This window comes from Myripristis murdjan, chromosome 7, assembly GCF_902150065.1.
Source record: "Myripristis murdjan chromosome 7, fMyrMur1.1, whole genome shotgun sequence".
Lineage (NCBI taxonomy): Eukaryota > Metazoa > Chordata > Actinopteri > Holocentriformes > Holocentridae > Myripristis > Myripristis murdjan.
This window is the reverse complement of record NC_043986.1, coordinates 7,528,796-7,600,884: the sequence shown is the minus strand read 5'-3', so window position 1 is coordinate 7,600,884 and position 72,089 is coordinate 7,528,796. Positions and strand designations below refer to the sequence as shown.

Genomic DNA, 72,089 nt, shown 5'->3' with positions numbered 1-72,089 from the left:
CACCAGGTAACTCACAATGTGAACACACAAACCTCACTGTGTTTCGACCGTCATGAGAAATAGATAATGATCTTCCCTTTTTGGTGAACACGTCCTGTAACTTTTGTGTATGTTTATGTGGGTGTGTGTCCTCTACTCACCCTCTCGAAGTAGAAGAGGTATTTCTTGAGGGCCTCTCTGGCCTGAGCCTGCTGGCTCTGGTTGACTATGTCAGGGTTTTCTTTGTAACGGCTGCACTCATAGTATTCACTGCCGTGGGTCTTCCAGTCGCCAAGACACATCCAGCAGAAGTCTGCGGGAAATTCACAGACAGGCCCATGAACAACGGTTTTCAGTTTTTTTAAGAAACTGCTTTCCCTTACAGCAGAAAGCAAGAGCAAAATATCACGAAGAAAAATTACTGCTTGCACTTACTGGTTGTCAAATAAATGTCTGAATACGAGTTTTGCCTGTGGCTGGTATTTTGGCTGGTAAAATAATGGAATTATGACTTTTGCAATGTGTAAATGTCTGTCCACAAGGTCATTTTCATGCCCTGGATATGTGCATCAATCATGTTTTCTTTTCAAGTTTAAAAGGTATGCTTGGTTTCTGGATCATTAAACATAAAATATTAAAATATTCAACAGATGACAGCGTCACCGGTCACAAAAAGCCCAAACATAAAACAAACTGAGACGCAAGGCTTCTGTTGCAACTAGGATGTTATAAAGGCTGTATTGTGTATGTAGTGTGATTCCACTGATCAGATATGACTGATCACCAATAATTTTTGGGCTAACATGACACACCACTAGGTGGACAGCGAAGCACCTTATAGCACCACCAGTGGGATGGAGCAGACAATCAGTATCAGCCAATATTTTTAAAGAGCAACACTGCACAGGTCCAATATTACTATCTGTACTGCTGATATTTGGCTAATTGTGGCTCTTGTGTGACTTTCTCAAAGGTTTTGCAACTACAACAGTGAAATTAACAACAGTCAATCTAACATGGCCTTTTTAGTAAAAACAATTTTCTTAAGGAAGGCCTGTCTGAAATGCTACCTGCATTTGTATTATGATTCTAACAAAATATTATATGTTATTATAACAGATACTGGATATTCATATCAGGCTAAAAAAAAAAAAAAAAAACATATCAGAGCTTCCCTTGTTGCCACCGTGGGAAACAAACCTCTAACCCTCACAGTGTTCGTTCCTTGTAAAACCGAGGAACTGTTAAACAGGAAATCATACTTTCAGGGTAGAGGTCCGGAGATGCACAACTTACCGTGTTTGCACTTGGAGCATTGCTAGAAAACAAACAGACAGAGGAAATGAAAGTTAACGTAGTCAACTGGAAACTTTACTTGACATGACCAACACGTTATGTCATTCACACTTCAGCATGAGTGAGAGAAGATCTGAGCGACATGCAGCGCATCATTTATCTCATCAGGCTCAACTTAGAGGCCGTTTAGGTGTCTGCTAAAAATCGAGGAAACTGCAAGTAACATACACTACTCACAAAAAGTTAGGGATATTTGGCTTTTGGGTGAAATTTATGGAAAATGTAAAATGTTCACGCTACAGTGATATTATATCATGAAAGTAGGGCATTTAAGTAGAAGCATGCACTGGTGATTTCCTCATCTCAAACAATTTATTGAAACAAAAGCCAACAACAGTGGTGGATATACCACAACAAAAAATGTCAGTATCAATAACTTGTCATGTGCACTTGAGCATCAATTACAGCTTGACAACGACGTCTCATGCTGTTCACAAGTCGACTTATTGTCTGCTGAGGCATGGCATCCCACTCTTCTTGAAGGGCGGCCCTCAGGACATTGAGGTTCTGGGGTACAGAGCTCCGAGCCTCTACACGGCGACTCAGCTGATCCCATAGGTTTTCTATGGGATTCAGGTCTGAGAAAGTGCAGGCCACTCCATTTGAGGTACCCCAGTCTCCAGCAGCCGTTCCCTAATGATACGACCTCGATGAGCTGGAGCATCAAACACCTGATGTGAATTTTGCCGTTAAACTCCTTGTTAGAGAACAGCAACTTGTGCAAAAAGTACTGAAACACTGAACAGCTGGACATGTGCATTCAAAAGTTTACAGAAGGTCACATTAAGTTCACCTGTAAAGGTTATAATGCATTTTAGGTTCATCCTGAAATTTCACCCGAAAGCTGAATATCCCTAACTTTTTGTGAGTAGTGTAGGTGCTGTGTTGCTGCCCGGGTGTGATGGGCTCAAATGCCTAAATTATTAAAGTTAATGAAAGTTGAAAGTGAGGCTGCCAGCTCACAGTATCTGGACACATTTTAAGTATTTCCTATGATGCTCTGACTCACCATGTGATTGCACCCTCCATTCTTCTCAATGCAGATATTGCACTTAGGACACTGGAGAGGAAAAAAATAGAAGAAATTCAGGTGTCATTCTAAGATACAGAAAAATGAGATGCAAACAATTTCCAAGCTGGACGACTGATTTGTTTGAAGTGTTTTGATGCTGCTTAAAGTTTGACGCCCGTCCCAGTATCATCATCGTGTGTGTTTATGTGTGTGTGCACGCCCGTCTTACATCTTTAGTGTGTGCGCTGATGTAGTTGGCCGTCTCGGAGTCGTCGGCACATTTGGTCAGCCATTTCCGGATCGTTCCACAGTCTGTGGGCGCGTGGTACATCTGACGGCATTTAAAACTGTCAGAGAGAGAAAAGAAAAAGAAAGAGAGGGAGATTTACAAAGATTTCCATGAAATAAATGTGGCTGTTTTCTGAATTGAGGCAAGGTAACAAAGGTTTAAAAAAAATTGTTTCTTTTTAAAAGTAAGAAATGTTCAAGAATAAGTGAATAACCCTGAGAAGAAGGAATGTACCCGCATGTTTACATCTGTAAAAATATTATTTTTTTAATACTTGCATGGCCGTGAAAGTATAAAGAGGGAAATATATGTATGTGCACTGACATCATGTAATAGTAATCTGTTAATTCAGAGGGCCTCATTCATAAAAAACCTTTATTTATACTTATCTTGATCACAGTATTATCCACAAAAAATAGGTACAAGAATTTGATTCTGTTATTACTCCTGTTGATTAATGTCAATTGTTTTTGAACTGGATGAAAATTTCCATAAATGGCATTCTGACTGGAGCTTCCCCTGCAGATACAGAAAACTTTTCTGCTGCAAAAATGCCACCAAACAAGGGCCTTAAAAAGAAGCTCTGTCTGTACACTGTCTGCCCGAAGCCCAACTTGTCAAATGATCCAAAAGCAGCGAATAAATCCTCAGCTGCCTCACTGCCTGTGGATCTTTACATACTAAAATGAATCCACAGTGATCTTCACTCCATGAGCAAAGTGCATTTAACTAACCCATACATGTTAATACTGCTGATCATGTGGTCTAAAAAGTGTCCAAAAAATAATGACAAATGCTCGATGGAAGTAAGCAGAGTCCAAAGTGACGTCTTCAAACTGCTTCCTTAGTCTGACCAACGGCCAAAAAACACATTGGAGTTCACTTATGACTGTTTGTACGATAGAGAAGAAGTCACACAACAGATCAAGATTTCAAGCACAATTTCAGATTAAACCCGTTTGCATGTATTATTTGTACGTGAAGCTCCATATGTGAGTGTCTGTCTTACCAGAAGACTTCACTGCAGCAGCTACACTGCACCCTGCGTGCCCGCGGCTCCTGGACCTGGATGACTATGGGACAGTCTGCACCCGGACACAACTGCAACTGGAAGTGACTCTGGAGGACGCAGAGAGCCAGAGCAGAGGATTAGATCCAATATAAAACAGCGGCAGGACACACAGATCAGCGGTCAGGTTCAGCTCAGTTTAGATGAATATTACCTGGCACTATCAGTGAATTTAAATGGGAAAGATTCAGCTGGATGCAGATAAAAGCAATCTTTCCATCCAACCGTGAAAATTGTAAAAGTCATAAAAAATAAAGAACAAAGTGAAATTCCATCAGTGGGGTAGACATGAATAAACAACGCATCATAAAAAACAAAAAATTAGTATTGCCTTTTTCTACCTTTTCATTAATATCAGCCCTCTGCTAGATGTTGTCAAAGGATGAAAGCAAACAAATGCACTTGGCGGTAATCTGATGCACCAACTTGACATCATGCAGCCACAAATGGGAAATAACAAAGAGGAATAACAGCAGGTGGGACATTTCGATGTGATCCGAGTGGACAAATGTTTTCCAGGATACTCAAACCGGCGGTGCGATGAGAAGGAACCATATCAGATCATTCCAAGCCTGCGTCATTATTAATTCAACAAGGGGTTTTCTTCTTTGTTGATCGCACAGTTTCTTTGCTGATATACCAAACTTGTAGTTTCAGCTTTTCTAATTTGAGACATCATCACATCACACTGCATAAATGTACCTGAACGAACCCGGAGGAAAGACGGAACAGAGCAGTAGAGAGATGAGAGCATTCAGATTTAATGCTGTGTCAGATTAATCCCTCTCACTGCTCAGCTGCTATACATGTACTCATCAATGCAGCATCTGGACGGATAGCTTGGGTACACACACACGCACACACACACACACACACACACACACACACCTCGACGTAGTCTCTGAAGAGGTAGCGTCTGTATTTGTCCTTCAGCTCCTCTCCTGGCAGCAGCGGCAGGACAAAGTCTTCTGGCATCTGCAGGGAACAGTCCTGAGCCATACATGAGATACCTGGAAACACACACACACACACACACACACACACACACACACACACACACACACACACTAAGCTTATTATGGCAAGTGCTGAATAATAAACAGGGACAGGCAAGTTGCATTTAATACTTTTGTTTTAAAAGTCGAAGGTCATAACTAGTACTCGGACTGAATGAATAAAAAAGGAACAAAAAAAAATACATTATATATAAATGCTATGAAATGTACAAAGTCCACTTTTGATCCAACAAGAATTTTATTGCAATTGCTTTCTAACCTTGACATACACACACACACACACACACAGTAAGAACAAGTGCCAAGCAGCACAAGAGCTACTCTAACTTTACTACCATCGACGCGCCACACCCTTTCATATAGCAGATCATGTTCTAATGTGAAAGACACAAGGGCTGCAATATATCGTGCAACAATAAAATGCAGCCATTCTGACAGTGCAGTTTCAATGTGTAACATATATATTATGTCTTACAAACAAAAAAAAAAAAAAATGACAGATTGCTTTATATGATCAAAGATAAAACACGTGCCAGGTGCTCTTGGAAATGGGAGGTGTTTGGGTACGTAAGAGGGCAATCCAGGCACTCCAAATATCAAGAAATGTGACAAACAAGAATGAGATATTAAAATACTTTGTTGCAGTGGCGAAATCGTTAAAAAAGTCAACATGCTCTGACCACTGTAGGCCTTCATCAGGGCTGTAAGTCTAGTGTCAAGTTTCACTTCCATACAGTTTGTAACACAGTGGTAAAACTGTGAGGACAAGGCGACCTGAAGTGACTCATCTCGCTGTTTCACACTCTGACTGAATTATCACAATGAATTTTTTTTTTTTTTTTTAAAAAAGCCGGCACTGCAGCTTTTGCAGCATACAGGGTTTCTAGTCTATGTCAAACGTAAAATTCCATGACTTTTCTTTCTTTTTTTTTTTTATTCTTTTTTTTTTTTTTACCTTGACCAAAAACAGGAAACACACTTCAGGTGTTGTGAAATCTGATTATTCCTATTTATTTTATGTGGGCAGTGAACATAACACGAACATAAAGGAAGACAGATGTTATGTTTGGTCAGTAATTAGTCACCGTTTTAAAATTGAGGCTGACAAAACTCCCACGATATTCCATGACTCGTCCCAGGAATTCATTAAATTCCTGACTTTCCCTTGCGTGGAAAAGACTTTTTGAAAATCTCATAACTTTCAAGGAATTCCATGACGTGCAAAAACAACCCTCTTCTACCATTATTTTCTTCTCAGTATTAATTTCTTGAGTCTTTTAGGTCTGTTGGTAGGAGAATATGCTCCAACTGTGTGTGTGTGTGTGTGTGTGTGTGTTTGGTTTAACATGTTGGGTGTGTAGTGGTACATTGACAGCAGTGTGATGTGCCTTCAGCCAGGCTTCTGTCGAGGTCAAACCCACTTTGTCATGTGGGCAGGCTATCAGAGAGAGTGTTAGAAAGTAGCACAGGGACACACACTGAGTCATAAATATGCACCGACACACACACACACACACATACACACACGCACTCTAACAGACAGGGAGTCTCACTCACTGGTAAACTGTTCACTCTTTAGCACAGACACGTATACAAAGAAGTTACTGTAACTAATCCACGTATACACCTACATATCCATCTGCTTGCCTGCTCACAGACACACACACACACACACAAACACACACACACACACTCTCTCTATCATAGTCATAAGGTGCATGGATGTCTGGTAAATGTTACAGCAGATGGGAGTCATCAAAACCTGATATTACACCACACTTATCTTCAAAGTCACAGCTCACACACACACACACACACACACACACACACACACACACACACAGACAGACACACACACAGACACAGACACAGACACACACAGTAAGTAAACAAATATGGATGTAGGCACAAACACAGACCCAAAATCTTCAGTATTTTCAGTCATTACACACGGTATCATTATGTGACTGATGTATCAAGTAGCGGTCTGCAGACCCAGCTGGTCTGGCGGAGCAAAATAAACTTTCAAAAGGACCCGAGGACTTAAACTACAATGTAGCCCTGAGCTGACAAACACACACTCACGCTCCAACAAACCACAAACCACACACACAAACACAGAGACGGAGAGGCGGGCAAACAGATAAATGGACAGATACTTCTGAGCGTCACATCAAAGGGAGTGTGTGACTCACAAGCTCCCATGCCAACTTTGATGAATACACACACATGCAAACACACACACACACACACACACACAGACATTTGCCACTCACCCACTCCCATGCCATCTTTGACCAGTACAGTGCAGTGCTGCTCCCAGCATGCTTTGCAGAAGGAGTGCTGGCAGGGCAGAGCCAGCAGGGCGTCCCTCCGTACGACCTGTAGACACACACCGCACTGCAGGGACTGGGGGGCCTGAAACACACACACACACACACACAGAAAATAAGGCATTGCAAACAGTTTTTTGAGTCAGTCTTTATTAGGCCTTAAGGACATACACGTGTTTTGAATATAAACAAATCCAAGCACGTTTATGAGGAAATCTACACTGGATACGTTTAATATTCAGGATAATAAAAATAAATTAGCTTTCACAGAAAATTGGGGAAAAAGCTGTTAGGAACAGGTCACACCACTGGCTTTACTTTGGGTTGCAAGCATAAAATCAGAATATTTTCACCAGCTGTCAGCCAATGTTGTCACAACACCAGAATTTGGACATCAATACTAAAACAAAGTTTAATGAAAGTTTAAGAAAAACCATCAAACAATGCGTCGCCGCACTCGACCTCCACAGCTTAGCAGCAGCATCTGGATTGGTCAGTGAGTTTTTGATAATTTGACTTGGCGTCCATCGTTGCCGCCTCTAAAATGAAACGGTTCTGAGTTTTGCTCCTGGCTACAGTTTTGTGGGATTCAGATCAAGACAGCGATGAACTCGTTGACCCTGGTGGATGTTTTCAAAGCGCTTGGCTCTTTACACTGGACTACACCAGTCAAAGTGCTGCTCTGTTTTTTCCACTCCTTTTTTTTTTTTTTTTTTAATGTTCTCAGCCTGCAGAACACATTGTACCGAAGGAAGCACTGAATGTTAATGAAATTCAGTATTAAATTCAATAATCCACGATCATATCAAAGTAATGTTGAATCAACTTAGGCTGTATCAACTTGACCAGCAGATATTTTTTTCTGAGCCAAACCTCACACTGAAACTGAGATAGAGAACAAAATGTGATTTGCGTGTACAAAGAATCATACACACGAGAACGTATTGTTGAAAACCAGTTCTGATTTTTAAAGAAAAGGTATTAGTGTTAAAAAAAAAAAAAAAAAAAAAAAAGACCCAAGGCCAACTGGCTCCACACATATCAAGCTTTACACCACACATGCACAGGCGGTCGGCTGGCACTCACAGTGACTGATCTGCAGGTGCTGCTGGGCTGGACCAGGGCGTCCGACAACAACAGGGACGAGTTGGACTTATATCTGAGGGGAAACACGATACGTACAAATAATGAAAAAAGAAGATTTTGCACGGGGAAATAATAAAAATAAAGAGATGGCAAACGAGAGAAAGAAGGATAATGAATGAAAAATGAGAAAGAAAATGAGAAAGATCTAGAAATGGCAGGAACAGAGGGAGAAACAAAGTAGTAACATGGAAGAGGAGAGAAAAAAAGGAGTGACAAAGAAGAAGAAAGATTGGAAAAATAAGAGACACAGAGAAAGGAGAAAAATAAGGAAAGAAGGCGAATGAGAAACAGATTGTAGAAATGAGTCAAAGACGAAGACAGATGACACTTACCTGTCCAATATTTGTGCAACCTGCCAGTGAAAATGCACAAGGACCAGTTTAGCTACCGCCGGTGAAACCTGAGACAGGGAGAGGGCGAGAGAGACAGAGAAAGATGCTTCAGTCAAAACGTTAGTCATCCTGATCGCCTTCAAATTCAACTTCACTTTGACGACACAGAGCGGCGTCGTATCCCCAGTTTTCCCTGTTTTCCCTGCAGCTGACTTTAAGCTCACACTGCTGCATGTACACGAAAAACTTTATAATCCTAACCCACTCATAATGCAGTGTTTCCCACATACCTACCATATATGGGAAGCAGAGATACTATGGGAAACACTATAAAACAATAATAAATATCAATAGTAATAAATCAAGACATTAGTGTTTAAAATACGGCAGTTTACTTCCCCGGATTCCTAAAAACAGATGGAAAAACAATTGAATTCCCCAGGGGCATCCGCCGAGATCAAGTTTGGGAGCGAGTGTTTTAAAGCAACAACGGAGAGGCTGCATCGACTCCATTAACCGCTCCTTAATGCCTTATCGGTTTAGGAACCAGACATCTAGTCATTTATCATCCAGCAGGCTGATGTGAGGGATTCTCCCAGTTGCAATAACAGAGTGATCGCGTTAGAAGAGCCAGGAAGATAAGGCCGAGTGTGTGGGATTATGTTTCCAGATCACCTGGCGCTACAGACGCAGAGGTCAAGGGCTCACCGTACTGGTCAGAGACGCTTGCCGATTCAAACCCAAAACCTACTGGGATAATCCGGGTGAGCAAAGAGACGAAGAAACACACTTTTTTCTCCTCCGACCATCAAGGTACCGCTGAGCAAGGCATTTTGATCATTTTTGAGATGCAGAGGTACAATGATACAGGGCAGGGTCTATATTTCAGATATGCAATCCTAACTTCAACCTGTGTAATATGACAACTGTAGGGCTGTAGTCTGTTAGTCCACTGGTCGATTTATTGGTCGATACGTTCTTGGTCGACCAAAATCTGATTGGTCGATTATTTGCCGTGTTAATTTTATCAGGGGTAAAGCACTAAGTGCTAATGGGGGTGTTTTCAGAACACCCTGTTTCACAGGTAACAGTCTGTCTTCAGAACACCCCCCTTGTTTTCACAATTTTGGATTAGCCCAACCCACTGGCGGAGACAGATAGGTAGGCCCGTATGTCCTGAATAGAAGAAAAAATTAGGCCTGGTTTTCTGAATATTTGCTGAATTAAGAATGTTTAATCAACATTTAGTCCTCTACCATGTCAAAGACGTCGTCAGTGTGGCAGCATTTTACCAAAATAGATGGAAAAAAAAGTCGAATGCGGACTTTGCAAACAACAGTTGGCGTATCACAGCTCAACGACCAACATGGCATATCACCTAAAACGGTAAGCTAACATGTCTGCGTTAGGTTGCTCCGTCAGTTTTGAGTATAAACATATCAGAATTGGCATATTTCAAAGTTTTAGTCTAATAATCATTATATAACTGCAGGCGCACACACCCGCGGCGACGGCAGCTAGACATAGTGCTATTCTCGGAAATCATAGGCTATGATATTGCGCAGCGCTGTCAGAGCCGACCGACGCCACTGTGTCATTCAGTGCAAAATAATTAGGTCAAAAACGATTTAATATACTGCAAATACGAGTTGTTTATGTTTATTTATAATTCATTTAGGCGGACAAGGCTACCAGGTAGGCTACTACCCAGTTAATTAATCTAAAAATAGTAACTTTTTTTTTTTTGTATTCCCGCCGCCCCCCGATTAGTCGACTTTTGGTCGAAATTTCAGGACTTTAGTTGACCGAGATTTTCTTTGGTTGACCACAGCCCTAGACAACTGACCAGTACATCACCATCCTCTGGACTGGACTCTGACTTGTGTTCATACTGCAGGTGCACTATGAACATGTACACTACCAACAACAACACTATGAACAGAGAAAACAATGTATTTGTGTTGAACTGGAAGATGTAACCTGGAGGTGAAACATGCGAACAAGGATTCTGCTAAAGTAAACGGTGACACCTTCGTTTTTCTGCAACTAGTCCTGGTAAACAAACAAAATAAAATCCTGTGTAATACGCACTTGTTTGATGTAAAAGTGGTACAAGTAGGGGTGTAAAACCAAACTGTGAAAAAACAAACCGTTCAATACACAATGCACCCTACAAAGTGCAGTGCTGCAAAGACACCCACTGTATCTAACCACACACTGAGCTGATGAGTATACTGAAAGGATTTTTATGTTTGTGTTAAACACGCTAAGTAGACCTTTGCCTTTGAAAGAATATTTGTTGGTTTCATATTGTTATCCCAAATCTCTGAATGAAAAAATATATATACTTAAAACACATAAAACACTGGTAGCTTTTTGCTCCCTAATCTACAAAACAAATCGAAACTGAAATTGTGACGCAACTGTGGGGTTGCTGAATCGTCACACATCTTTGTACCTTTTAAGATGCTCAGTTCTGCCCACATTAGCTGCACAAAGCAGCTCCCAGGTGTAAATGGCTGTAAAGGTGTGTGACTGTGGAAATGTGAAGCAGGGAAACGGCGTGCACGCTCAGCATTTTCCCCAAGATATGTGCCGAATGAACACAGCCCGGCGTGAAGCGAAAAGACCACATTCAGAATGACATAACCTCATGTCTGCTGTTCGCCGGCCTCTTTCAGCCTCAGAGCGAGGGTGTGTGAATCTGAGGGACTGCACTCAGAACAATGGGAACTGTCAGATGGGCACAAAGGCTGCAGATCACACTCCCAGCGAGCCTCTTTTAAGGCTCCATTCACACTCGATAGAACGGCCGCCTCGGGTGATCCGATCAAAAGTAGACAGCCGAGACAGATCATCACCGTCCACATCTGGCATTATCGCGTGTCTCTAGCAGCCACTTGTGATTGGATTTGTGAGCAATGTCAGACCCAACAGAACTACCTCTCTTTCCTTTCATCCCTCACTTTGATTCTTCTGCATTTTATTCAACCTCTTCCCAATCCTTCCCCATCCTCACTTCCATATTCCACGCTGTCACTACCCTCCAAATATTTCACACTATTCCTTATCACTGACTCATTCACAACGCACATGTGCCCAACCACTCTTCTCTTTTAGACTAAACCAAGATACCGTTATTTCAACCCTCCACCTGCCCAACACACCAAAAAATACACCTATCAATCATACGCTCTGTCCTTCCAAGTACATCACAGAAATGATTATTTTCACTGTTGACTGATCAATACATTTTTTTCCTATTAATCATTAAGGATATAAAGTGTCAAAAATAATGACAAATGCTCATGGGATGTTATCAGGACCTGAAGTGATGTTGTCAAATTGTTTGTTTCGTCCGACAAGCAGCCCAAAAAAAAAAAAAAAAAAGTATGAATTTTATAACAGTATGAACACAGATAAGGGAGAAAACCTGGAATAAGTAAATGTTTGGGACTTTTACTTGATACATGACTAAAACAATTGCTCGATTATCAAATGTAAAATTATGAATCTTCTGTCTGTTTCTGTGCTACAAACAATATAACATCAGTATATTTGACAGATAATGCTTAATTTTAGTGCTAACTCAGACACACACATACACACCTTGAGCGCGGCAGCCACGTTGTTGACCTCCTCCGTCAGCACCCGCTGACTCTCCCTGTAGGTCAGACAGGTGAACTGGTACTCCTCAGGGTCGAAGGAGTCGGCGCCCTGCTGCTCCACGTCGCTGGCCACGCCGTCGTAGTAGCCGGCGATGTCGCCTTGATCGTCCTCCTCTCCTCCGTCGTCCTCATCCTCCTCCTCCTCAGAGTTCACCCCGAAGTCTTCCTCGTTGCTGTCCGAAGCCTGGCTGTTCATGTCCACAGACATCCAATCGGCTGAATCAATCGCCCGGACAGGTAGACGGCCCGCCTACCTGTTGGGATCGCACCGGTCCGATTGGCTGAAATGGCTCGTTTGAAGCTCTGCCTCCCGCCCGCTGCCGGCTCCCCTCCCTGCACTTCAGCCGCCTCGTGCCTGGGAGGACTACACTACCCAGACACACCCTGTCCTCTCTCCCCGTCTGACTGAGGCGCGTACGGAGCGCGCTCAGCAGCAGCGGAAGAAGCAGAAGAAGTCACACTCCCCGTCACTCATCTGGAAAGCTGGATAGAGCAGGATCTGAAGATTAAAAAAAAAAAAGAAAACTATAGGGGAAAGAGAAGAAAGGGAGGAGGGAGGAGGGAAGGGGAGAGGGAGAGAGAGAGCAGCAGAGCAAAAAGGCAGAAAAGTGGAGAGGGAAAGAGAAAAAAAATACGTTAATCAAAAGTTTGTACTGTTATTGTCATGCTATGAGGTAATCACTAAATGCATTGTTATGAGTTATGAGATTATTACATAAAAATTGAATAAAAAAATGTCAGAATTTTGAACATTAATTCTTAAAAAGGAACAGATTATGATATAAACAATTAGCTGATAAAGTGAAAAGTCACTTTTCCGTGCAACTTTATTAACATGTTTAATGTCACCTGTTCACACACGAGGGTGGTGCGATTAAGAATATAAAGGAGACTTAAGAAAAAAAGAGTGAATGGGCTCCAGAAAACCACACTTCTCCTCTTTCCGAGTTACGGCCCATTCACCTGTTTGTTTGCTGCAGGGTGCAGGGACTCAAAGCACTCTTATGTTTACACTTAATACTTTAGCAGCACCAGTTGTCACTCGATCAGGCCTTAATGTAAGATCTGTTTAGGTGATTGATGAGAAGACTGGCAGCAAACTCAACTTATTATGTTCGCAATGTATTTTCTAGCATCTTCTGCATTTTGTTTTCAATTCCATACGTTTTCGACAACTTAATTGTTTTCCCTACCAGATCTGAAGATTTTGGTCACTGTTCATGATGATTTATCTTAATAGCTGCGCGATTTGCAAGCCAATTTGATTTTTCTTTATAATAAGAGAACATTACAATATGTCTAATAACAGTGGAACATTAAACCTATCAGGGATGACAAACAATATTATGCCTGTTTTTTTTTTTTTTTTTTTTTTTTTTTTTAAGAAAATCTGCTCAATTCCCAAACTTTTCATTTTCCATAATTTTCCATACGTTCCAGATTCTATAGGAATGCTGTATTAATTTAGGCTAATTTCAATTTGCTCCTGTGATTGCTGATACTTCAGCGTACTATATACTGTGTGTTGTGGAAAAATGCAAGCCTGGCAAGCCTGGCACCGTCTCCAAAGTGCACACATAAGCGCCACAAGCCACTTAAAGAGTAACTAAAGCCCAACCTGATCCGTGTGAGGCCTGACCTCTAATGGTAAAAAGTAGGGTGTCTGTTCTTTGGTGGCAGGTGATGTCACCACCTGTTGTACTCTGAGTGCTGACATCACCTGCCACCAGACAGACACCAGACCGGACACCCTACTTTTCACCATTAGAAGTCAGGCTTCACACAGATCGGGTTGGGGTTTAGTTACTCTTTAACACCAAACACCGCCACCAAGCTTCCTCCCACAAACGCTGGCATTCTCTGAGGTTTAAACCTCAGGAAAAGTCATTTTGTCTCGTTTATTTATCGAGGTGATTCCTGTTGAGATGAACGACCTCATTTACAAGAGGAACTTGGCCGAGACAGCAGCAGTATCGTTTAGCTGCAAACATAGTAAAACAATAACATCATACAAGAATAGAAAATAAATAAAGTACAGTTGTCCCTCGCTATAACGCGGTTCACCTTTCGCGGACTCGCAGTCTCGCGAATTTTTTTTAGTGCAATTTTGCATGTTTTTTTTTTTTTTTCTTACAACGCATTGTGTTCTGCGTCCTGATTGGCTAAGGGACTGTAGACCATTGTCAATCAATCTCCTCCGTGCTGTGTCTCCTGTACAGTACAGATTGCGTTCATTCTATAATACTGGACTTATTTTACTACGAAGGTTTGAACTTTGAGAGCGTTTAAACAAGAGGGAAAAGTGAGAGAATGTTAATGCCTGTCTGAGAAAAGTGTATAAAGTGTGTAGTGAGGGGTTTTACAGCCTTAAAACATCTATAATAATTGTAAAAAATAAAGCTGACTACTTCGCGAATTTCGCCTATTGCGGGTTATTTTTAGATCGTAACCGCTGTAATAGCAATAGATAGGTTGATACAGAACACTGTCATGGTCATCAAACGCCCGGGTTTTCCTGATAGGTAGCTTGGGCAGGAGTTGGTGCCGATTGGAGCTCTTCATTTTGTTTCCTGCACATTTTTTCCCGTCTCAATTGTTTAATTCCTAACACTGACATGTTCCTCACTACCTCTTCTCATTTCTGCTGAAAGCAACGCTAAGTATAAACTTCTTTAAAATCATGTTACTAGAATTAAGAAATCTTCCCACAGTTTCACAATCTCGTGTCCCTCAGCAGAACACGGTGTTCGTCACTCAGTCATGGTCATCAGGCGTCTTCCCTATCCTGACAGGAAGCTGACAGGCCATCTGCATCATCACTACAGAGCGGTCAATGCTCAGGTCAAGGGCCTTCTACACAGCAAACACACTAGCCTGCACCCTAAAGGTCAGCATACACAGGCGACATGGACACCAAGCAGCATTCGGTCTAACAATTAGTCTGGCAGTGAATAGCATTTCTCCAGAATAATTTTGTTTCATTGTATACTCCAGATTAAACCAACTGGTCTGGTCTCAGCTGCTCATCTTCATTTACAATGAAAGCAACTGGCTATCATCTAAATACACCGCTTCAAAATGCCACCTACATGTCTGAATACCCATTTGTCCAAGATGATTTGGAGAAATATTACAATCCACCTACAGCAGAGTCATGGATTAAAAAGAAAAAATTAAATTATTGCAAATTAAATCAAATTAATTTGCAATATAATGACTTTTATTAATCACAACTGGTCTTGCTGATTTGAGGAACAAATCTTGGCCATTTTCAGCATCAGTGAGGGCTCCAAGCAAAATGATCAGTAATGCTGATATGGCAGGGCTGCATTATTATCTCTGCCAGGTGACAGCCTGGAGGGTATTAGGCCTGTGTGTTTGATCATGAGTATGTCTGTGTGTGTTTGTCAGCAGCTCATCTCACACATTACTTCACCTATCAGCTTAATATTATTTTGTGCACAGTTATGACTTTATGATCAAGAACCTCTCATGGCTGTGTTGATTCAAACCTTTGAAAACCTGTTTTATGAGGCAACTGAGCGCCAACTCCTCAGATGTTTTTTTTTTTTTTTTTTGCCCAAGTCCAAGCACCAGAGAAAGGGACATACTCAGGCAGCGTATCTATATATCTATCTCCAATTTGCATGCCAAAGTAAGACAACATGCCCGGCAGAGAAATGCATTCTACTGAGCGCACTCTTCTAGTTATTTACTGTGGAAGGATTTTTTTTAAATGCACAAAGATACAAGATGATTTTAGCAACCATTATTTCCATCATCACAGCCCACCTTCAGATGCCAAAACATAAAACTGGTGTGTTTAAGACCTGCCTTAAATATCAATAACAGGAAAGAACAAAACAAAAGCACTACCAAAGGCTAAATCAATCCACAAAAAATCACACTGACCTTATAAGAAGTGCTATATTGGAGTCTGGGCCATTTAGATTTTATAGATATTATTTGTCTTTTTACATCACACTTTTGAAAAAAAAAAAATCAATAATGTAGATTGCCTTGGAAATGAAAGTCAGATTGAACTGCGCTGTGACTTGATGGAGGGGAATTAACACCAAGCTCGAGCCAAACACGGGTAAACCTTTGGCTGGAACCTGGTCACTTTGTTTTCTCCAAAAGCCACTTGGCCAGCTGACACTAGTTGTATGGTTTAAAAAAAGAAAAAAAAGAAAACAGTTTAGGTGGAGCTTGATATTCACTTATCACTGCAGATAAAAAAAAAAGACAAAGAATCCTGGCTGTGATACTAAAAACATTCAGCAAGTCAGACCCAAACTTTGTGAGGCTTTGATAACAAAACTCTGTCGGGAGCTTTAGATCCCAACTCCTCAAACAAAATCTCAGGACCCATTTCAGCCATCCTGCAACCGTCTGCCTTCACCTCCTTTGGAAAACACTGTTCAAAGTATCTTTCAGTTGGCACCATGCCTGGCAGCCACTCTGAACTGGTTCTGTGTTTTTGTTTACATTTTTGTTACAGTTTGTGTTGCTTGTGAGTTCCCTTTGCAGTGTATGTGAGGTCCTAGACTGTGACAATATCAAACCTCCAAAAACAAGTCCTGTCTATTAGTGTGTGAATGAAGTGACTGTGTGTCCTCGGCAGTTTCCAGAGACATGCCCTGAAACCTTATGGTTCCAGGCAGATAATGAACTTTCTCATCCACCGGCCACGGTTGCTGATTAGTTCCAAAATATACCCGTGGTTTATATAATTTAATCTACCAAAACATGATTCTTTGAACAGAAAATAACCACAAGAGGGTCCCGCCAAGTGGCTGGAAGAGTACAAAAGTCTCCCAGCATAAGCAAAAGATGTGAGTGTTAGGCTGGTGTCTGGTGGTTCATTTCCACCCTGTGGTTGCCTGACATTTTAACTCAGAGACCAACTAACACACTCCTGATAATGTGCACCACACCCCCTCCAGCGCAACCACGGCTGCACAAGCATGATGGGAAATGATCCGTTTTTCTACCGGTCAAGTGCCGTTAATTTTGGCTTTTAAATGACCAAACGATTATAGCAGGTAGTAACTGTTTGTAGATTCTCTTATTTTTCCCACAACTAATATTTGGCTGCTGAAACGGTCAAATTGGCAGGCACTGTTTGGAAACTCCCAGCCACTGTGTGGAGAAGGTGAAAACATTTTGTTTCCTGATCTGCCCACACATTAATAAGCGTGCATCTTCAGACTCGCACAGTTTACCACTTATGTGAAACTCCACAAAGTGATAGTTGCTTGCTGAGGTTGTTTTGCTACAGATATCCAGAAATGATTACTTTACACCCAAGCTTTACTCTGCATCAATGTGTTATATTTAAAGAAAAAAAAAAACAAGTTCGCATGTGATATAATGAAATTTGCTGATGAGGTTGGGGATTTATGAACTGCTGTGGTCTGTGGACAAAATGTTAGTTGTGTTTGCTGGCTAGAAGGCTAGCTAGCCTGGATCTAGAGGCCAGGGGTTGTTGCTGGCCCGGGTCCAAGGTCCCTCCCTCCCTCCCTCCCCGCTCAGTTGATCAGATCACAGCTACACCCACCCTACTCCCTGCTTGACTCACTGCTTTTCAAAGCTGCATACAGTACAACTCAAACCTCTTCTCTTTCTTTTCCTTGTCTTCTTATTCTCCTGGTTTCTCTCCCTATCAGTCTGTAACTCTCTCTCTGCAGGCCTACCTCTGCTCTCCATGTGTGTGATTCTAACTCTGGATTGAAAACCACTAAGGCGGATTTAGATGAAAAAAAAAAAAAAAAAAAAAGCTCTTGCTTGCATGCATCTCCTGTACTTTTCGATCCTACTTCATTGTAGCTGTATAAAACACGTGTGGGACACAAGGCACGCGTACAGGCTTAATGTCACGATTTAGAGGATTAGCCGGTGACTGCTTTAGCTTTGGGGGGGGAACGAGAGAAAGAGAGAGAGAGACAAACTAAAACGGCAGTCAACTTTAGCAATCCAGGCGGTAAGGTACAGTATAGTCACAGCAAGGGGAAAAGAGCCAAACCTCAAAGTTACAGCGTTTACCAACTGAGATAACTGCAAGAAGAATCAGAATCGGAAATACTTTATTGATCCACGAGGGGGAAACTGGGTCAGCTGCAGTTGCTCAAATTCTCAAGAGAGGAATTAAATTATAAGAAATATAAAAAGAAAAAAGAAATATAAAAACATGTGCCCTAGAAAGATACATAAAAAAGTATGTGCAACAGCAGAGAAGAAGAGCATGTGCATCCAGACGCATGACTGCTTGATGTAAATGGCAGGGCAATAAAAATTTCCAATAAAGTACAACATGCACTCAATGAAAAGTAAAGAAAATCCCTCACAGGGCAGTTCAGCTCCGGGCCTTTGTTAGGCTTATTTCAACCTGTGATCCTGGGACAATCTAAGAGGTTAGCCCTGCTATTATCTTTGGGGACAGTTTGACCCCATTCAATGTTTAACTCCTCTAAATACACAATCAACATAGTTTTTTGCCTCATATTTCATGACTTGTACGAATTAATGTGGACAACTGGGTTAACATAAAAGTGTCTTTGGGATCAACCTGACCCCAGGCTGTTTTTTAGGAGTATCAAACATATAAAAATATTAACATTTTACACACATTTGTTTTAGTTCTTTTGGAAGACACTGGGGAACTATAACGTGCAATTTATAATCATGACAAAACCTTCTCTCTGCTTCAGGGCCCTCACCTAACCTAACCACACCTGTAGAGGTGCAAGAACCACTGATGGTTCACATGACCTTTGGGAGGGAAAAACATAAATCCCACACACACTTTGATGTACAAGAGGTGCTGAGAGAGGTGGGTCATGTTTTATTTAAAGGGCCATTTAGGCAGTCAACAAGACATAAACTTTGCTAACAATCACTATTCTGGTCATTCTCCAGAGGGGTTTAAACTGCTGGGGTCAAATTGAGCCCAGCTGATGAAACATGCTGGTCACTTTGAAGGTACCAGGAGGGTTTTAACAGGCACAGGATCAGAGAGAGAGGTTGCTGGCCACGGGGTTCAAATATGACTTTGCAAATATCCAGCTGGAAAGAAAACGCGGTAACCAGCCTGCCAGGCAGCCCAGCCAGCCAGCAAGCCCAGCCAGCCCGGTGCCAGCCCAGCGACGGCACGGATGCTCACATTCCGCCCGGTCCAGGCTAAAAATAGGCTGCAAACTGGGTGACACACATATTGCTAGGCTAATATATCATAGCGACTCAGCAAGGGGGTGGGGGGGATGTTGATCGCGTCAATATAATATAATATTATGGAGGAGGGGACGGGACGAGATAAGCAACATTAAACTGTTTTGAGGTGAGGGCATCCGGTAAGACTTGTGTCCAGAAACTTAAAAAAGACAGGAAAGTCCATTTCACCCAGCGACTGGCTCCACCGTTAGCAGGCTTTAGCTTCCTGGCTAGCATGTTGACATTTCTGTTCAAGAGTGAATTAACGGCTTGGTAAATCCTCTCAAATTCATATTTATACAATCAGGGAGTTTTGCGAACAGCCTCTCAAAAGTTTGTGAATTTAAAAAAACAACCGTTGCTGTTGTTCCCTGCCGCGAATTTGAGAAAATGCTAGCTAAGGCTAAAGTTAGCCGAGCCGAGCCGAGCCGACCCCCGCCTCCCCTCCCGCCGTGCCTCCGCCTCTCTCACACACTCGAGCCCGGGGATGGAGATGTAAACAAGGCCTTGTGGAGCTCGGGAATAAACAAGACAGACACAAACAAGCCACACAGCAGCTCACACGCAGTGAAGCGGTCCGTGTTTACCTCCCGGAGCGGTGTCGGCTCGGCCCGCGGTGGGAAGCGGCGCTGGTTTTTCAGAGGATCCAGGCAGCGATTAGACTCTGGCCGCTTGGTAGGCGGAAGGCAGACGGCTACAGGGGTATTTATACATGACGTCACTTCCGCGGCTGTCGCTCCGAGCCGCCTGCCTCCCCTCTGTTCCGGGAAAGATGGAGATGTTTCTTTGAGGTTGAACTCATCTGTGGAGCTTGGACCGCATGTTAGGGCCACTGTAGGGGGAAAAAATATTATAGAGGCGGGGGAGGGGGACGGGTAATATTCCGAGAAGGAAAAAAATCATAATTTCCGAGATTAAAGTCGTAAATTTACGAGAAAAAACTTGGATATTCTCTGAAAGTAAAAGTGGTGAGTTTACGAGAAAAAAACTCACAGATACATGAGGGGAAAAACTCGAAAATGAGGTGATACAGTTACAAATTGAAAAGAAAAAAACTTTGAAAAGTAGCTTTTCTTTATTTCTTCTTATTTATTTATTGGTTAAGGAACCACATTGCCTCACTTTACTGATTCTAGGTTGACCCCATAATCTCAGAATATTTGTTTTTCTTTTGTTTTTGTTTTTTTTATTTGTTTTGGTAAATTTGTGAGGGTTTTTTTCGCATAGATTTAAAAGTTTTATCTCAGAGAATTTTTTTCTCGCAAATTTGTGTCTTTATAATTTGGAATTTTAATTTAGAAATGTATGGAAATGTATGACTTTAATCTTGAATATTCTGAAAATATAAAGTCACAAATTTATGAGAAAAATTTGGAAAAGTAGTTTTTATTTTAATCTTTTTTTTTTTTCTTTGGTCAAGGAACCACATCCCCTCACTTTGCTGATTCTGCTTCTTGGTTCTTTGCTCCTTGAAAAAAAAAGTAAAAGAAAACCTTTTTTTTTTCTCCTACATTTGTGACAATGTAATCTCAGAGTTTTTACGTTTTTCTCTTTTCTTTTCTTTTTTCTTTTCTTTTTTTTTTTTTTTTCTAGGAGCCACACTTTGCTGAATCCAGTTCTTGGTTCTTGGATCCTTGACCAAGTTTTTTGGTCCAGGGGTTTATCTCTCTTAAATCTGTGACTTTATAATGTTTGAATATTTTTTATTTTTTTTCACACAAATTTGTAATTTTTTTTCTTGTAAATTTATCACCTTAATCTCAGGGGGAAGACAATCAGTATCTCTACATTTGATCATACCAAAAACTACAAGTACTCAGTGTGACAACCATAATGTTGTACTGAAGGAAAAGTCCCTGAAACTGATATTTAGGCCGTAATCGTACATAAAAATCTCCACTGAAACTCAGATTAATGAAATATCTTAAAGGCAGACTATGCAGTTTCATATGGGAGGTCACTCCACTTTGTTTACTAATGTAAAGGATGCAGCTGAGGAGAACAAAGCAGTGAGCCTTCGACTTTGACACTACATGGTCTGTCTTTGAGGTCATGTAGCAGTTAGGCCTACTGCACTTATTCAAAGCAGGGAAGAAATTTAAGATTCATAATGCCTTAAAATGAAGAACTAATTGATGTAACCATAATTTAACAATCAAGTGAATTAAAAAGAAGGTTAAAATTGATCCATCATGTCAGCAGTGGACAACGCAGACTGGCCAAAGATATCCACAGCTAATAAAAGACAAATATCAGCCTGACATACTGGCAGACCAACATACTGGTGTAATCCCAACTTCCTGTGTCTGTCCAGAGTTTGTAAATGTGAGAGGATGAATTCATTTTGGCAGGTTTTCATTATTCAGCCATTCATTAAACAGTTTTTTAACCAGATGCTGTCTCCAGATCACACACACATCAGCAGGTTTTGCAGCTTCAATTACTTCCACTGGGTGGGAGCCTGGAGGGGATCACGTGTATGTGTAAGTGTGTTTGTCTGCAGCTAATCTTGCATAGTACTGGGCCTTCAAGCCTAATTTTTTTTTTTTTGTGAACAGTTGATTGATGGAAAACCTCTTGTGTTTGCAGTGATTCAAAACGTCTTTCCATTCACTGTCTAGCTCGCTCGACCACCGCTACCCTCTCCCTCTCTCGCTCTCTTTGCATACTACAGGACCTGTCAACCTAATATACATATATTTTTATCCTATTATAATCTTGTTCTCTCTGATCACGGGTGAAAAAAATCATGACATGTGTGGCGTTGTTTGGGAGAGTTTATAAAACACACTGGTCATGGAGAACGTCAAAAGAGCACAGAGCAGATAAACGGGTGAAAAACAGTGTAAAAAGTGTTAGAGGCTGATATAATCTCTCAACAAGCTACGTAATTGGTCAACGTATCAACGTATGTTTTTGGTTTTTGTACCACAACGTCTGATCCTGTCTGAATGCAGCCTCACGGACAGAGACGAGGTTGGGTGTGGCAGTGAAAGATACAGAGATATGAGAGCAAGAGATACCTTATTGATAATATTGAAAATGCAGTTTCTGTTGACAGCCATGTGACTCCTGGCAAAGAGGCATTAATGGCTGGTGAGCCACAGGTTCCCAACCACTGACATAATGTGTAATGAAGTGAAACAGCTAAACCTGAGGGGGCTTTGGGAGTTTTACAGCATTTTCTGTACTGTACTGTATTATATTTGAATCATGCAGTAATTTAATTTGTAATTTGAACCTGTCCGGAGTTTGGCTGAGCACACAGTCACCTATAATTTGGAGAAGAGGAGATACACCTGGTGGAGATGTGCTGTCTACTGGGTTCTCTCCTGTAGTTGTTAAATTGATGTCGGCTACAGGTGCAGCAGCTACAACACCTTTTCAAATTCATGGCTGAATCATCATCTTACGTCAACAGAAATCTCCCGCAGCCCTCAACTAGAAACTAAAATAGGTTAATTTTATTTAATATTACAGATGTACTGCAATCTCACCTATGGCACTGATTTGCTGAGCACAACCAATAATTAAATCTTGTTTGCATCAGTGTTGATAGAAAACCTAAACATCCCCCACTACTCCCAGGCCTAAAGAACATCTAATTCTTGCCAAAAAAAACAAAAAAACAAAAAAAAAAAACCCTCAAGAAATCTGAAATCCAAATTGGAAAGATGAAACTGAATAAATGTTGCACTCACTACAATGTTTCCATAATATTCCTCTAAGGACTTTAGTGTGGCTGTCATAGTGAGTTTATACTGACCATATTAAACACTATGGTATTATTAATCTCCTATTGTATCACTATTTATTATTAGGGGCTTAAATGTTTTCTGCACTCAGTTTTGACTTTTTCCCTACTTTATGCTATTTATTATCTTCAGTGGTGCTACTGTAATATTCCCATACATGCATATAATTTTGCTGTGATACTGAGATGCCATCCTTCAGTCTGTTATGGACTCACTTTACTTCTTTTTCATAAGAAACATAGAAACGGCATGTCTTGGAAAACTGCCATTTCTGGGTAAACTGGAAACTGAAAACTGGAAGTACTTTTACTGTGAAAGTATGGGAGCCGTGGCTTTGTAAACCATGCACGTCTGTTGTGCTTCTCAGAAACATTTGCAAGATGAGCACGGAGGGTCAGACCGCTGGGATTAATGCACTGGTAAATGGCTCAGAGTTGCTGACAAGGAGGATACCATCCACCATCATCTGAAGTGGACGCTGTGATGTCACTCTAAACAGTCTGACCAGCCGCTATAAATACAAAAAAACTTTTTTAAAAAAGGGAAATTATGTGGAATTTATGCTGCCAGTATTATAAAATAAAATGACAGAAACATTGCGATGAACGGATAATGCTATTTCAATGGCTAATTTTGCAGCAATCAGGATTATTGCAAAGAAATAGAGTTTTGTGACATTAAAAATTTAATTCCATTTAAAAAAAATTTGCCACATACTTATTTTTCAATTAATTTTCCAGGCTTGAAAACACAATTTCCCATGCAAAGACTTTTTACCCTTAAGTAATAAGGGTGGCTGCTAAGTCATAAGTATTGATGTGGCTTTCGATATCTGGAATGGATGGAGGACGATATTCCTGCAGCGTCTGGACAATGAAGGGCTGTGCACTCTGCATGCTGTGTGTGTGTGTGTGTGTGTGTGTGTGTGTGTGTGTGTGTGTGTGTGTGTGTGTGTGTCCTTGAACCCCGCTGAAACACCCTGAACTCCTGACTAATCTCTCTCTCTATGGGTGCCCCTTGATCTCGGATTGGCTAAAATCCACACAAGGACGGTCGATGACAGAAACGTGAAAACAAAAATAAAAAGGTTGCTGGGGTCACGGTGAAGGTCTTCACGCGGTGACGGTATGTAACTGCTCCAGATTTGGAAACAAGGCGCTGTCTCATTGTGTTTTTTACGACCAGAGGATTAGTCACAGATCTTTTGTATTATGCTATATAAACAATACCACGACTTTTTAGAAACGGCTGAAATAAACCTAATTAGTTGAACAGAGATAACAAAAATGAGGACAAGAATATGCGTTATTGTTTTGATTTTACTGTCATTTCTTAGAAAAATACTTTTGATACAAAACAGTGTTTACTATTTTCAATACAGCTGTCATACTAACACATACAGACATCGATAGGGTGTGAAAGAGAGTGACAAAGTGTGAAAGAGAGAAAGAGTGTGAGTGGAAAAGGCTGAATATGAGAACAGATATTGAATACAGCAGAAATAAATGATGCAGCAACCTTAACTAGACAGAGTAAACTCCAAATTTGGCAATTTTTATGTTTTTACTTAAACGGAATTTGACTTTAATTGGTTGAAAATGTGAGAAGAAAACTCTACACCTGTCGGTCTTATGAAAATTTTTCAAAATCAACTGGATAGACTCAAAAAAAAAAAAGATCACGGCGGTCAAGCTACAAAACAAGGTGGTTTATCTTAATTCCTGAAAAATCTGACTTCCTAGGATGCATGGATTTCACCTCACGACAGTCCAGGTTTGAGTGTATTGCAGCTTTTCTGTCTTTACAGTTTTTACAGTGACTATATTTGCTGCTACAGGCCAGTGTGCTGCAGTAGAGGAAACCCAGTTGGATTTAACGTGACGACTCACACCAGTTGCCGTTTCTAATTCCTCCAAAAAGTGCTTGTTTTCAGTCAACTGTGGATACCAAGTGATTATTCCACTGAAAAGCCTTCCTGTCTTCTCTTTTCCTTGTAGTGTCATGGACAAAGCTGCCAGTGTGGGCCAAAGTCCTGCATTTAAAAGAGCAGCTTGCACAGAGATCTGGCCAAACAGGATTTCAAATGTATGAATCACTCCGGGCATATTTAAGCCCACTTTCAAGCCACCTGAACATCTTCCAAAGTAAATATCAGTTGCAAGAAACAGTTAATCGAGTTGTCTTTTTTTTTTTTTTTTTTTTTTTCAAACTCTAAGTGATTGTGTAATCAAGCTCTTGGTTTCCCTGGGCCTGTTTGAACCTGTGACTGAACTGAACCCAAGTGCTGCAGAGCTTTGGAGCCGCTTCCACAACGTCTGGCATGTGAACAAGCCTTTGAACAGGAGATGTTTGCCTTCACACCGAGCACAAACACATTAGTCTTGCGCCAAGCTTTTGCTTTTTTTTTTTTGATCTCCGATATCATACTTTCTCAAAGGGGAACAAGTGTTTCTCCTGCCCTCTCTTCTCGCGTTTGGTCGTCTTCTTCTTCAGTCCGCTGGCGCTCTTTCCATCCTCTTGTTGTTCGTCCTGTCTGTTCTGGGGCCAGGACATGGCCAGAGTTTCAGCTGCTGTCTTAGCTCCAGGTGCTCCACCCCCCTCACCCGCCTCCTCATCCGACGACAGCGCGCCGGCGCCCTCTCTGTCCTGGGTGTGAATCAGCCCGCCGGGACCCTGGTTCTTCTTGCCGTAGCGCCGCTGGAGCCGCTCTCTGATCAGAAGACCCTTCACCAGGAGAGTCCAGTTGGCGATTGCCCTCTTCTCTTGTTTCTGTACAACAGAAGAAAAAAGTAGTTGGTGGTGCTGTGTTTTTGTACTTAATTAACTATAACTATACTAACTATAATTATATACTAACTATAATTTCCTACAGCTGTGGGTTGAAAGGGCTTTGACAGCTGATCTGGCTTTGATTTTAAAAATAAGATAAAATAAGTTCTATAATCACACGTTAAGCATTATAATCAATAATTTTGTAAACATTTTATTTTTGCAGAATGTGTACTGCACTCAAGGTGTTCATCAATTTATGAGCCAAATCAATGACCGCAAGTGATAATCTGCATGATTCTTCTTTATTTTTTGTTTTGATTATGGTGATGTCTTCGGTGCTTTGCGCTCATTGTTGAGGCGTTCCCGCACTGCATTTTCCAGAGGTCACCTGTCAATCAATCAATCAGCGTGGGCGGCCGTGACATCATCTAACCCCTTGGATTTTCTGTTGATTGAGTCTGAGTTTCTGTAGGTGGAGCTCTTTTCTTTGTTTGTTGATGCTATTGACCCAGTTTTTCTTTTGATTCCAAATATGCCAGAAATGTAAAAGACATCACTTCCTGCAAGCCACTTTGACAGAGCTACCACACACTGAGTGCTTAGAGCTGCAAGTGTAAAATCTTACATGCACCGGCTGTACGCTGAATCACTGATAGGAGACAGCAAAATGGACATTTTTGTATGAAAATGTTGCAGATTATTGCTTCAATTATCACGATCATCATGCAGAGCAAATAATCAGGATTATCTTTTCAGCCATAATCGTGCAGAGCTCACACTGCAGCCCAAAAGCTGTAGTTACACTCCAAATAAACTGCATTTTGTCTCACAATTTATACTAAAGCTCATGTTAAGCTCATGTTTAACACACACACACACACACACACACACACACACACACACACACACACACACACACACATACCTCTTTCTCCTTCTGTTTCTGGACCTCCTGCTCCTCCACCCAGGCGGCTCTGAGAAGCTCCTCATGCTCCTCACACACAATGTACCCATCAGTCCTGGAACAAACACAAACACACACACACTACAGATGAGATTTTTTTTTTTTTTGAAACATAAGACAAAAAGTTACTTCTCCTTTTTGACCCGGATCATATGATGTTTGCAAATAATTCTTATTGTTTCCTTCTGCGGCGGAACAGCAGATGCCACACTGAACAATACAGGCGCTGCAGTCCCATAGAGTTAAGACAGTCATAGGAGTGTATTTTAAAGTCAGCTTAGTATACTTTTCCACAATTGGCTTACCTAACAGTATTGGATTTTCACTAATGTATTAAACCCCACCCATCTGCCACTCCAAATGCTTTAAAACAAGCACCAATAACAATTTGCTCCTCTGCCTTGATGTCTGAATATCTGCATTATGCATACAGATCACATTAAACCCCATGCCTTATTTGTTATATTAATGCTATATTAAAATTGATGCCATACCAGAAGTGATGTGCTGGCTGGTCAAGCTTTAATAGAAGCTGTTGCTGGGCATATTAAAAGCAGGATTAGTGTTAAGCCCCTTTTCGGATGGGATTAGTTTTCAGAACATGTCTGATTTGCAGTTGTTATCACAGGACATCTGTAATGTCAATGACCAATTTACACAGGATAATACACGTCTGTAATCTGCCTAAAAATGATGGAGAGCGGTGGCTTGGCCTGGCTTCATGAGCTATTCACATGGGATGAATATCACCCGAGCATGTGAAGTAATTTTTTTAATGATTGCAGAAATGATCATAGTTTTTCATTTTGTGTGAAATCTGCCATGTCAGTAAAAACTGTGATGCAAAATGCTTTCTGTATTGTGATGAAGTCAGAGCTGCCCTTATAATGTTAATCCTGTGTTTTGTTTTGTTGTTGTTAATTTCAGCCATTAATTTTATTTTGCTCTGGTGTATTTTCTGTCTTCCCTCGCAACATGAAAAATAACTGCATAAGTAGAATTTATAAAGCAACGTTTTGAATCCATTTCTGGTGCAAATATTGCTTAAGGTGCAACTTTTATCTGTTTCATATCGACTGATTTTACCTGACATATTTTTACAAGGCAAATAACAATCAACCAAGAAAACTGTAATGAATGGACGTAGTTGCCGACATGGCAATCTTGCAGGTTTTCCAAGGTGCATGAGTCAAAGCAAACTAAAGAAATGAAACCCTTAATATTATAAACAAACACTAAACAGGGGTGCATGCAATAATAAATATATTCAACAGCATCAGACACCTTAGGGATAAACAAACAAAAAGAAAAACTTCATTTCAAAGTTTACCTTAAAGAGCAGCTAAACCGGAAACCCACATCCTTGTGAAGTCTGACCTCTAGTGGTGAAAAGTGGGGCGCCTGGTCTTTGGTGGCAGGTGACGTCACCACCTGTTGTGCTCAGTGGCACCATAAGCAGGATTCACAGAGATTTGGGTTTCAGGGTTTAGTTTCTCTTTAATGTGCAGTAAAGTTCCTGGATTTCATGTTGGATTCTACTGCCGGTCTTTAAGGGCTCGGGATTTTTTTTGTTGTTTTGTAAATGCCGGGGTCTGATTGGTCTGTGGGCACTGTCTATGTATATGTACTGTCTATGTCTTTTAACTAGCTCCTATTTTATTCCACAGTTGTCTTTTATTGTTTTATTTGCATCTTTTGTTTTATTTCAAATTTTATTTCAATTTTTAGCCTTTTCTTTTTAATTCCACCCTGTGCTGTTTTATTCTTTTTAATGTTTTATTTAATGTGTTTTCAAATGTTCTTCTTTTTATTGTGAAGCACTCTGAGCTGCAATTCTTGTATGAAAGGTGCTATACAAATAAAGTTTTATTATTATTATTATTATTATGTCACTGAAGGTTTTTGTTGTTAATTCAGAATGAATGAACAGGCTCTTCATATTTTAGTCTTACACGGCGTGCGAGTATCCTCCGTGGAAGTCGAAGCCGGTGACGGCGGGTGCAGCGTCGAGGTCGAGCTTCCTGGCCACGCGGTGCAGGTTGGGCAGCCGCAGGTGAACGCAGCCCACCGGTAACATGCAGGGCTTGAACAGGTAGACGTTACCGTAGTCGTTCCGGGGAACCTGAAGGCAACAGACAGAAACTACAGGTGAAAAATAGTCAGTGAAACTGCCGATGAACCTCTGCATGTGTATTTTCTCTGGTTTGGTTGCAGGAGCCCTGCAGAGAACAAACAATGCAGATTTTCTAAAACACAATTGTGTACTTTGCCTTGCACTCCTGTATACAACTGTGGCTTTCAAATCTGCAGACATGTTCATATAAATATAATGCATCTTGTATATTTGATTCATATATAATAGTATTTAAAAAATGTGTCACCCATTTCCTACTGCATATATTTCATATTTTGCAGAACTCTGCACACACACACAAAAAAAACAGTAGTTCTAGTGTTGATATTATCAAGTTTATGAAACTCCCATTTACTCTGTTCTTGTGTATTTTTTTTCATTACATCCATTTTTTCTTTGTTGGGTCCCATTGCTACCTCCTGCCACAACATCACAATTTCCGCCTAGGTATAATTTATTGACCTGCAGTATACTTTAATATACCCTTATCTATACCTACACCTTTAAAATACCTTTATCTATGAAAAATTAGTGCCACAATGCAAATCAGCTCAGAACTGATTAACCTTTAGACTCAACTGATCAACCCTAAATCAACAATCAGCCCTCTACAATTTTCCACAAGTGCACCTTTAGATGATAAAAAATATGATTTAAAGTACTTTTATCTATTTTATCTAAATTTTTCTATGCCTAATATGCTTTTTTATTAATACAGAGCTCATCTGTTTCACTTACCTTGAACACCTGCGAATGAATGCAGCAGGTTTTTGACTGTCTAAAGAGCACTGCTGTGATTTGCTGGTGGCTTTTTGACACACACACACACACACACACACACACACACACACACACACACACACACACACACACACACACACACACACACACACCAGATGTCTCCTGTACCTTCCCGTCCACGGCGACTGGCGGCTGGTACTCCTCGGTCTGCCATTCTCCAAACAGCGGCAGGTCCTTCTCGTCCTTCTGCTCCGACATCATCCTCGCCTTCCGGGATCGATTAGAAAAACCTCTCACCATCTGACAGACACAAACAGAGACAGATTACCATCACACACACTGCTGAGGGAAGAGCTCACCCACGGATAAATAAATAAAACAATGTCATTGAAGTTCATACAACCACCAAACTCACAGCTTTACACTGTGGTCTGACCTGCCTTCTCCCAAACAGGTGGGAGAAGGAAATGGGCTGCAAAACCAGCACAGAATTTTTTTTTTTTTAATTTTTTAAAGTGGGTTTGCTAGTTTAGTTTTTATTATTTTTATTTTTTTTAAATGATGAGTTTTAGTTTAATTTTTTACAAGTTTCAGTGTTAGTTCTAGTTTAGTTTTGTTGCAATGGACTTTCAGATTCATGGAATTCCACCGATTTTAACACTTTCCACTGCAAGGCACTTAATCTAATCTGAGAGACAGTCATATTTAAAGTAATCCCAAACGGGACTAGCCTTATGTATGAAATAAAATGACAAAGATGCAAAACTAAAGACATGTTCTCTAGAATTTTAGTTTATTTTACTTAGTTTTGTAAGTGTACAACACAGCTTCAGTTAGTTATCTATTTTTGGAAAAGGCTTCTTTTCATTTTTATTTGAGTTAAAAAAAAAAAAAAGTTTTTTCACACCGAAATGTTGTTATTTTGTTAGCTTTCGTTAAAAAATAATAACCTTAGAATCAGGTCATGCAGGATAATCAAAGCGTGCACTGTGATTGCAAAAACTTTATTTTTATCTCGTGATGTGGTCTTAATGTGGGTGAAATTAACAATAGCTTCTGTTTTTGTTTCCTCCTTTTTGACATAACATAAATTTAACTGGTCATATCTGAGTCATGCCAAGTAACAACACAGAAATGAACTTAGAGAGCATGGAAGACAGGACAGAGATAAGAGAAGTAAGAGAAAGAGAGAGACAGAGACGGTCAAAGAGAAGCAGAGACAGAGGGAGCAACAGCTGAAAGAAAGAAAGAAAAAGGGAAGAAAAGAGAAAGAAAGGAGGGCACAACAACAAAAAAAAGAAACAGCGAGTCTCTCACTTTGTACGGCTCCTCTCCCAGCCTGACGGTGCGAGCCTCTTTCAGCCATGTGTCTCTGGAGTGCAGCGTGTGGACACAGTCTCTGCGGACAGGGGACACAACTTTATTCATCCAAACCCTCCCGAGGTCAGAGGTCAGAGGTCAGAGCTGGTCGGGATCCTTAAGGAGTCAGCATGTTGCTCAGAGACACTTCAGCAGGGAAAATATCCTCCACGCTGCCACCCAACCTGACATCTTCTCTTTATTTCATTATTAACTATCATGTACTTACTGTACAACATCAAAATTATTCTTTTTTTCCCATTTTGTTGATACAATTTCTATAGTTACACATGCAAGAGTTAGAATATTAGTGTATCTTGTGATATGGTGTGATGTGTGATTAATTTGGAGTGCATTTTTCTAAGAAACCTAAAGTTACATTTAAAAAACCTGATAAAACAATAAAACAACCATTAACAAAAATCAAACAGCAAACACAGCAACTATAGGATTTAAGAAATTAGCCATTAGACTTTTTAGCTTTTTATTTAAAATCTATAACCATGAAATTAACAGCGATCAAGGCCAGGAAATCAATGCAACTTTAATTTTTTTTTTTTTTCACACTCTCTGGGTGCCCTCTCATTGTTTTATCCTGGCGTCATGCAAAAAGGTAGCCGGCTCAAAACTCCTAAGAAAAAAATAAATATAATTCTCTATTGCAGAGGTTCATTAACAAGTCAACCCTATGTAACAAAAGAAAACACATATGTAGCACATATCATATCACCACACTCAGTAGCAGTTGTAGTTTTACACATGTGGCACATTACAGGTCTGAGTGCAACACTTAAACTAGTCAAACAGCGCCACCAGCTGGCCACTTAAGAGACCTCACCATGCCAGTGATCTTGCATGTTTAGCCTAATATCTAAGAAATGTATAAACTTCATGTCTCTGCTAATCTTTCCTCAAAGAAAGCTGTCGTATTTTCAAACTGCCACATGACTTTTCCTCCCTTTCCTCCAGCCGTTGGTTTCCATTCATTTCACTACGATATGAAAATTAACTTTCAGAGACTTCAAAATTTCTTCACACCAGGTTTCCATCACCGTAACGAAGTCCTCCACATGAGTTTTCCTAAAAGCAGCAGCACTGTTGCGTTTTGACGACTTGAAATCAGGGTGGAGTGAAACGCTCCCTCCGCCAGGGAAAATAGCCCCCCGGGGACAATTTAACATTTACCTTACACCGTCACTTATCAGCTCTGTTGGTTTATGAATGGTGATGACTCTGTTAGCCATAGCAGCAATGCAAAATGCAAAATGTAAAAAAATGGGTGAATTATGATTGCAGTTACTGAAGTATTTAAGACTGCAAATTTTATTTCTAAGGCCTGGAACAGAAGGCAGCATATTTTGTTTAATTAATGCATAACCTGAGGGGCATATTTTGGAAGTGCCTGGATTTGGATTTGACTTTGTATTACTGATTTATTCTAATGCGTATTTTTTGTTGTTGTTTTTGTTTTGTTGTTGTATGTTTGAGCATGGTTTGTAATGTGTACAGCAGTGTCTTGTAAGTCCATATAGGCTGGGCTTCTGAAAATGAAGCATGGCACTTAAATAAAAGAAAATCAAATCAAATCAAATCAAATCAATACAACTTACTGAGCTTTGAAAAGCTTTTGTTTGTGACCAGTGTGTGTTTACTAAACTGTTCGATAAAATGTTGCTTGAGAAAAATGTCCTCAAACCGCATTTTCCCCAATTACAGCGAGAAAGCAGGAATACGATGACTACAAATATTAACAAATGTTTTAGGGTGTTAATCAGTTTAAAAGTGGTGTTTAAAAAAAAGGGCTGTAAGACAAACAGTGATGTTGTCATTACGGTCTGATAACATCTCTCACACCTTTCCTGCAGGTGTACCTATTCATCTGGAACTGTCATTTTATAAGTCATGTTGTTGTTGTTATATTTGCATTGTACACACACCCCAGAGACAACAGATGGAAATTTGCATTGTGCCACATCTGCTGCAATACATTTACTGTAGACTGCCGCTTATTTAAACAAACCAGTGAATGAATGAAATGAGGAGAATACTTAAAATCACCTGTCTGGTCCTTTAGGTGTACAACCACAGTCTATTTAGACAGGCGATACAACACCGACTTCATATTAAACATTAAATTTTAACCACATTCACATTTTATGTTGTAGTTTTATAAAATCAAGTAAAAACGAGGAGATTGAGGACAGTGGACACAAATGAAAGCCTTACATGGTGTTTTAATCTCCACTAACGGATGTGTGACTGACGTGCGGCTCACCTGGAGTAGACCGGCTCGCCCCTGCAGTATCCCAGGACGGCGGCGGTGGCGGGGTACAGGGCCTCGTACTTCAGCAGGTGTCTCGTCAGGGCGTACAGAGGATGGTTCTTGTACTCGGCTATGGAGGTCGGCAGAGGCTTGTCCAGCAGCTTGGCATGGAGCTAAGGCGAGCCAGAGGGACATGGCGTTAGGACCATAGGCGGTTCTAGGGAGTGGCAGCTGCCACCCTAGAAAAATGCCTTGCCACCCTAGTTGCCACCCCAATTTCAGACAATTTATTTATTTATTTTTTAATTGTGGCTGTTCGGAAACTCGCTGTTATGAGACTCAAATGTCTGAGTGCAAGTAAATGCAGCAAAAGATGACACTCCCACTATTTAAGGGGTTGATAAATAAATAAATAAATAAATAAATAAATAAATAAATATTTCTAATGCCACCTTTTGGTTTTCTATTCAATGCTTTACTCATGTACCACAATAATAGAATGTTTTTGAGTTAAAATATCCTCATTTGGGGGTTTTCCAAGCAAATACTGATATATGTGATCGTTTGGTATTAAATCAGCGTATATATTTCTGCCACCCCTTAAAGTCTCCATGCCACCCCCTTGCCACCCCATGAATATTTGTCTAGATCCGCCCCTGGTTAAGACGAGTGTGGGGCAAGGCTATGAGAGCTTTGTGTTTTTATTTTTATTTCATTTTGACTTTTTGTTTTCAGATTCTGCTCGGTTTTAATTTGTTTTAAAGTGGGTTTGTTTGTTTAGTTTACTTTTTATTTTTTGAAAATGTCTTTGTTTTTTTGTTTTTTTTAAAAAATCTATTCACTTAGGACAGATGAACAACCAACTAAACTGACAAGGACGAGTGTGGGGCGAGGCTATTATAGTCAATCAATCAATCAAACAGTTTTATTGAACATGTTAAAACAAAATAAAACAGAGTCAAGGCAGAGTAAGAAATAAAGTCTACCAACAAATAAAACAAAAACAATAACAACCAAGAAAAAAAACAAACTGTAATCAACAAGCAACAAAGCTTTATCCGCTTGAAAAACAGTACATCTGCCTAATGTCAATGTGTCACCCAAACATCAAAATATTAAATGTCCAAAAGGGATAAGAAGAAGTTCAAAAAACTTTTCTAGTCCTACCCCCTTGTCCATCTGCTTTAGCATTTAGTGCAAAAACAAAACAAAACAAAACAAAAAACAACCTAATAAAGTCAGCGTAAATGCTATTTCTTGCACGAGTCCATAAGTGCAATAATCAAAATGTAGGCCAAGAGCTACATCAGCTTTGTTATAGCTTTGTGTTTGAATTTTTATTTCATTTTGACCTTTTGTTTTCAGATTCTGCTTGGTTTGAATTTGTTTTAAAGTGGGTTTGTTTGTTTAGTTTACTTAGGACCGATGAACAACCAAGTAAACTGAAAATGATGAAAACTAAACCTATTTCTATACTTAGTTTATTTTAGTTATTTTGTAAAGACAATATACAGCTTCAGTTAGTTATTGTTTTCTTTTTTTTTGTAAAGCCTAATTTTTACTTTTGTTTCAGATTTTTCACATCTGGTTTTTGTTATTTTGTTAGTTTTTGTTAATGATAATAACCTTGGTGTGACGGTGTGTGTGTGTGTGTGTGTGTGTGTGTCTCACCTCTTTGTCCTCCTTCATGTCCCTCTCGTCTTCGGGTCCCAGGAAGGGCTCCAGCGTCTCCTCCCACCAGTCGTCGTCCACTCGTCTCTTCCTGGACGACGTCATCCAGGTGGGGTCGTACTTCCTGCCCAGGTCCTTCAGGAACCCGTCGCCGTCCACCGACACCACGTACGTCACCGGCGCCGTTGCATTCTGGGAGCAGAGCAGCGGCAGCCCGACGCCGTGCTCCACGTCCACACACACCCAGCAGGAGCTTTTGTCCAGATACACCTCCAGCCACTCGTCCGCCCCCGGCCCGTCTCGCTTCCTCCCGCTCCTTCGCTTTGTTCCTTTGCTCGTCCCTCCTCCTCCTCCTCCTTCTTCTTCTTCCTCATCACCTCCTTCCTCCCCCTCCCACTCCTCATCCTCCTCCTCGTCGTTCTTCGCCTTCTTTTTCCCTCCGCCGCTCCTTCTCTTTGGAGCCGTGTTGCTGCCATTTTTGCTGCTCGTTTTGGCTTTGCTCTTTCCTTTCCCGTTCTTCCCCCTCCTGGATTTGGCCCCGCCCTCTGAGTCCTCGCTCTCCTCCTCACCGCTCGCCTGAAACTCTTCCTCGCTCAGCCCTCCCGCCTCCTCCTCATCCCCCTCGCTGTTGCTCTCCTCCTTGTAGCTGACTTTCGAAGCGACGCTGCGACGTTTGGCGTTCTTCGGTTTCTGCCCTCCTGCCTTTGCGCTCTTCTCCACCTCCTCCTCCTCGTCTTCCTCTTTTACCTCCTTCTTCTTAGCTTTCTTTCCTCCTCTTCCTCCCTTGGCTCCTCCCTCTCCAGCGGGTCTCTTGGTGCCAGGGGACACTTTGGGCTCAGGCGGGCTGCTCCTGGAGGCTTCCTGGCCGGTCTGGGTCTTTCCTTGGGGCTCAGCGGTGGGTTTCGCCCCTTTTCCCTGAGCAGAGACATTCAGAAAATCAGAAAAAATCATGTTTGTAAACACATGAATTCATGTGGTATAATGTGAGGAAAATAACAAATAAATGAATAAATAAAAAATAATCTTTCAGTTGAATCAGACTGTGAATACATGGTGATTCTGGTAAAATGTGAGACACTTTTGATGTCTAAACCGATGATAACTATTTTTATTTAAAGACTCAAGCATGAGATATTTCGAGCAATATTATTTGAATTTGAATTTTTGTTTGACATCACACCTAAGACTACCATTTGTTTCAATGCATGAATGTTATTTTTATTTTTTAACATATGATTCTACATGGATGAGACATATTGTCATATATAACAATATCAAAACTATTCCTTTTAAGTATCATGATATTGATTTAAACCATATCACTCATAACTAATAGACAATGATAATGACTTTGTTCAAAGTAGTGGTCAAAACAAAGAGCAAAGGATTAGAGCTGATAAAAAAAAAAGTTATTTGCTCTGAAGCATAATTCAGGTGGACGAAGTAACGCGGCTGTTGGCCAAACTCAAGGTTTAACATGAACCTTTGATACCATGAAACCGCTGCTATTAATAAAACCAATTAACAGAATATCCCTGTGTACCTGTGGTGTGGCTGCAGATTATCACTCCACCCTGAGATTTATCACCTGTGCCAGCTGTTCTACTCATCACTGCGTCTTGTATGAAAAGGTTGGCCGTCTCTTATGGTAAAACTTATAGGCATTTGTTTTACATTTATTTATAAAGCCCTTAAACATCTTAAACTTTATATCACTTCCTTATCAAATCGGTCCAATAGTCATCATTTAGCGCTTCGCTTAAGTGATCAGCTAACGCTCAAAGTCCCATGTGCAAACACTAAATTTGGGTAACCTGCTTTTAGTTTTTGTGCTGCACACACACACACATTAAACACACATTAAAACATAACACAATGGTACCTATAGGTCAGTTTAAAACCATGATTAAAAAAATATTCCACTCTTTGGTGTAACTGTTTAATCCTGTTCTGTTGTTATTTGTTTGTTGAACTACAAGGATCCCTTAAGACTTAAATAAAGGTCGAATTAACCCGCGGTGTCCTAATTCCAGATGAAACTGACAGCTTCCCTCTTTGACCAATATTAATATTAATTACTGAACGCCACATCAATACTGCATGTAACCGTATGACATTTTATAACAGGAAGCATCCAGACTCCTCAGAAGAGACGCCTGGATTGTTCTTCTCGCTGGAGTGTGAGCTCATCCAGGTGGTGACATTTACACACGTCGGGTTACAAACAGAGCTCCCAGTGCATGGGAAATGTAAGCGGTGACATTAAAGCGGTTTCCATATGAATGAGTCGAGCGGCGGGGTCGTCACCTTGGCCGGTGGGAGCTTGAGAGAAACCGGCTGCAGGGAGAGAACCAGGCGGCAGAAGAGCTGCAGAGACCTCAGCACCAACAGGAAGAGCTGCAGGGAGAAAAATGCACAGGCGCGGCGTTACGTTTCAGAAATGTCGGGAACAGTGACGACGACGTTACGGGGATGCAGACGGGCCTCGTGGAAATACTAACGTGCGTCATCTCCTGGTGGTTCTTGGCCGACAGGCTGGCCAGCCGTCTCTCCAGCAGCGCCCTGAGGTCCGGGCGCTCCTCGCAGGGAAGGCTGGGGTTCAGGGTGAACGTGGCTCCGAACCTGGAGGGGAGGAACGAGGGAAAAACGAGCATGGATAAGGTTTATTATTATTATTTCTATTTTTTTGTTTTATTTTTTGCTTTCAATTCACTTTAGGTCCAGTTAGTTTCCAAAGTGTGTTTGCTTGTTTCAGTTTAACTTTTATTGTTTAAAAATGTTGAGTTTTAGTTGAGTTTTTACTAGTTTCAGTATTAGCTTTAGTTTTGTTTTATTAATTATCATTACAATATGGGTAATATTTGTCAGGCGCAATATTTAATAAGCTACTCCAACCCAGAGCCAACACTCCCAGTCATGTCGACGTCCCAGTCTCAGTAAACATCAGCACCAACGCCTCCTTGTGGTTCTGCTCACACATTTCACCAAATGGATCAAACTAAAACTAAAGACATTTTCTGCATATTTTTACTTTATTTTAGCTAGTTTTGTAAGTACACAACAATATTAGTTATAGTTTTTAAATTCAGTTTTAGTGAACGATAATAACCTTGACATGGAGATAACATTAGATAAGATGATACTTGATGTCTGATTACATGAAGCAATATCGTGTCAAACTGCTGAGTGACAACTTACAGCTGAAAATTAAATAAAAAACACTCTTATTTTAAACACCCTGACATAGACACATACACACACACAGATACACACACACACACACACACCATTTGAGCAGTCCAGACAGGTAGTTTTGGTCGATGCGCCCCTTGGCCACCTTGGTGAAGTGGACGGGCAGCAGCGACAGCGTGACGGCCAGCAGGTCCGGTTCGCTGCACACGCGGTTCCGGAACATCCCATTGGCTATCAGGCACATCAGGTGGACCTGCAGGCGACCAATCAACAGCCAGTAACGGGTAAATATTTACCACCTTGCACTAGTTTCATAAAACATTGCAGGAGCTTGAACTTTCCCCTTTAACCACATCACCCTGGTGTGAGAGCGTGTGTGTGCGTGTGTGTGTGTGTGTGTGTTTTTGACACCTTGTGTGTGTCCATCAGCAGGTCCTTGTTGAAGCGGTTCACCATTCGCCTCAGGTACGCCTCAAACTCCGCCTTCCTCTTCTCCCTGGCCAATCAGGAGTGGTCATTAATTAGTAGCTGCTGGAGATTAAAGTCGGCAGATAACATTTCTATAATGTCTGCACCGACATTTAAATAATCATAAAATAAAATAAAAGCATATTGACACATACCTATTGGACCTGACACTGATGCGTTTTGTGTACATATAATAAAAATATAAATAACTGTCAAAGCCTGAATAAATTGCATAATATAGTATGTACACAGAGACACTGCACATGTGTTTAGATGTATTGTGTCCTATTCCTGTTCAATTTCCTATTCATACCTTTTTATTGTATATCCGGCTGTGATGTCAATTTACTGCGACTGTTGCTGTGTCACTTTGAACTTCTCCCTCAGTAAAGGTAAATCTTAATCTAAATTCCTAATCACACTGTCTGTTATTCAGGCTGCGTCGTGCAGGTTTCACTTGGCAAATACAAGATATTTGTAGAAGATGTAAGATGTTTCAGTGCTACTAATTTTTTTTACATATTTACCTACAGCAAATGAACAAAAATCTGTAAAAAAAAAAAAAAAAAAAAAAAAAAAAAGCTAGAAAAGACTATTTCTCAGAGAACGCAGCTGATTAAAGGTGATCGCTCCTGCCTTTCCATTATTGAAGACTTAGGATCTATTTGTCTTCTCTGTTCATTTTTTAATGTGCTGTTAAAAAAGTGCGAAATCAGTGAAGATTTACTTTCTTGGTGAAAAGGAGGAACTCTCATACTTGTACTCATACGTAATATTTCATAAAGACTTTATTAGATCTGTTAGGAGAACACCATGAAATAGCAACTAAATAGGCACTAACACAGCTACAGAAAACTCTCCTTATACTGTACATGCATGCGGACACACACACGCACACACACACACGCACACACACGCACCTTCTCTGTCTCTTATGCATGATGTCTGGAGTCTCGATCTCGATCTCCACCGGCTGAGAGGGCAGGACGGGTTCTGGTGGTTCAACTGGACCCAGAGGCTCAGCCAGCTCTGAAACACACACACGCACGCACGCACGCACCCACGCACGCACGCACGCACACACACACACACACACAGTTTTTTCCCTGCATGCATGTGAAGTTCAAAATAAGCTGAAGGACGTGGCTTCACACACTGATACCGCTTCCTCTTCATCCTTCTCTTACCTTCCACTTCCTCCCAGTCGTCCTCCTCGCTCTCATCTTCATCCTCTTCCTCCTCCTTCACTGTCTTCTTCACGGCCTCCGCTTTAACAGCGGGCGGTGGTGTGGTCACCAAGTCAAAGTCGTCAAAGTCATCATCATCGGACTCTTCCTCCTCCTTCACTGGTGAGTGGAAGTACTTACTGGAGACGAGGGCCGCGGGGACGCCCGCTGGCTTGGAGGAGGAACGCACTTTGGGTTTGACCTTCCTCTCCAGCTTCTCCTCTTCCTCTGCGATGCCGTTCCCTGGGAGGACAGGCAGAGAGACGGGAATGCTTTCAGCTGCAGTCGTCGAGTCTGGATTAGGACTGAGTTAATTTAGCTTTCACCGAACCTTCTTGCTGTGAGATTTGTGCTTAACAGTCATTAGTAATGGGGATATGATGACCAAGCAGGTAGAGGAAAATAACAGAACAGCTATCAGTCCAATAAGATCAGAAAACTGCATCTGTTTACTGCAATCAGGAAAAGACAACACTTGTGTCATATCACAACATCACAATGTCCAAAATCCTGTATGATACCTAATCTTACATCACAATTATTGATAGAAAATCAATATACCCCTCCCCTCTGTAAACAAACAAATCTGAGAAACCTTTACCAGCCTCGACACGACAGCCTCTTATGACAAAGACTAAAGGAAAAATGGTGCAATACAATTTACTACAGATGCAATATTTAAACTGCACTGTATACTGCCCTTTGCTTTTATTTATTTTGCATTTTATTTATTGTCGTTGCTTTTACTAATTGTCTTATCTTGTGTGCACATTTAATCTTTTAATCTTGTGCCTTGCTGCTTTTATGAGAGTGTCAAACTCAATTTTGTTGTAGAAATTACAATGACAATGAACTTCCTTATGTCTTTATGTCCTTACACCACATTCTATACTGCAAACCAGTGCAAACAAAGCTAAATCATCGGAGCTTCTCACACCAATAGATGGAGGTAAAATCATTAATATGTCAATCCTCTTCACTTAACCTACAACAAACAGAGTGACGTCGAGGTGGCTGACAGGGTTTATCGATCATGTCGTGTTAATCTGGAGAAAAACTGGCACTAAAGATACTGATGTGAGATCAAATGTAGCTACAAATCATCTCAACCTCGTTATGCTTTTTTAAAGACATTGTCTCATGTAATTGAAAAGTATTACAACAAGCTACAACAACTATACTCATAATGATATAGGCTATTCATGATTAAAAATGCCATGTCAGGAACTCTTAGGGGTTTATTAGGGGTGGGGGGAAAAAAATCAATTCACTTAAGTATCACGATTCTTTTTTTATGTTTTTCTAATCAATTTTTAATTTGCTGAATTGATTTAAAGTAAAAATACTGGTATGAAACTAGACAACATAAGGAATCCGTTGGTACTGAACATGTCATACTAGGTTCTTGGCAAAGGGAGTACATATTGCCAGGCTAAATTTTGGCGAGGGAAAATCTGGCAAACGAGTCCCTTGACCTCTGACCTCCAGATGTATGAATGAAAATGGGTTCTCTGGGCAGCCATGGCTCTCCCCTTTGCAGACATGCCCACCTTCTGCTAATCCCACGCAGTTGTTCGCCCCCATAGCAGCCATTTCACTGCAGTCAGAGCATTTTTCCAAACTGGACGTCACTGTAAAATTACCTATAGTGACCTCTGGGATAATCACAGCCTCATCAAACTTTACAGACACAAACTAGAGGCGGATTCAAGAAACAAAAATCGCAATAAATCATAATATTGAATCGCAATACATATCGAAACCACCCATGTATCGTGATTGTGGGAGATAAACACATCGTCCCAGCCCTAGTTTTTATACTTTTGCATTTATTTAAGCTTCTCTGGACAAAAACAGTTAAATGCCTAAAATAAGATCAGAGAGAACACATGAAAACACTGTCAGATCCTTCACTTCAACACACTCCTCAGTCTACATTTTCCAAACTACGGCGCCTGACGGCAGTAAAGTGGAGCACAGATGTTCATGCAGATCCACTCCAGTAACCAAGCAGATCAGGCGGCCGCTGCACCTGGCACCAGTAAGACACTGAAACCAGTTCAAAGTCCCAGCTCAGACCCTGACTCTGTGAGAAGGTGAAGCAGGAAGCCACACATGTCAACAAACAACAGCACTTCCCAGCACAGATGATGGTTATGTAAAAATAAACGATGTTTGTAAACCGGGCATTATTGTTTGAGCTTTCTTCACCGTCTAAACACATCTTCTCATCACTTTTTTTTTTTACAATACATTTTGCATTATGAATTTAGATAATTAAAACTTTATCCAACCTGACAAAAAAAAGAAAAAAAAGAAAAAAGGTGCAGGTTTCAGGACAGACATGATGCATCCTCTTTGCTTGTTCCTGCTTCACTTTTTTAAATTTAATTCATTTTAGACTCATCACTATCTATTGCACAGAGGAAAAATAGCATAATAAAACACTGACGACTCGACTTTTGGGTTTGTTTTTCAGTTTAACCGGCTGCAAACTTGCCCCATGCATTGCAAGAGACACAAATGTCGCTTGTTTGATTATTTTATGGTTTTAATCACTAACTTTGTCATGTTTTTGGGGACAGCATCTGTGCAGGTGCAGCCTCTCCTACCTGGCTCCCTCCTGGCTCTGGGTCTCGCCGCCCTGCTCTTGGCCTTTGCCCCCTGCCGCAGCTTCTTGGTGTCGGCCTCAGTCTCTGCACTCTCTTTCCGCTTCGCCATGGCGTCTTCTGCCTCTTTTCTGAATGAAAATGCGTTTTGTTTTCTCCTCTGCCCACGGCTGCTGCTAGCCGGCCAGCGGAAGTGTCTCCCCTGTCCGCATGGTGTTGTGTAAGAGCAGGGAAGGCGCCGCGTTATCCAACATTTCACACACAGGCTTTCATAACACTGGGAAACTGCGCCGCCATGCTTGTTTTGGGCTGCGCCGTGACGTCACTTCCGCCTCCGCGCTGCCGGAAGCGTTCCCTTCCAAGAAAACTTTAGTTAACTTCTCTCTTTATTTTAAGTCTTGACTCTTGTTGCGGCCTCAAAAATATATCACTTTATACATGAGTAAAGTACTCGGTCGGTCATTTCAGTTACGTATCAATAATCAATAAGTAATCAATAATGAATAAGAAAGGGTGGATCAGATTGTAACAGAATCGGACGCGGCCATGAAGTCCGTCAGTCATAATGAATTTTATGAGTAAAAATAATGAATAATTCCTATCTTTATCTATTTAAACAGCTTAGATATGACAAATACAACAGCATTAAGCACAGTAAAATAAAATAAAATAAAATAAAATAAAATAAAATAAATAAAATAAAATATGTAGCCTATCTGCAATGCAGTTTTGAAGGATCTTATTTTATTAATGTGTCAAAGTTTCACCATGGATAGAAAACCAGCTACAGAGACACAATGGATGCAGCAAAAAGGCTTGTACTAAATGTATGTTTAAAGTTTTCAGGTTGGCATAAATCCTAATCACATCTACAGAACAGATCACAAGAGTCAAAGTGATAGAAGACACATCAAAACAATATCTTTCAGGCTAAAAGCAGGAAACGAGGCTTTGCCAAAACTACCACTGTGTGTTTGTTTGTTTGTTTTAATGTTGCCATAGTTCCTTGCTGCGTGATTAGAATCAGAATCAGAAAAACTTTATTGATCCCTGAGGAGGAAATTGGGTCAGCTGTAGTTGCCCAACCAGAGGAAAAAAAAAAAAGCATAAATTAAATTATAAGAAATAGAAAAGGAAATAAGAAATATAAATATATGTGCATTAGGAAAAAAATGCATATTGTGCATTGTATAAAAATATGTGCATTAATCCAACAATAATATTACAACAGTGTATACAGAAATAAGAAACTGAGTATATGTAAACAGTATACCAATACACACCATATGTACACCCCAGGGTATTACACTATTGAATTATTGTGAAGTTTTTTAGGTATAAAATCATTGACGTTAAATTGCTAAATAAATAGTTAATAGTATACAGTTAACTCAAGGGGTTAACACTGGAGGTGATAATATTTCCACCTTTTTATTTATGACTTCACTACCTACATCCTCTCTCTGTAAGCCGCTGTAAGTGCAGGGCAGCAAATGATCCGTGCAGTACCCGGGGTTTGACTGTGGGAGGCAGTGTTGCTCTGTCCTGGAGGCCCCCGGCGGGTCACAGGTGTGAGGGGGTCAAGAGAGGCCACTGAAGATGAGCCTCTCATCACTTCAGTCCATAAATGTGACGCTCCTGTTTGAGCTTCACACACTCGGAGCCTCGTATCGATCTGCGGCCGACGGGTCGACGCTGCACTGAGATGCTTGAAATTACACTTTCATACTGTTGGCAGCACAGGTCTGCACATTCTACATTTGAAGCACTGAGCCAACACTGTAATCCGGAGTAAACAGGACTAGCCAGGGCTTAGTCATTAATACACACCTCTTTATTTCCCCCATAACAAACAAATAAAATAATAATTTCACTCCTTTTTCATATTTGCGCCTCTGTAAATGATTGTTGGGCATCATATCAAAATCAGCACCGTCAGTCTTGTGTTACAGATGTGTGTGTGTGTGTGTGTGTTCAAGGCCTGCTATGAAGAGACAATATCGGGTGCAGCAGAATCTACTGACCTTTCCACATCCTCGACATTACAAGCCACCGGTATGAAAGGAGAGCAAACATCAGACTTTTCTGTGACACAGGTGAATATCCTCATGTGCTGTATACATCACTTATAATGTGGATTTTATTTTGAAAACGGTGATAAGACTCCATTCAAAGGAAGCGAGTGACATGAGACTGTTGGTCGACTCTGGGCAAAAGCTTGGAAATGTTATGCAAAAAAAACAAAAAACAAACAAACCTTCAGTCAGATAATGTGTTTGCATGCCATCTGATGCAACAGCAGATATGACTTTTTATTTTATTTTACTGTACCGACACGGTCAATGTGCTGCAGCAGGTTGTTTGACACCACAGCAGAGGTGTGATGCTTCATCACATCCTTTACTTCAGTCACCATCGTGAAATTCTGTTCTATTCTACTCTATTCTATTCTGCTTTATTGTGTGTTTCAGTGGATTTGCATGTCTTTTGATACTGTGACAAGGCCTGTATGCTCCACTGCTGTGTGCCAAATGTCTGTTCTATTATGAATGTATGTTTTTTGTATGTTTCATTTTGTGTATGTGTCATTCTGAAGGTTCTCCCTGTGTTCCTGTGGATTTCCAACCAGACTCAGCTGGACTGGAGACTGCAAATTGAGGCAGTGTTATATGAATGTCACTTGTCCAGGGTGTTTCTCTGCCTTCTGCCCGGTGCATGCTGGGATACACCTCAGCCTCCCCTCCTCGCCCACCCCGTGACTTTGAATAAGAATAAACGGCTGAGAGACAATGAGAGAATGAATCACTTATCTTGTCTTTCTGTGACAGGCCTGCGCGGCTCTCTTGAAATGCGTTCTACCTTTTCGATCAGAATCGGCTCAGCTCATTTCAGTTCAATATCGTTTGGCTGCGCTCGGCTGTGATCCGTGTCCATGCGGTTGTGGCTCTGTGGCAGATGTGTGTGTTTCACTTCAGAGAGCTGTCTGTCAGCTGACACAGTCACACAGCTTCAGACTGGCTCGCTGCAGTACGGGCCTGAGACAAGGACATGTTCTCTCAGTGTGTGTGTGTGTGTGTGTGTGTATATGCATCATGCATGTAACCATACCCATACATATGCATGCATACATGTCCATATACATGTGTGCAGTGCATGCTTGTGTGTACACTGTATTTGTGCATCCATATGCGTGTGTTTGAGCGTGTGACAGGGCTTCTTTTCATGTTCTGCTTGACATGTGCATACATATATGCATTTTTTTTTTCTGTGAGCATGTATGATCCTGCCTGTGCGTCCATATAATGCATGTGTGTGCTCATCGATCCGTATGTAAGCCTATGTATAAATGTTAGAGTGTGTGTGTGTGTGTGTGTGTGTGCATATCTGAGATGACGGGGCTCCTGTCCAGGCTCCAGTGTGTGGTGCTCCCAGCGCGGTGCATGGCTTCCATCCCTATATGAACCATCAGCACAGTCAGATAGGAATAAAAAGCCATACAGCGCACTGGGCATTGGGAAGACTGGATTATAAGGCCAAGGACAAACACACAAAAACACACGCACACGCACGCATGCACACACTGAAATGATAGATGGAAAGACAGCTGAATAAAAAACCCTTAGGGGACAGCAAAATTGTATAACACGGTAATAGCGGACAAAGGACACTGAGGGACAGGGAGAAAAATGGAAAGAGGAGACAACACTGGACCCTGCATACTGGACATACTGGGAAAACAGCATTATAAACAGACAGACAGACAACAGAGGAACTGATCAGACAGTGTGAGGCTCAGAGGGAGACGTGCGGAGCAGGTGAAGCCAAGGACAAGTGACGGTGGTGAGGCGTGGCAACAGGTGTGAAGCCCCGCCGGCGCAGACAGACAGTCTGACTTTCACACATATGAGTCTGCAGATTTCAGTCCAACCAAACATATTGTGTGGCTGCCAACTTCTGAAAACCTGCAGACTCTCTGGTCACAATGAGATTGGCCATTGCTCAGACATACTTTTATTTTCTGAGAATTTGGAGTATTTTCACCTGTTACCCTTGATACAGTGGGATATTTTCAGCTGAGGGGTCACAGCACCTCATTAGAGGCATTTTTCTGGATATTTTAATGTTTAACCACCAGCTGGGGCCACTCCATATCCATACTCCATGCTACATCCATCTCCACAGCTACTATGAAGATACACAATGGGATTTGGCCATTGCTCCAGTTTGGCAAAGTGCATGTCTATACCACAATCTGAGCTTTTGTTTCCCATTATTTAAATGCCCTTGCTGCAAAAAGCACATTTCAAATACCCTATGATGATGGACGTGACTTGAAAATGTCCAAAAGTTGGTGGTCTAAAATGTATTTGCACATGTAGATGACAATCATCTAAAACATGTAACACACTTCAAATACATTTTTTAGTTGTACTTTTTGCCATTTGAAATACGCTGCTAATGAATGTCATCTACATGTAGGCTACAAATACAAATACATTTTGAACCAATTTATGGCCATTTAGAAACACAGATTCTTCTCTCAACATATTATTATAGTTATAGTCAACATAGAATATGTTTTTTAGGTATAAATCTTTTTGTCTGTGTAAACCTACAAAATAGAGTTAAAATGTCATTTTTTGTCTATAATCAGAGGAAACCGCATCTTTTCATGTCCATCCAGCAGTGCAATGTTAATATTCTGTGCATCGAGTTAAAAAAAAAATCACATTGGCTGTTTTGTCGGCCTAAATCCAACCATTACGAATAGGAAAAACACCCTCCCTTTAAATGATTTGCTCCTCAAGGGGAGGGGTCGCCTCCTCCTCCGGTAAACGCTGCGTAAAAACCAGCCGGTGGCACCTGTTGTAACCAGCATCTCACCAAACACTGCAAAACATCCGTATGAAGTCATTCAGTCCGCTGCCGAGTTAGGAATGTGATTCCCCCCCCCCCCCCCCCCCCCCCCCCCCAAGATGATTAAAGAAATCTGCTATTGGCTCATTAATATAAAAATAAAATAAAATAAAATAAAAAATCAACTTGTTTCAGATATTTTCTTCAATCAAGGGTCGTTCCCTTGATACCAGTGTCGTGATCGTCCTCATTCTGCCTTGTTGCAGGATATGGAGACTTGTTTCTGGAATATTCCTTAAACAAGTGGGATAACCCCACTCCCATTCGCGGAATTTTGCTCTTGTTTTAGGAAAAATAAGGTCTTAAGTCTGATTGCGGGACTAATTGGCTCGTTAAGCTGGACATTTTTGCAGTGGAGGTTACAGGACAGCCTGGTGTGATGGAGCCAGTCAGGTGAAATATAAATAACCCTTCTCGTCCTGTCTGACACACTCTGATACACTCTGCCCTGGATCCTCTGCATTCCCAGGCCCCCAACAAGGACCCGTGAAGGAATGCCTTGAAAAGGGGGCCGAGAATTTGGTTAAGTGACAGCATTAAAATTAGAATTGCGGGGGGGAAAAAACGAATCCCTACGGAACTGGCACGCTATTGTTGTTTTCTTTAAAAATAAAGCCCGAGAAGCCAATCCTGTCGTGCGTTAAAGAGCCTTCAAAACTTCAAGGAACGGATATGAAATAAATCCAATTACCGAGCTGTCAGTCAAGCTGCTAATTAGTACGACTCCGGTAGACTAAGCGGCATCAAGAATGCAAACACAAAATAGAGGTGAAGACACACACACACATACACACACACACACACACGCACACACATACACACAGAGGGAGAGAGAGAGAACGGGCAAATTCATCGCCTAATTGCCACCGAAAACAGACGCACTACCGCAAATAAGCCCCATCAGACTGGTAACATTTCCTCACACAGCCTCTACACGGGCTGCTGCTATTTCAGGATCGCCACAGACAGACGGACAGACAGACAGGCAGACAGGCAGCAGCAGGTCGGTGGTATAGCGTAGTGCGGTGAGCGGTATACGGCAGTGAGGCATCCATCCAAAGCCGGGACACACCGGGTCCTCCCAACGCCTCTGTCCGCCTTCCCTGCGTCCTGCAGGCGGCCGCGGAGGAGCCAGAGCCCCGCCGTGATGGCGAGCGTCACGGGGAGGGGGGGAAACACGGGTCCGACTTCAAACAGGTGGGCTTCAAGCTTTGTTTTTTCGGGAGGGGGGTGCTCGTCGCTTCTTTTCAAGCCCGGAACAAGTGTCCAAAATAAAGAGTTGTCCCCTGCCTGCTCGGTCCTCTTGTCCAGGAGCCGGGCCCGCTGATGCTGCCGTCGCCACCAACGGATGTGTGGAGTTTGACCGCCCCTTTACGCATCTGTGCGTATTTCCATTCAGCAGCAAAGGCAAACAGACAGAGAGAGGGAGAGCGAGAGAGTGAGGGAGAGAGAGTGAGAGAGAAAGAGAGGCAGAGGGAGGTGTGGTGGAAAAGGAAAGGAGGGGAGGGAAGGGGTGGGGTGGGGGTTTGGGGGTGGGTGGTGGGGGAACAAAAGCCCCCCTCAGTGAGGAGGAGCCAATGGGCAATGAAAAAGAGGGATGAGAGAGGGGAGGGGGGGGGGTGAGGAAGAGGGGCATCATCATACCTGAGCAGGAGACCTCCCTCCCGGCTGGGTGTGTGTGTGTGTATGGAGAGAGAGATGTGTGTGTGTGTGTGTGTGTGTGTGTTGGGGGGGGCAATGTGTCGCCTCAGTGACGCGCAGTGTTAATAAAAGCGGGGTAGAGGGGCTGAATAGAGCTCTTTTCTCTCATTCAAATACCGCCAGAAAGCACTTTCATTCTGCTGATAAAGTAGAGAGAGAGAGAGAGAGAGAGAGAGAGAGAGAGAGAGAAAGAGAGCGAGAGAGTGTGTGTATGGTGGGGTGGCAGAGCAAGGGAATGTGTGAATGTGTGTTTGAGTGTCTGTCCATCTGCATCTCCATGTGTTTGCCCTCTCTCTCTCTCTCTCTCTCTCTCTCTCTCTCTCTCTCTCTCTCTCTCTCTCTCTATCACTGGCATTTACACTGCAAGCAGACAGACAGACAGACAGGCGGGCGGTCTGGCGTTTACTGCCTGACCGACAGGCTGATAAACAGACAGAAAAGTCAGACAGAGAGCAGAAAAACAGTTTGACTCAGTGGACAGACAGGCAGGCAGGCAGGCAGGCAGACAGGCAGGCAGCAAGACAGGTGAATGAAGCACCTGATAAACAAATTAGATTCCGCAAAATAAAGAGTCAACAGACGAGCAGACAGACAGGTGAGCAGAAGTCAGAGAGACAGAAAGAGAGAGAGAAAGAGAGAGAGAGAGAGAGAGAGAGAGAGAGAGAGAGGGCAACGGTCCTTGGCAGCCTGGTGCTGCCAGTTTTCTTGTTGCTCTCATCGGAGACACAGGAGGGGAAAACAAAAGGGAAGGAGCCCAAAATGTCTACAGAAGAGAGAGAGAGGGAGAGAGAGAGGGAGAGAGAAAGAGAGAGAGAGACAGAGAGAGAATGAGAATGAGAGGGAAGCTAAAACAGAGTGGGAAAGAATGAGGTTAAAAAATTAAATTGAGAGAGAATTTGGGAGGAACACTTAACAGGAATAGAGTGGAATTACTTTCTCTCGACTCCCCCTTCTCTCCCCCCTTCACCTCCGTCCTCCACCCTCCTCCTTCCCCCCTTCCTCCTCCTCCTCCTGTTCTCAGGGACTCGGCTGGAGTTGCATTCCAACGCGTCGCTCTCAATCCCCGTTACTCCCGGCAACACGGCTCCTTGATCTGGTCCCACGTCATGCCGGGCGGAGGAGGAGGAGGAGGAAGAGGAGGAGGAGGAGGAGGAGGAGGAGGAATGAAAGATGGAGGGGATTGAGGGGGCGAGGGAAAATGGAGAAGGGAGAAGGTGCAGGACGGTGAGACGGGGACAAGAGCGTTGAGGAGGTGAGGACAGCGAGGGTTAGGAGAGAGGAGGGAGAGGAGGACTGAAGAGGGGAGGAAGGAGTGTGGAGGAGGAGGAGAAGGAAGGCAGGTGGAAAAAGTGAAGGAGGGGTAGAGGATAGAAAAGAGGGGGAGGAAGGAGGTGGAGGAGAAAAAAGATAAAGAGAAGGTGAAGGAGGGGAGGGAGGCGGAAAAGGAGGGGAAGTGAAAAGGAGGAGAGAGAGTGAGAAGTGAGAGGAGGGAGAGACTGAGAGAAGGACAGAAAAGGAGAGGAAGAAGAAAGAGGAGGAGGAAGTAAAACAAGGAAAATATAAAAACATGATAGTCATAGCTCCCCCATCCTGCACCTCCTCCCGCCTCCACGCTCCTCATGCACGATGATGAAAGAAACTGACGTCTAAAATAAAAAGTGCAATCACTTAAGCGCCATTTATTTCTCCCCAAGCCATTGTTGTTGCTGAATTTGTTCTGATGTGCCTCAGTAAATAAAGGTTAAATAAAAAAAAGAGACCGAGAAAGATGTCAAAAGAGAACAAATGGGGACAATATAGAAAATTAAGAGATGGCACATCGCATTACTGACTGACAAAACTCTGGAGATTGTTTTAACATGCTTGGAATACCAGATGGGTGAGGGGGTTGAGGGCAGTCCAACCTCTCAGAAAGTTTAGACAATCAAAGGAAAGTATTTGAAAGTCAATTCAGCATTTCGGTACTTTTCTCATTCTTACCCGGCACAATGTTAAGTATTCTAATGTGTTAAACCTCACCTGTCACTCCCAGCAGGTTAAAACAAACGGGGATTATAGCAAATAATATTTAATCCATGTGTGAGAGGAACGGAGGAGAAAAGATCAGCAAAGAAGGGATCACTGAGTGAAGAAAAAGGAAGGGAGAGGGGAAAGATTAGGCTTTGACCGATAAGGGGTGTTACAGGACAATATTGCTACTAATACTTTGCATGCATATTCAAAGTTGACATTTCTCTTCCCCCCAAAAATGACAAATATTCAGTGTTTCATCCAGAATATTATTCTTCTCTGGGTGCACAAGTGGCTCACCTGGCAGAGTGCGTGCCATGTATCAAGGCCTTGCCACAGCAGGCCGGGTTCAATCCCTTTGCTGCATGTCATCCCTGCTCTCTCTCTCTCTTGCCTTTCCTGTCTCTCTCTCTGTTGTACCTATCAAATAAATAGAAATGCAAAAACAAAATCTTTTCAGGATGGAAAAAGCCTACATAAAAGCATTTAGATCATCACGGACATTAATGAACTACTACTTATCTACATGTGGTGTGCCACAAGGTTCAGTACTGGGCCCCATTCTGTTCTCAATATGGATGCCTCTGTTAGGTATGATCATTAGTCTTTTCACCCTCTGCAAGTTATTTTTTGATGATTGTTTGAGAAGCATATGTGATGACTAAGCCATGTGTCTTCCAGCTCATAAATATTGTCAAACAAAGGTTCATTGTGCCCACATCTGAACTTGAAACAATTAGCCACACAACCATAAAGATATATACAAGACATTTGCTTACTTACTTAAATCCACAATATTGAAATTTCTTTAAAGGCCCCATGCTGTACACTTTTCCAAGGTTTTATTTTAACTGTTGATATCCCTAGCAAGATGTATTTGTGGTTTTGAGTACCTGTGGTCCGCAGAATATAGTTTCACAGCTTCTCTCTCTTGCCTTTATCCCGGAGCTCTGGCAGCACGGTTTGTTTAGCCAATCAGAAGAGAGAATCAGCACCTCTCCACTGATTGGCTAACTGTTTTCTGAGTGACATATGGTCAGGCCAATCACAGGCAAGTTAACGGCTATAATGCTATCAATGGTACTAATGAAAAACTTTACAACTTCCGAAAATGTTCCAGATGAAACAGAGAAAAAAAACCATTGCGAAACCGGCATCGGAATGGTGCTTGTGCTGGAATGAGCCGAACAGATGAGCAAATTTGAACTAAAATCCTGCGGGACCTAGGAAAAAATTACCATCAGCCACTGGTCTCGACCGTGTGTTTCTTTTGGAAGACTGCAATGAAACATGAGTCGCAACAACGTTTCTTCGACATGTCGCTAACTTGTTATCTTGTTACCTGGTGAGCGGAGGCGGGCTGGCTAGATTAAGTGGGCGGAGTCGCCTTATGTGTGACATCACAGAAAGGAAAAAGTGCTGTCAGCGCGTTTTAAAGGGAGAGTCTCAAAAATCGGGCTGTGCACATTTCTCTATTTATCACAGGTTTAATGCATGGGACAGTATTTATGTGGCCCCGAGACCTTCCCTATCACAAAAAAACAACGAAAATTGCATTTTTCATGCCATGGGGCCATTAAGGTATAAGCAGTATAATGCACTTAACCTACTCAATAATTAGGGAATCTCTGGGTGGCATTACTGCCTTTACATGAAAAAATAATTTATGTCACTGTACAATTAAATTGGAAATTTTGCAAATGTAATGCATAATAGGTTTAGAGACTTTTCTTTTGTAGCTATGGGCAGGGAGCTAGTTTTGTAATATTGTACATCACTGCCCTGTGAAATGGAGAGGAGGGAAAGAAAGGGAGAACGGAGAGGAATAAGAGAAAAAAAATGGGCCAAAGTATGGAAGAATGGAGGTATGGAGAGAGCAAGAAAACAACAGCGGAATTGCACTTAACATAATACAACAAGAATAGAATGGAGCAAAAAACAGAGGTCTAGAGACGAGGAGGAAAAGATCAGAGGAAACCACTGAAGGAAAGCCAGAGTCTCAAGATAGCATCAGATGAGAGTTTGTTCACATTGACGACAGCCACTCCGGTCCAAATGTCAAATGATGTCACTACCGCTACCAGATCTTATTTTATACCACACACACACTCACACTCACACACACACACACACACACACACATACACACACACACACAGCTGACCAACTGAGAGAAATGTGCAGATGAGGGTGCATGCAGACACACAGCGCTGTCTCAGGTGCTGGTGACAGCAGCAACAACCATCCATACACCAGGGAAAGGAATCTGCATCGCATTGAAAGGATTCAGTCACATTATAGATCTATACAGGCCTATATAATTCTTCCCTGCCTCATAGCAGTTTCTTTATTTTCATACCGTATCTTTCATGTCTCTTTAGAGCAAAAATAGATATGCTGAAGTGAACAGCATGGTTTACCTGGCTTTGTCACAACAAATAGCCTGGTTAGCCTTCACAGATCGAGAGCAAATAGGGGAAACATGGCAGATATTTCAGTGATGCTCAATTACTGTAATGGCCCATCATTTGCAATATAAAGCAGGAAGCTCAGAGAAATGTCTGTTCTGCTAGTGTCTCTCAACAATTTATGTAACACAGTGACTCAACAAATATCCAGTTCTTGAAATCTTCAACATTCGCTCTTCAAATGCTGCATTTATGCGTGAGTGAGAACTACAAATTTTCCCACTTTCAAGCAAGAAAAATCTGAGTGAATGGACCTAATTCCTAGTCAGAAGCTCGGGGCTTTATCGGATGTCATATAAATGAAATACGCGACATGGCAATATTTGTTGTGCAAGTGCTTGAATCTCAATAGTGTGTGCAGTCAGAGGAGCACACAGGTAGAGAGAATGAATAAAATCATGAATGAATAAAATCATACATGCATATAAAAATGTTACAGGATAAAATAAAAACAAACACTCTGTTCTTCTTGGATTTTTGCAAGAGATGCAACCTGTATTCCAAAGCTTTTGCTGTTGTGAAAGTGGCCAAATGAACACAACTTTTCATGGCCACCCATTTCGTTCTAAGCTCAACAGCCTAAATGTTCTCAATCAGTATTCAAAGCTGAAAACTTCCCAAGTTCCCATTTCTCATGAATGCAGCATAAACACTCGACGTCCTGGCAAAAACGCTCTGCTGCACAGGAAGTGATGTGTTTTTACGCTTCCAGTTTGTTTGGAATAAACAGAAGAAGAAGAACTGGGTACTAAGCATGATCGGTGATAGCTACCGTGGCTGAACAGTTGAAGAAAAGAGTGCCACCTACGGGAATTCAAACTCTATCAGCAGGAAATGCAAGGAGAAAGACGTCACAGTCCCGTCCACACTGTTTGATTGACAGGTGATGTGAGAGAGGCGCACAGCAGAAACACCACAGTAATGAGTGTTGAGCACCAAAGACTGAGACAAAATTAAAGCAGACAGATTTTATGGATTACCATTTCAAACCAAGCAATCCGACTGATTAAAGATGTGTTGCAGCCATGCTGAAAATCCCCATAATAATTACTATCCCAACCCCTGTCGTAACCAGGGAATTAGTTTGCCATTTTTCTTGTTTCCTCCTGTTGTTTTGTTTGGCCTGATGTATCTGAGCAACTTCGGAGAAAAACTTTTCAGTCGGTGCACATGCACCGGTAACCATTGCGTAAAGCCCATATTACCCAGGAGGGTGTTATTATGGGTATGACAATGATGCAGTAGGCAGCAGTGAAGCAGCACCAAAGTTTTACAGCTGCAATCAAACACGCAGCACAGTCAATCTGGAAATGATGAGAGTTTTAATTTGTCTGCATATGCAAATGAAAAAGCCCCAACGTCTTACCAAATCTGGCTGACACACCCTATATAGTATGGATTTTATTTTTTTCCCCCGAGTTTACAAACTGAAACACCGGTGCGCCTCCAATCCACGGAGAAGAGGAGGGAGGTAATTTCCACCTCATTAGAATGAACTGCGTTAGCGATAGTTTTGCAAAACGCCACAGGGTTTGCTTTAAATTGTGAACGACTCAGAGCGGCTCATCATTTCTGCTGTTGATTAAAGCATAATTTTTATTATGTTGTTATATTTTATTTTCGTTTCTAACACATAAACCACAAGTAAAAGTCATTCAGGCACAATGAAGCCAGCGGTTTATTTTCACGGCGGTCCTCAGTATGCACTGCTCCCGCAACTAATATGAACTGAGAAATAAAGCCTGAACTTCCTATTAGAGCTAGGCTTTGTCCTATGATTCTGCATTCACGTCTTACTGTTAATTTTTTTTTCACCATTGATGGAGCAGCATGATGATGTAAACATTTCAGGGGGGGGGACAAGAACACAGAGGAACAAATTATCTGATGTGTCTTTTGATCTTCGCTTTAGGCGTTTGATCTTCTTTCCAACAAGAGCAGGCAGAATCAGGTTTTTTTTATGTTTCATACAAACTACGCAGCTCTGCCTACCTGTGGAACAATCAGTGATTATATAGAAAACATTACTGGGAAGAGGAGAGGAGAGCAGAGGAGAGGTGAGAGAAGAATGGAATGGAGTAGGGGAGAAAAAACAGCGGAGCGGAAAAAAAAATGAATAGCACAGAACAGAATTGAATACAACAGAACAGAATAGGCTGCAATAGAAAAACATGAAATATGAATAGGCCCTTGATGATATTCCCACTCTATCTGCCTGTCAGTGGGGCTTCATTGATATTCAGGGGAGAGCTCCCCTTCTAGCAGCACATATCAAAAGGCAGTGTTATGATCAATAAATATGCCACGGGAATCAAAGCCTTTTTCTTTGATAGCATTGGTCATTTGCCCAGAAACTGTTTGGAAGTGGAAGCCAGCTTTGAAGACAGCCTGGTATGAGTCACTAGTTACATTTACAAGAGAGCAGAGAATCAGATTTTTAACCTTTTGTGGTGCAGAGCTGCTGATCCTCTCGTTGCCGGCATGAACGAGCTGCGGCGCGGCTTCCCCCCTGCTTAGACAGCCTTGAGAAGAACAGCTGTAAAAAAAAAAAAAAAAAAAAAAAAAAAAAGTTTGGGGGATTGATAGTAAAAAACGCCCATAAAAAAAGCTTGTACCCTAGACTTTTTGATTGATACCACTGCAGTAACAAATTGTGTGGCATTTCGGCATTAACTATAGTACATTTTTAGACTGATTGAGTGTGTGGAACCGCATGAAACCAGCCTTTATAAAATCGCTAGACTGAATAGTGAAAACACTTCCTGGCACCACGCTGGGGACGAAACCTCTGAGCTGTATCGCTGCTGTCGCATAGAAACCACATATCTGCAAAATGAAAAAAATCCCTTTTGGGATTATAGGGAAAATGGTTCCCGTTTTGCATTTACAAAATTATATCGTATAATTGGGCTTCAACAAGTTGCCGCGGAGTGTCCACAGAGTCATGAAACTCACAAGAGACACACACATGACAAAGTACATTTACAGTTAAAGGAAAATAAGAGGTGGGGAACCACATCACATGCAAAAAGGAGGCTATTGAAGCTAACAATATCCTAGATAAAAATGGATGCAATAAATATGGTACTATGCAATACCTGGGCCATGTGTTTTGATCTTTAGACACTCCTCATTTGGCAATCTGACTAATAGTTTAAATAAATAATATTTGCACAAAAGGCAGTTCCCATCCCTTCATTTATCCATTGTTTTGCTTTCCTGGAAACCAGTGCCGAAAAACAATTAGTCAGTCAATCGATTAGTCATTCAACAGTCGACAGAGGCTTAATCAGTTATAAAATTATAGTTTCAGTCATTTATCAAGTAAAAACACCAAACATTTACTGATTTTAGCTTCACTGAGATCACTTAGATGCTTAGAAGCACGGAAATAGTTGGTAAATCACTTGACAGAAAATGGTTGTTTAAATAATCGTCATATATCAAGAAAAAAAAGGCCAAGTGTTTGCTGATTCTAAGATTTGCCTGCTTTTCTCTGTTCAAATCATTACAAAATTAATAGTTTTTTTTGTTTTGTTTTTTTGTTTTTTTTGCTGCTCATCAGACAGAAGCAATTCAGATATCATTCTGGGCTCTGCAAACGTCCAGTGAATATTACTTGATATTTTTATTCCTCTTTTAATATTAGGACACTTAATAGATGAAATGCTTAACAATTTATCTGTATGTGATTCATCGACACCATCATTTGTTGAGGTTGCAGCCTGATTGGAAACCCTTTTCCTTCCTCCACCTCTTCAAGGTCAACTTTTCCTGCAATTAAGGGAGAGTAAAAAGCTCAAACTTGCAGTGATGTGGTTTTTAGCCCACTGCAGTATAACATTAAAGACCTTCTGATGTCCATTTCTGAGGAGGTGATCGGTCCCCGCGGCCGCCTGGCTGCTCATCGCACTTCTATTAGTGCTGCAGCCAAATGCTGCTGCAATCACGATCACTGTCATGGCAAACACAAGTGGCACAATCCTGGTGATTGGAGTCTGGCGCTGACACATACTCACAGAAACGTGCACTCACACACACACACACACACACACACACACACACACACACACACACACACACACACATAGCTGGAAGTTGGAACTTGGCTAAGTGGATGCTCCATTGCTGCGATACGCTCAGCCACCTGCTGCCGTCTCCGTACCTTCGCTTCAGGCTGGAACATAACAGTTCCTGAGACATTAGACATTAGTCATTAATTGAGCTTAATTGTCTCGTTGTTTAATTGTCTGAGACCACCCTAATGATAATGTCAATCTCAAGTGCACTAAACACCTGGCTGCAATAAACTTGAAGCCAGAGTTTCTTAAACTAAGGTTGGGGATCCTCGATGGATCACGGGCCGACGTCTGGCGGGTTCACGTGTGACGAGAGCGGGGGAACTTTTAATGAGCCCGGGACAAGGCTGAACTGCATCTGGGTCCCGGACCGATAAAGTTTATAAGCACTTGTTCTGAGTCGTTTCATACCACAGCAGTTACTCTGTGTGTGTGTGTGTGTGTGTGTGTCTCTGTGTGTGTGTTCTTGCAGTTCTATCCTTGTGAGCACCTGTTTCAATCTTAAACTGTTGACATATTTTTTTTTTACAAGGCCAGTCTTCACTTCTTTAAAGTCATGATGAAATGACATCTTGGGTCCATCTCGTGACCTCGCCGGGTGGGATCTTTCCAAAGTGAGAACCAGTGGGAACATCAGATCAGGAGAGAAAGACGGGATTATCTGATTGGAGGAGGTGAAGGAGGAGTGGGAGGGTGTAACTTGAGGGTTGATATGTGGTGGCTGGATCGCTTATAATGAGAAGAAACAGTCAGGTGGAGATAGATAACTTTCTTAATCATTACTTTACTTCATCAGCTGCACAAAAACACCTCCTTGTTTCTATCTCACATGGCACTGAACTAACCAATCAGAGGCCGGAAGGACATAGATTAAGGTAAATATGGGCAAAACCACCAAGGTAGATTCAGATTATTCTGCTTTGAAGATGCCGGTTTAGTAAATTAACCCAAACTCTTATAGCGGTATTGATTATATTATTTCTGCCCACAACTTGTAAATATCCATGTTTACCAGAAATTTGCACCCGAACGGCTGGAGAAGTCATAAATATGAGGGAACCCGGGGAAGTGCCACGAGTTTATGAGTTGTGACTTATCACCTCAAGACATATGGACAATTTGAAAACAGCATGCTGGGTTACGGGGCTGTGGTGATAATTGATGAGGTGGGTATATTATCAAAGGCACTGGTGGATGACTAAGGCAGAAGAAGTGTGTATACTCTCCTATATATTTCTGTGGCTTTATGGCTGACAGGTGGGTGTACATACTGCATAAATCCTCCACTATACACCACTGCCAGGTTAATGCTAAATAATGTCTACATACCTTGACGTATTTTTATTTTAAACCATTGTAACAGTGACCAATGCTATCAAACACCACCTGGTCAGGTGTCATTTTACAAGCTGAGCTGTTTTCCTATACGTAAAAGTGATGCAAACAAACATTGAATGTCCAAAAATGTACACAATGGATATTACATTATTAAATAGGAAACCACGTGGAAATAGGTCACACAGAAAACAAAATCTTTCTCTTTTCCTTACTTATTTCCAGCTTAACTCTGTTCTCAATATCCTGTTTAAGTCGGTCCGTCACTTTAAATCATCCGGATCTGAGTAGTGCTCAGAATTTTATTGTGATTTTGGGGCGTTTAATTATTGAGGGATATGAGGGAGTGGATGCAGACAGTGGAAGGTCCTCCCAAGGGTAGAATCACACAGAAAATGGGCATGTATGTGTGTCTATACGGGCGCTGAAAGCCAAACCCCAATCACTACAACTATGGCATTCTTGTTTGGCCGGGCAGTTGATGCGTATACGTGTGTGTGTGTGTGTGTGTGTGTGTGTGTGTGTGTGTGTGTGTGCCTGCACTCACACGTGTATCCTATTCTCTCAGTTGGCTGGCTGCTGATTCAGGAGGTTGCAGAAGCCACTGATGGTCGGGTTGGATGGAAGGCCGTGTGGATGGAGGGATGAGAGGAGGGCTGGGGGGGTGGACTGTATGTGTGTGTGTGTGTGTGTGTATGTGTGAAAGGCGAGTAGGGGGGGGTCAGTGGGTGGACGTCTGCCCACCCTTTGTGCTCCAAATCCGGGGGAATCTGCCGGCCATTGTGGCTCCCTGCTTGTTCATCGGCCAGAGAGCTGAGAGAGGGGATTTCAGCTCCACAGAGCCGATGACTAGCGGGGTTTTCTTTTTCTTTTTTTTTTTTTTTTGGGTTTTCTCTCTCCCTCTCTCTCTCTTTTATGCCCTCTGTCTTTTTCTCGCTGTCTCTCTCCTTTGTTATTCCGCTCCACTATTGCTGGACACAGTGCACAGTCAGCCACCAGCCAGCTATAGTAGCTATCTGCGAGTGACCTGAGGTTAGCAGTTCAGCTGTGAGTTCTGGCTGGCTCAGGTTTTAGGGGCTGGAACCTAAATGTGTACGTGCTGCGGGTGAGGTTTCATCTCATCATATTCAACACGGGCCGTTTTGATTAACTTCTGATTAACCGGCAGAGAGTCTAAATCCAATGCTTACCCTGTTAGTTTGTACCAGGACGGCACTGTTTTCCTCATGAGTTTCATTCCCCGCGCGGTGGAAAAGCCTCTGAAGCAGCTCTCAGACCATCGGACAGTAAAAACTCCCCACTGAAACCAATACTAATGAGATTCTCACGGGCGGGCTGGCAGCTCCTTAAGGAAGGGTGAGCCACCTGTTCGGCGGTAGAGGAAACTGTACAGAAACACAGGATATGACACAGTGAGCCTTATTAAATTTGCTCCCATCGAAAGCAGTTGACTCCACACATCAGCAGCCTTTTTTTTCTCCTCTGGAAGGACAACTTTTTCTTTCCATCTGGGCGTCCATTGGGTCACTGAAAAGGCAACGTTTGGGAAAACGGGTGGGTTGGTTTTTATTTTTGTGGGAAATCACAGTTACTCACACAATAAAAACACAACTACACAATGCAAGCGGTTGTTTACCCAGAGGATGGCACATTTGTTTGTGAGGTGGCCATTACAATACAATCATGAGCAGACAAAAACATTCATTAAAAAACATTTGCTATACAGTTGTCCCTCGCTATAAAGCGGCCTCGCAGTTTCGCGGAATTTTTTTAAGCGCAATTTTGCATGTTTTTTTTTTTTTTTTTTTAACAACAGCGCATTGTGTTCTGCGTCCTGATTGGCTAAGGGAGAGCCCGCGCATTGTGTTCTGCGTCCTGATTGGCTAAGGGACTGTAGACCATTGTCAATCCATCTCCTCCATGCCGTAGTACAGTACAGAATGCGTTCATTCTATAATACTGGACTTATTTTTCTACGAAGGTTTGAACTTTGAGAGTTTAAACAAGAGAGAAAAGTGAGAAAATGTTAATGTCTGTCTGAGAAAAGTGTATAAAGTGTAGTGAGGGGTTTTACAGCCTTAAAACATCTTTAATAATTGTAAAAAAAAATAAAGCTGACTACTTCGCGGATTTCGCCTATTGCGGGTTATTTTTAGAACGTAACCCCCGCGATAAACGAGGGACCACTGTACATCTTAATAGACCGAGATCCTCAATTTATTTTGTTCCAGATGTGATTTGGCTTGACCTGCTTTGACTACTGCTAATTTGCAGATGCTCATACGTTGACCTCACGCAGCTGAGATTTTTCCTCTCAATAAAGCATTTCTGATTCTGATTAATCTTCCATTTTCAACTATTTCTATTCCTTTGTAACTTCCAGGAGCTTCACCACGTCGTCTGTCCGTATGAACGACTCACCCCGTTTTTGTCATCATCCACCTTCGTTTTCTGCAGTTTTGAACAATTTCAACGTGTTTTTAACTGCATTTTTATACCTACATTTGTGACTAAGTGATGCCAACAAGCCAATCCAGTCACTCCTCAGCTTCTTCACTTGTAGTTCACTTACTGTGCACAGCAGAGACTATTTTTTAATTTTCAAGTTGATGCGTATAGAGAGATGTGTCCTTATCCGAGTAGATAAAATGAAACTAGACATTCCACAGTTTGCAATGATACTGGCGAAATTAATGCGAGGTAAGAGGGAAATAAATGGCGTATGACCTACAAACATTAAAGCGGTGCCACTTTCATTCTTGCTGCACTTTCACTCTGCTGCCGAAAGGAATTGTTTTGCTCATCCTGCAATAGTAATGCCGGATAGCTGCGGGATGGAGGACGTCCTCCGCATTGGAAAACAGTGTGTATATATTACCGGCGCAGGATAACACTGTCATTTACACTACAGAGGGCTTCCAGGAGCTGGAACAAACCCTCCAGCAGCCATGTTGCTTCAGCACGGCCTCGTGTCTGTAAACAAGCGGCTGTGTTTCTACACCTACACTCTCTGGTGTGGTTTAATCAAACCACGGTGCATTTCCTCCGTTTGTTGAGTGTGTTTGAAGAGTTGGGGAACATTAATTTGAAGTCAGCGGACCAAACACGAGAAACACGTGGTCCGCCTGAAAAGTTGGGACTTGGTTCCAGGTGAAGCGAGGTGCGGTGTGATGCAATGCATTGTGGGTTTAAAGTCGGTGTTGACTGCTGAGGCTGCTGCCAAACAGCCGCTAGTGCTGCCAGAGTAAAAGTTTTATTTGCTATCGAATACTGTGGGCCCTATCGGTTTTATTTATTATCTTATCTTCAGTCTTAAAAAAAAAATGAAATAAAAAAAAAAAATCAGTGAAGAGAGTTCGATCCCACAAGCTGCTGAGGGCGGTGACTCTACTGACATGAAAAATAGAAAATACAGTCAATCCATGTTAGTAATTTAACTCAAACATCACTTGGGAAACAAATCCAGTCAGAAAAGAGGATTGTTGTTACGTCTAATGGTTTGATTAATTTGATTGGTTTAGATAATGTCTTAACTGTCTTGTTGCTCACATTTAATTTGTACACCTTCTACCCTTCAGCAGGATGAAACCCAAGACTCACTTTAACCCTATAAAGCCTGAACTATGAAAGAATTGGCAGAAAATTCCAATTTTTTTTTGAAAATGAACCCTTTATTTAGTCCTACAACAAAATACATATATAAAAAATTTCAAAAAATATGTTATTACACGACCTTTCTGGTGTATGATATACGATATGTACTTGGAGTGCCAATGGTATGGTCCAGGGTGAACAGGGGAAGTGTCCAAAGGTATACAGCAGTATTTTGGTCAAGTATTGATTAAACTGAAAGCGAAAAACAGAATTGAAAATGTGTATCGTATATGATACAAATGGCTTTATAGGGTTAACATGAACTAATCCTGCCATGTCGTAATCCTGACAGTACATCATTTAAACAATTTCATAAACCCCGAGTTCGGTTTGCACTGTTTTTTTTTTTTTTTTTTTGGGTCACAGTTTCGGTTTCAGTTGAATTTGTTTTGCACATCAGGGAGACAACACATAACTCTTTTTCTAATTCACAGATTTGATTTGATTTGAAGGTAAAAGTGCTGCTTAGACTATTTAAAACAAACATAAAAATACTTCCAGTGCATTCATCGGTTCACCCGCTCAGCGTGTGGTGGTGTGGATGTGTGTGTGTAACGCTGTGCTTTTCATCTCTCAGTTCAAAATGTAATGAACTCTCACGGTCAGGTGACTCTCAGCCGCCCTGGAGCTCCAAACATCCAAACATCGCTGCTGAGAACTTTGTCTTGTGCATTGAACGATTTGGTTTTTTTATGGTTTTGCTTTTATCGCCCTGTTGCATACATAATGTTCTCCTCCTGGATTTTCTATGCAAATCTCTGCACTTTGACGCCCACTGCCAATGGAAGAGCGACTCTCTGACTGGCGATGTGTTCGTGGGTATTCCCACTCGAGCTCCCCCACCATCTCAACGTCGTCGCTTTGTGTTTTTCCAACGTGGCGAGCGGGCGGAGACTGACGTTTTCTGTCTGTTTCATCACCCCTCAAGGCACGACTGCACCCCTCGTTACAAAACGGCGGCTGCCATCAAATTGATCTCATCGTGTAGACAACAACGAGACAAAACATCCAAGACATTCACCTGTTTCTGATTTTTAACCCTGGAAAGAGAGTTTACTGAGCGTTAGCCTCACAAATGTGAAAACAAATCTACTTTACCGGACTTATATTGTTTTGTTTTGTTTTCTTTGATCAAATAAAATTCATGTCATGCACCTCCATAATGGCACAGGCTTTTCCTTTCCAGCGGGTCTGTGACTCTGCTGAGCCTCTGCACAGCCAAAACGCTTTTTTTTTTCAAATCAGGGGCCAACTCAAAATATTCCCTGACATGCGATCTAAAGCATTATTAGTTTATTTGAAACTGCGTCCCGGCGCGCGGTACATGTGGGGAATACCGTTGGCCGCAAGCACAACAGAGCAGCATCTCTGGGGGAGACGCGTTAGAAAACAAATGGGGCTTCCTGGTGGTTTTGGCCGCCCGGTGCAGATGTTACGTGTGTTTGTGAGCGTTCGGCTTCGGTTCCAGTCTCGTGCTGGGCTGTCGCGTCTCTCTGCTCCATTTCCTGTCTCTCCGCTCTGTGGGCCGTCGCCGCGACCGGCGGAGAAGACGGGGAGGGCGGCGGGATGCCCCCTCTGCTTGAAAATGAAAGAGACGTAACATGAATCAGAGGTTCCTGAGGAGGGATGGGGGGGCGGCGGGGTAGGGTGGTGGTGGTGGTGGTGGTGGGGGTCGACTCACTCCAATAATCACAGAGACGACGGTACAGCAGTGTATTGTTTTTCATTGGGGTTTGTATCCTCTTGACAAAACAAAACACAACCCCAGCAAGAATCGGTGCAATATTGGACCTTTTGAAGTTCCTGAAAAGTGATGAGTAAGCCCTGGCTCGCGATGTTTTGCTATTGAAAGTGAGGCTAACGAAATCCTCGGAGGACCGTCCCGAGGCTGAGACGGAGTGAGAGACGGAGAAGTGAGAAACTGCAGTGAGAAAACAATAAAAAAAAGAAGAAAGTACAGCAAAGAGATTTGTCTTCGCAGAAAAAAAAAAACAAAAACGAGCACATAAGAAAGGAGAGAGGCAGGGAGGATGTAAAAAGAGACGGTAGGAGGGAAGACAGGAAGGAAAGAAGAAGGGAGGAAGTGGTGGTGTGGTGAGTAACGGTGGGGATGATGAAATGAAAGAGTGAATCACGATCACAGAAAGAGAGCGGGAAACAAAAGAAAGAAAACGATTCATAGAAAAGAACGACGAAACCGCAGGAAAGTGGGAAAGAGTTGGAGGGAAGGCTGCAGCTGATGATTCATTTCACTGTCAGCTAATCTATCATTTTTCTTCTATTAATCAATTCATCATTTAGCCTGTAAAGTGTCAAATAATCATAATAAAATCACATGGGAAGCTGGTAAAGCCCAAAGTGATGTCTTCAAATTGCTTCCTTAACATATTATTAATGTTATAATGACATGAATAGAGAGAATGAGGCAAATCTTGGCTTTTTTTTCGTGATTATATGACTAAAATGATTAGTGTATTCTTTAAATGCCCACTTTCTGCCGTTTTATTTAAGGACTAATTGTTTCAGAACCAGAATGAAGACATTAAAGAAGGAAAAAAGGAGCAGTTCACTTGTGGTGGTGCAGGAAAGAGAGAAGGGAGTTTGGAAAGGAGAATACTGACTGTACTGTGAGGAGGAAAGTGGAAAAAAAGAGTGAAAATGACAAAGAAATAAAGGATAAAACGTGAACAGAGTCTCAAAGCGGCCTGAATTATGATGTCAGAGAGAGGAAGAGAGAGAGGGTCGTGTAAAACGTGAAACGCATAAAAACGGTGGAAATCATACACGCGTGAAGCACGGAGCGCCCGAGCAGCCGATCTGACAACGAGGTGAACAAAGGGAGGAGGAATCTGAAGTTTGAACCTCAACCAAAAACGAGGAACGTGCTGAGAGATTAACGGCGAACCTGAACGCAACACGAAGGAGGAAAAAAAAAGAAGAAGAAGCCCAAAGCTGAAAGGAGCTGAAACGACGCAGGAATCAGGCGTGCGATGTCGAAAGAAAAGGAATTGGACGGATGAAAGACTCGAAGCAGCCAAGGAGTAGCATGCGTGCATCCCTGCATGTGTTTGTGTGCGTGTGTGCGTGCGTGCATGTGTGTGTGTGTGTGTGTGTGTGTGTGTGATCCTGTATGAGCCGTGTGGAGCGCGGGCTGCATGGCTGAGCAATTCCTGTCCAGTTGACTGGTTGTGAGAGTGTGTTCGGCAGGGGGTCCCAGGGAGAGCTTTGATCATTACCGAGTGTGACAGAAGAGTTCTGACAGAGAGGTAACACCCCTCCCTCCCACCCAACACACACACACACACACACACACACACACACCAGCAGCAGCAACATCACCACGACCACTACTGTTGCCGCTACGCTGGGAGAAAGCAGGGATGTGGTGGAGGGTAAACACACCCAAACTCACTTCACCACCTTTTCATGCGCAGGAATATCAGTTTCTCCACAGCAAGCCTGCGTCAGGGAAACTCAGATTTTACATCACGGAAACCAGAATCAAATCAAACTCACGCAAGTTACATAAGAACATGTGGTTTTGAGGGGTAAAAGGGTTGATTTTTGGCCACAGGTTATAATAACTTTGACCATTTCATTTGTACAGCGCCATTTCAGCAAAACAGCATCAAGTGCTTTACAGAGGATACAATGTGAAATATGAATACACAATGATCAGTGGTTAAAATAATATCAAGAAACAGAAATAAAACGATGTAGAAGATAGGACCGGGACTGAAATAACATAAAGTAATACAGTGATTAAAGCAAGGCAAGTTTATTTGTATAGCACATTTCAGCAACAAGGCAATTCAAAGTGCTTTACATAGAGCATAAAGGCATTAAAACAATATAAAGGCAAACATACATAAAAACAATTAATAAAAAGAAGCTAAAAGGGGAATAAGATGATAAAGCAGGACATTGAAAGTTACAGTGCAGTGTGAAATATTAACCCTTAATGTGGTTTAGTGATTAATGATAAAAACGATTAGGAGTCACAATTGTACACACATTTATGTAATTTGGTAGACACCACCACCATAATGACTACCGCTACTGCTTGCGTGCTATTGCAAACACACACACACACACACACATGCAATCACAGACAAACATGTACCTGGATGTAAAGAAAAACATTTACCACTCCTATCTGAAATACTCCATGCGTAATATGTAGCTGCATGGTGGAAAAAAAAAAATACATATACAATCAAGAAACACAGGGAGTATCATGTCTACCAGCTCTCTCACAAATGAGCAGAGTCTCAGGGGTAAAAAAAAAAAAAAAAAAAAAAAAACCCTTGAAAATTCATAAAATTATTATGAAGTTGAAAATAAGGAGCTCATTAGAGGCTTGTTTGTCGATTTTCACCTCGTTCACGTTTCTTCAGCGAGTTGAAATTCGACATGAAGACATGAGAGGAGACATGCTGTGAAAGTGGAGTGACCGCACTGTCCACCGTGCCTCATGGGCCACCGTAGGCGATGGTTTCCAATCCTTCCGGGGTATGAAAACGGAGCCATTTTTGATCAGAGAACGTAGAAAATATTTCTGATTGGGAGCATGTAACTGCGTATTGTCATTTATGTAAAATTACACTCAAGTGAGAACCATTTACACTCAAAAACATGGATGAAGAACGAAATATTATGTTTCACCCAGCGTTGTTCTCATTGTCAGACTTGAGGACGGGGACCCTTTAGACTCGAGACAATAAATAAATAAATACATAACAAAACCTGAAGCGGATCTATGAGTGGGCCTGGATGGGCGTAGGCCCACCCAGATTGACAGCTTGCCCACCCTATCAGATTCAAGACCAAAAAATAACTAACTAAATAAATAAATGTTTTAATGTCCTTTTTCCAACATGTATTTTTTGCTCGTTTACAACCTCTCGGCTCGTTTACCGAGAGTTTTTTTTTCTTTCATCATATCATTTTATACATGTCTATCTAAAAAAATAAACAAAATGAAATAACAGGCCCATCCAGAATTTTTTTAGTCCCACCCATTAGCCATGTTCTGTATCCGCCACTGAACAAAACTAAAAAAAAATAAGCATTAAAATCTCAAAAAGCACCAAATGTGAAGATTGAGTTTCCACAGTTCTCATAGTCGGCCTAACTTTCTTTCTTTTTAACATTTATTTGACCGGGCCGGGCCAATTAAGCAGCAACACAACCTTTCAAGCGGCGTTATAAACAAACGTTAAAACCTAAGAGGAGGACGATCGAGCTAAGGAAGCAATTACAACCTCCAGAAGACTTTGCCTCCAAACCCTCACCTGCGTACTAAATTCACCCCGGTAACACGCTCGATTTTGCATCATGCACCTTTAAAATAAAACGAATTAATTGTTCAGTGCGATGGGCCTCAAATGGGAAAAAAAAAAAAAAAATCAGATCCTGAAACTAAACCCTGATCCTGATGAAAATACATATGTGCAAACAACCCTCTCTCTCTCCCTCACTTTCTCTCTCTCTCTCTCTCTCTCTCTCTCTTTCTCCCTCTCTCTCCTAGTCCAATAATAGCACATTAATTCCTCGATTTATTTTGTCTCCGGTTGCCGGTCTGCCAGTCCTTCAGGTGCTGTCATTGATGTTCAGGCTTCTCAGACACTCAGTGAACTGGTAATTAGTTTCTCCTGGCTCTCTGACAAGTGTGTGTGCGTGTGTGTGTGCGCGTGTGTGTGTGTGTGTGTGCGCCCGTGTGTCTGCTTGAGTCACATCCAGACAGAAATCAATTTCAGGCGGAGATCTATCAGCTTTTGTAGCCAGCGATCCAATCATCAAATAATGCATCTGATATCACGCTGCCGAGGAGGCTCTGTTCTGGGAATGAATCTCCTCTCTCTCTCTTTCTCTCTCTCTCTCTCTCTTTCGTTCATTCTCATCCACTTGCTCATCCTCTCTCTCTCTCTGTCCAATTCTTGTTTCTACCACCCACACACCTGCAGCAGCTCACACACACACACACACACACACACAGAGCCAGGTGATGGACAGTCCCTCAACATGTTGCTTTACTTCAGTATCATCAAAGGACATCCACTGTAACATATCACCCGTCTGTGATGTTATAATTACTTTTTTTTTTTTTTTTGGCGTATCCACTTTTTCCCCCCAACCTGCCTCTACTGCAGTTAGTGATTTCCTACATTTCCCAGAATGCCTTTTTTGACGGCATGGGGGGAAAAACAGAGAGTGGACTTGTTGCGTTCAGCTCCTTCAGGTGGAGAGAGCAGCAGTAACAGTAAGAGAGCGAGTGTTTGCAGATACACCACAGGGGCGGCTGTCACTGCCTGATCCACAGAGATGTAAAAGAGGCAAGAAGGTTCACTCGGTAGCTAGTTCCAGTCTATAGTCTCTCAACTATAGAGTGGTGAAGTCCCGCCCCTTCCGGTGGACCCCCCATGGGACCTTTCGGAGCGAAAAAAAATGAATGGTGTTCAATGGACAGAAAATAATTATTTTCTGGTCCCCCCGTCGTTATGCCATGGATTACACAAATGTCGTTTATAGGCTTAAATAACAAATTTCCATGTCAAGAGTTTGACCGTTTATTGCGCCATTGTTCAGTTAAATGCTGTTGAGAAAACACAATTAGAAAGACGACATGCTGTGTCACGTGTGTGACGTCACGTCATCGCCGTTTCCCTCCATCCAGATTCAAGTCAAGATGCCGGTGTGTTTTGTTCCCGATTGTCCGCGTCTCCGAGGGCCGACGGAGCGCCGGGCCGGGCGGGAGGGCGAGCGGACCCCGTCGCCGGGCGGAAAAACTCAGAACCTCAAAAACTCAGCGCGGAGCAGAGAAATGGCCATGTCTGTTGTAGGCTTCCAGTGCGGGTGGTGACGTATATCATTCACACCGAGAGCAGCGAAGAGTTGTAGTTCACAAAGCGGGCTCACACAAAACCTAACATTATTAATATTCTTGGCGCTAAATTGTAGTCTTCTTTGCGTGAAAAATTATCTTTAAACATCACAAACAACATATGTGAAATCCATGGCACAATTCAAACGGGACCAGAAAATAATTTTTATCGACCCATTGGATCACATTCATAATTTTTTGCTTTTGAGGACCCGTGTACCGGAAGTGGGTGGGTGGGCAGGACTTCACCACTCTACTGTAAATCATGGCATCGTCCTCTGAGACGACATCGCAACATTAATTCCCAACATTTTTAAGTGGAATATCCATTCTACTTTCAAAGTATTAAATTTTAGTTTCAGATGAACTGGATGTGTGCTTGTTGTCTGTCTTAAATTGTTTCATTAATTGCACTGATCAGGAATAAAGCTCCTCATTTCACTGTATTTGCACAGTGACAATAAAGGCTTTTTACGTTCTTTAGACTGCAAAATATTATGTTAGATGTGTTTCCCTTTTTCATTGTCTTGTTCAAATGTCTTATTTTTCATGTTCCTGTGTCTTTTTCTAAAATATTTTGTGATAAATAGATAATATATAGATAAATAATTTGTATATTATTACTGTTAATGTACAGTCTCTTAACCGCTGCATCCATTCACACACACACTGCATATCTGCCGTGTATTTGCAGTCCACATGTATGCAAAATAACCACAAACACTGGTTGCAAATACACACATGTACACTCATTCACTCACACACACACACACACACACACACACACACACACACACACACACACACACTCATGCACAGTGTATTAGCAGTCCAAGTGTGTTTTCAGAGTACTTCAGAGACCAGTCAGCTTCCCTGTGAGGATGTTAACAGGTTTCCTTCCAGCTCCACTGGAGTGTGTGTGTGTGTGTGTGTGTGTGTGTGTGTGTGTGTGTGTGTGTGTGTGTGTGTGTGTGTGTGTGTGTGTGTGTGTGTGTGTGTGCATCTGCATTTGCGTGTGTGTGTGTGTGTGTTCGTGTGTGTCCGTCCCATTGAGGCTAAGAGCAGCATCTTGTTCTCCACTCTGGTGTGTATAACAGCCAAGGTTGGAGTGCCACACATCTGGAGTATGAGTGTGTGTGTGTGTGTGTGTGTGTATGTGTGTGTGTGTGTATAAGCTGTATATGTATGTATCCACAAGCAAATGTGTGTGTATGTGTGTGTGTGTGTATCTCTTCTAACTGTATGAAGCTGAAGCGAGCATGCATTTGCAAGCATAGTGTGTGTGCATGTGTGTGTGTGTGTGCATGTGTGTGTGTGTGTGTTGGGTTAAACACTGATGTCATAATGCACTGAGACAACTTCTCCCACTGTGACGTCGTCATGGTTACCACATGGAGATGGAATGCTGTAAATATCTCTATTTACCATCAGCACACCACACACACACACACACACACACACACACACACACACATGGTTTGCACACAAATGTAGTAGCACTCCTCCCCCCTCTCTCCTTCTCTTCCATACACACAAATATACACATTTTATCTAGTGTGACACACACACACACACACACACACACACATTATCATCACCCAATCGAGCCATCCCTATCCCAACCCCCATGTACAATATCCCTCTCGCACATCCACTCACATAAACACGCCACACACACACACACACACACACACACACACACGTACATGTACACACATAATTATCTTTCTATCACAGTAAATTATCATTCATCCATTTGCACGCATCGTCATGTCTCTGGCTTTGCTCGCTGCCTGGCTCTGCCTCTCTTTCAGGAGAAAGGTCAGCGCTCACCAGGAGACCCACAGGCCTGTCAGAGAGAGAGAGAGAGAGAGAGAGAGAGAGAGGGAGAGAGAGAGAGAGAGAAGGGAGAACAGAAAGCGAGAGGAAAGGAATGAAAGAAAACTGAAAGATGAAAGTGAAAGAAAGATGGATGAGAGAAAGAGAGAGAGAGAGGGGAGATGAAGGGAGAGACTGAAGGACAGGAGGCGGTGGGCTCACACACACACACACAGACACACACACACACACACACCGTTCAAATGCTTTGTGTGTGAGGAGAAAACAAGAAAAATGGATAACTAGCTCCCTAGTTACCTCGTGAGTTGGCACAGCAACCGGCCAAGCAGAGCTCACCGAGCTCAAAGTGACGAGTTGCGAGTTCTTCATGATTTTTTTTTTTTTTTTTTTTTTTGTCACCATCTTTGTTGCTAAGCGCATCGTCGCTGTGGTGTTTCTGCACCGCGCCTCCCAGAGATCACCTGTCAATCAAACAGAGTGGGCGGGACCGCGGCGTGGTGGTGTCGTGGAGTTTTTGCGGCGTGTCGGCCGGTGAGAGACGTCACTCTGATTGGCTGTTCAGCTTCGCAAATTGCACTTTTTTTTTTTTATATAGATTCTCCTTCTTCTTCTGGTAGCTTATAATGTCTTCATTTTTATA

The 72,089-nt window shown here is 41.9% G+C and overlaps 2 protein-coding genes across 4 annotated transcripts in view; both read right to left on the bottom strand.

Moving 5' to 3' along the window:
* The window catches only part of arih2 (ariadne homolog 2 (Drosophila)), a 25,536-nt gene extending 5,419 nt beyond the window's left edge, over positions 1-20,117 (bottom strand). The window contains exons 1-11 of one of the 3 annotated variants that reach the window (XM_030055611.1): positions 19,997-20,117; positions 12,142-12,725; positions 8,533-8,600; positions 8,141-8,213; positions 6,998-7,139; positions 4,594-4,715; positions 3,646-3,755; positions 2,577-2,694; positions 2,345-2,395; positions 1,276-1,297; positions 141-292 (exon numbers count right to left, since the gene is read on the bottom strand). In XM_030055611.1, coding sequence (XP_029911471.1) covers positions 141-292; positions 1,276-1,297; positions 2,345-2,395; positions 2,577-2,694; positions 3,646-3,755; positions 4,594-4,715; positions 6,998-7,139; positions 8,141-8,213; positions 8,533-8,600; positions 12,142-12,408 — 1,125 coding nt within the window. In that variant the 5' untranslated portion in view covers positions 12,409-12,725; positions 19,997-20,117. Of the gene's footprint in view, positions 1-140; positions 293-1,275; positions 1,298-2,344; positions 2,396-2,576; positions 2,695-3,645; positions 3,756-4,593; positions 4,716-6,997; positions 7,140-8,140; positions 8,214-8,532; positions 8,601-12,141; positions 12,726-19,971 lie in introns of all 3 variants that reach the window. The other 2 variants (XM_030055613.1, XM_030055612.1) reach the window with 2 other exon arrangements.
* Positions 20,118-25,304: 5,187 nt separating this feature from the next.
* On the bottom strand, positions 25,305-42,866 carry xpc (xeroderma pigmentosum, complementation group C). Its single transcript, XM_030056162.1, has 14 exons — positions 42,567-42,866; positions 39,916-40,197; positions 39,649-39,757; positions 38,672-38,756; positions 38,356-38,513; positions 37,570-37,690; positions 37,376-37,465; positions 35,069-35,983; positions 33,410-33,570; positions 31,093-31,174; positions 29,944-30,075; positions 28,853-29,022; positions 26,862-26,955; positions 25,305-25,933 (listed from the first exon to the last, which is right to left on the bottom strand). The coding sequence occupies exons 1-14, from the start codon at positions 42,673-42,675 to the stop codon at positions 25,586-25,588; spliced, it is 2,856 nt and encodes a 951-aa protein (XP_029912022.1). The 5' UTR covers positions 42,676-42,866; the 3' UTR covers positions 25,305-25,585.
* Positions 42,867-72,089: the final 29,223 nt, after the last annotated feature.

Bases quoted from the DNA above. Each gene is read 5' to 3' on its own strand.
- xpc (XM_030056162.1), bottom strand. From the start codon at position 42,675: ATGGCGAAGCGGAAAGAGAGTGCAGAGACTGAGGCCGACACCAAGAAG. The intron at 39,758-39,915 runs GTAAGAGAAGGA...TGTGTGTTTCAG, and splicing joins CGACTGGGAGGAAGTGGAAG to AGCTGGCTGAGCCTCTGGGT. The intron at 29,023-29,943 runs GTACAGGAGACA...TGTTGCCTTCAG, and splicing joins CAGTCGCCGTGGACGGGAAG to GTTCCCCGGAACGACTACGG.